At 35.3% G+C, this 71,573-nt stretch overlaps 5 protein-coding genes and 2 long non-coding RNA genes across 8 annotated transcripts; 3 read left to right on the plus strand and 4 right to left on the minus strand.

The window, feature by feature from the left end:
- The first annotated feature begins 1,154 nt into the window (after window positions 1-1,154).
- On the plus strand, window positions 1,155-2,339 carry LOC113706534 (peamaclein-like). The gene is made up of 2 exons (XM_027228456.2): window positions 1,155-1,314; window positions 1,954-2,339. Exons 1-2 carry the CDS (start codon window positions 1,233-1,235, stop codon window positions 2,136-2,138), a joined length of 267 nt encoding a protein of 88 aa, XP_027084257.1. The 5' UTR covers window positions 1,155-1,232; the 3' UTR covers window positions 2,139-2,339.
- A 4,461-nt stretch (window positions 2,340-6,800) lies between these two features.
- Window positions 6,801-19,855, minus strand: LOC113706739 (AP-4 complex subunit epsilon). Its single transcript, XM_027228701.2, has 11 exons — window positions 18,989-19,855; window positions 17,222-17,407; window positions 15,192-15,407; window positions 14,976-15,086; window positions 12,708-12,905; window positions 12,474-12,605; window positions 10,698-10,754; window positions 10,473-10,589; window positions 9,079-9,156; window positions 8,469-8,612; window positions 6,801-8,375 (listed from the first exon to the last, which is right to left on the minus strand). Exons 1-11 carry the CDS (start codon window positions 19,553-19,555, stop codon window positions 7,269-7,271), a joined length of 2,913 nt encoding a protein of 970 aa, XP_027084502.1. The 5' UTR covers window positions 19,556-19,855; the 3' UTR covers window positions 6,801-7,268.
- Window positions 19,856-25,022: 5,167 nt separating this feature from the next.
- LOC113706338 (RNA polymerase II transcriptional coactivator KIWI-like) lies at window positions 25,023-27,230 on the plus strand. Its single transcript, XM_027228223.2, has 4 exons — window positions 25,023-25,298; window positions 25,403-25,508; window positions 26,825-26,847; window positions 26,964-27,230. The coding sequence occupies exons 1-4, from the start codon at window positions 25,170-25,172 to the stop codon at window positions 27,021-27,023; spliced, it is 318 nt and encodes a 105-aa protein (XP_027084024.1). The 5' UTR covers window positions 25,023-25,169; the 3' UTR covers window positions 27,024-27,230.
- Window positions 27,231-28,729: 1,499 nt separating this feature from the next.
- LOC113707360 (protein farnesyltransferase/geranylgeranyltransferase type-1 subunit alpha-like) lies at window positions 28,730-34,341 on the minus strand. Of its 2 annotated transcripts, none has more exons than XM_027229649.2 (6): window positions 34,125-34,341; window positions 32,393-32,647; window positions 31,882-32,003; window positions 30,871-30,991; window positions 30,604-30,699; window positions 28,730-29,463 (listed from the first exon to the last, which is right to left on the minus strand). In XM_027229649.2, exons 2-6 carry the CDS (start codon window positions 32,627-32,629, stop codon window positions 28,996-28,998), a joined length of 1,044 nt encoding a protein of 347 aa, XP_027085450.1. In that variant the 5' UTR covers window positions 32,630-32,647; window positions 34,125-34,341; the 3' UTR covers window positions 28,730-28,995. The 2 variants fall into 2 exon arrangements, with proteins under 2 accessions (XP_027085450.1, XP_071919657.1); XM_072063556.1 differs by having other exon boundaries at window positions 34,107-34,245.
- A 3,155-nt stretch (window positions 34,342-37,496) lies between these two features.
- On the minus strand, window positions 37,497-39,577 carry LOC140013311 (uncharacterized). The gene is made up of 2 exons (XR_011820402.1): window positions 38,833-39,577; window positions 37,497-37,836 (listed from the first exon to the last, which is right to left on the minus strand). It is a non-coding gene; the product is annotated as an uncharacterized lncRNA (long non-coding RNA).
- An 8,711-nt stretch (window positions 39,578-48,288) lies between these two features.
- Window positions 48,289-49,348, minus strand: LOC140013843 (uncharacterized). The gene is made up of 2 exons (XR_011820661.1): window positions 48,582-49,348; window positions 48,289-48,403 (listed from the first exon to the last, which is right to left on the minus strand). It is a non-coding gene; the product is annotated as an uncharacterized lncRNA (long non-coding RNA).
- Window positions 49,349-69,393: 20,045 nt separating this feature from the next.
- On the plus strand, window positions 69,394-71,451 carry LOC113706414 (protein MODIFYING WALL LIGNIN-2-like). Its single transcript, XM_027228317.2, has 3 exons — window positions 69,394-70,095; window positions 70,188-70,393; window positions 71,004-71,451. The coding sequence occupies exons 1-3, from the start codon at window positions 69,976-69,978 to the stop codon at window positions 71,245-71,247; spliced, it is 570 nt and encodes a 189-aa protein (XP_027084118.2). The 5' UTR covers window positions 69,394-69,975; the 3' UTR covers window positions 71,248-71,451.
- Window positions 71,452-71,573: the final 122 nt, after the last annotated feature.

Consider the following 71,573-nt stretch of genomic DNA (forward strand, 5'->3'; position numbering starts at 1 on the left):
ACACTATATTATGCACGCCCAGGATACTTTATCTGTGTAAATTATAGACCATTTTTAGAGAGTAGATGAGTCATGACAGGAGAATAAAGAATTGGAGGGGGAAGGGTGCCAATCATTGTACATCATGAACGATCTTAAATCCTTATTATTTTCTTTCTAAAAGGCCAATATCTGGATGGGCCACAATGCTTATAAATTTCAGGCAATTATTACCAAGTAATAACTAAAGTCTGCTCTTTTGGCAAGGTTAGCACATTCTTTTAACTATGCATTAGTATTTCTTCCACCATCTATATGATTTAATAGTAATTTTTTAAATGTAATCGATTTGTATTGATCCTAGCCGTATGGGTCGAGTTGACTGTAATCGTGTACCCTTACCCCAAAATAGTAGTTAAATACAAAAAAAAAAAAAAAAAAAAGATAGCAAATTCTTAACTTCTTTTATTTTGCCCTATATTTGTATATTTCTTAAAGTTCCCTTCACCATTTGCAATATCATCTTATACTTTCTAGATTGTTTCGCCTTTACATTGCCCTTGTAAAGAAATGAAATTCTTGCTATGAGGCCAACTTCTCGAAATGCAGTTCGAGATAACCGTAATCGTCTACATGATTAAGTCTTGGATACTGTCATTTCGATCCAAAAATTGAGCAAATCACTAGGGCAAAGGAAGAATTTCAAAAGATTATGAAATTAATGTCAATTTTGCAACTGTTAGATTATTCGTTACCCAATCATGGGGCGCTGGTTAGTGACCAACCGTGATGGGGTCTCTAGTTACAAATTGTAAAGCCAGGAATCAGCCAGAGTGTAGATTGCATAATGAAATAGTTGGTGTAACCCACAAATCCTCTGTTTCAATGCTGTGCAAAAGGATTAAGAAGCTGTAAAGAGACAAAATAGGCCTAATAGCCTAATATTTTTAACAACAGAAGCACCATAACCACCATGCAAACAGTCTGGATCCTGCCTGGACGTACATGCTTTTTAAGACATATGTCTTTGCCTGTACCTCCACCTAAAACACCTACTTCTTTTGCACGGATATGAATAATTTGCACCATCATGAGATGGCTGATCAGCCATCCAAAGATACAACTATAAATACTTGCATAAACCCTCCCTAATTCTTCACCTCCTTCAACCTTTAAGCTTGTTTTGATTTGTTTTCAAATTTTGCTTCTTTCATTTCCACCTTTTATAGTTAAGCCTCTAATTTGGAAGCACAATGAAGCTTTATGTTGTTAGTTTGCTACTGGTGACGCTACTTTTGAGCTCCTCACTTTTCGAAATTGCAATGGCAAATACAAGTAAGATACTTTTTTCCCACTAGTAGCGACATCACTTAATGCTAATGTAGTAGCTTCTATGCAAATATTTTTATTATTGTTTTTGGAATCTTAATGTTAGTGTAGAGCTAAAGAATAAGGACCTTTCTTGATTTGGGAATACCCTTTAGTAATTGAATAGCACATGACAATTCTTAAGCATCTATTCATGGCTCAAGAACTTGCTCAATTTCTTTCCCACCCAACTCTTTCATGGTTATTTATATTTCAAAAAAAAAAAAAAAGAAGTCAGTTTTTTTCTTTGGAGAAATCAGAAGTATAAGAGTTAATCTTATATACGCAAAATAGTGTATATATTATCATGACTGGATATAATATATATATATATTTCAGATTTTCAATTTAAATTTAGAGTAGGTATCATATATTAATGGTGATAGCGTTTATACTATCAATATATAAAACATTAATCCAAAACATAATAGGGAAGAAAATGAAAAAAAAAAAAGAAGAATAGAGCATTGAGATTGGAACCCTCGTCAACAACTATAACAACGTTGACCACTTGGCAGTTTGTTTTTAAGAAGTAGTACGATGTTGATTTTGGTACATTTCATTCAATTTTGACATTTTCTTGTTCTGATTTGAATATATCAAAAGGTTTCTGCGACTCAAAGTGTGGGGTGAGATGCTCCAAAGCAGGCTTGATGAAGCGTTGCCTGAAGTATTGTGGAATCTGCTGTGCTGCATGTAGTTGCGTTCCTTCTGGAACATATGGCAACAAATCTGAATGCCGATGTTACAGAGACAAGCTCAACTCCAAAGGAAAACCCAAGTGCCCTTGATTCTAATACTCAATGTTTAAACACTTTTCTTTTCTTGCAGATTTCAAAATGTTTGTTTCTTCATTCACTTTCCATAAGGTTCTTGCCTATTTCATTCATGCAGAAAAGTGTGTAACAAATAAGAGATATCCAATCGGATATCTCTGTAGATGTAATATTTTACGTTTGCTCTCAACAATATTGTTTAGAATTTTTCTCTAATTTCCTGTGAGATCTCATAATATTTCTATCATTAACATGAAAAGAATTTTTAACTAGAGATGGAAAAATTGTACCAAATTGATCAAGTGATTTTAAATGTCTAGCATAATTTTGGATTGAAAGGATTTTTTCATGTGTAATGGAATCTCGACTGAATTGTTTTCACCATGACTTATAACATGCATAGAAAGTTAGAAACCTAGCTAAAGAACAAGATGCATCATTGGTTTATGAGAAAGAAGGGAATTCTCGATTTAAGTATTTAAAATCTATACTTCCTAATAGAGGTATGTGATAATTAACTATGAAAATCAAATGTCACTTTTTTCTTGGGAAGGTAATGGATTGCCCACTTTGAAAAGGTTTGGAAATATTGTACTACACAATTCTGTTTTTAATAAAAAGAAATATAAAAACATTTTCTTTTTTTTTTTTACTGTGGTTAGTTAGTACAAAATGTTTTGTGTGTGTAAATATTGGGGGTCTACATGTATCTCATTTTTAAGATTTGGTCCTTGTATAAAGAAACAGCTGAAAAAAATTTTTAGGATCTAAGATAATTTCCTAACAAGCTTTTTAATTGCCCTTAATAAGCTGCTAGCATAATTTTTTGACCTTCTTGTCATCCCTCTTGAACTTCCATTCAACTGTTCTGGATATTAATCACAAGCTCTTGATTAGAAGGAATCTGGTAAACAGAGAACTCAGATAAAAGAATGGGCTTTCTATTATTCTTATGAATATTTTAGTGGTATTTCAATTTTATAAGATATGACATCAAAGCAACATTTAGTATTAAGACATGCCTTTGCCACTTATTTTATGTTAGGGTATCAGGCCAATTATTTGAAAAAGAAAAGACCAACAATTTAATAGAAAATAATATCTAGCACGAATGATGAGCAACGCACAAGAATTAACGTGGTTCGGCTTAATCACCTAGCCTGCGTCCACGGAGAGAAAAACTTATTCTTACTATGAGAGGAAAAACATCACAAGATTACAACTTGATTCTCAAACCCCAACTCTTGTATAACCCTCTTACCCACTAAGAATTCTCTCACTCCTTTTGTGTGTGTCTTTGTAGTATGTCAATCTACCTATTTATAGAGAACATTACTGCCAAAAAATCAAATAACAATTGGAAACCAATACTATTTCCTAAACTCATATAGAGTAGAAAATAGCATCTAATTCTAGCTAAATAGGACTTTACTTGACTACTACTTCAAGTAACTAAATCCAATTAGGAAACTAGTTACTTCCCACACCAAATAGGAATCTTGACTAAAAGAAATGAAGCCAATTTCCTAACATTTTAGTGGTAAAATTTAAACGAATTCACCAATATTAGAATTATACCTACATAGTAAGAAGAAATATCACAATCCAAATGTATAATTTTTTTTTTTATTTTACCACTTGTTCATCAAGGTGTACGTTGCTATTCATTAAAGTGCAAGTTTCTATTCACGAAAGTACACATTATCAGTAAGTGGGAAAAAAAATTACTATTAACAAATGAATGAAATTGCTGCATAGTAATCCTTTCACTCGCACTCAACACAGGATTATTTCCCAAATCTAACCCCTCTTCTTAAATCTAACAATTTTCTACAGAATATTTGTTATGATCTGTTCCAATAACATTACTGTTGTTAAGGGTAAAAAATTGGAAGGTGGAAAATAAGAAAGAAGAGAAAAGTCTACTATGGTAATGTAGCATTCAGTGTGTTATTTATTTAAGGGAAAATTGTCAATTTAATCCCTAAACTTTTTTTATTATCGATTTAGTTCCTATAAATTTTTTATAGTCAATTTAATTCCTAAACTTAGTGGCGGCGCCACCGCATAATTTCCATCAGCTTCCCAATCGAACAACCCAGAAGGGGTATTTTAGGAACTTCCATTCTGCAGCCTTAACCAAAATTAAAAAAAGGTTCAATCCTGCTGAGAGACGTTGCTGAGCCGCGGTTCCAATTCCTGCAACTTATCTTCCCTCTCCATAAACTCCTTGTCCTCCTCTACCAAAGGTGGCTTCGTTGCACCCCAATCCTTGTCCTCCAGTAACGCTTTGCTTTAACTCCTTGAAAAGCCACAGCAAATCCTTCCCACCTTTTGCAAGCTGGGCCACCTCATTCACATCCACCACTCCTGCAACAACCTCCGTACCAAACAACTGCTTCGGCAACTTCACCGCCCCATCGAACATCCTCGACGCAACATCCGTAGGTTTCACCAGTGGCAGCTTTCCTTGCGACTCTAGAAACAACCTCAACTCTTCACTCCTCCGAATGGGCGGATGCTTGGCCAACCTCCTCAAATACTTTTCCAATGCCGCTCTCCTCTGCTCCACAAATTCCTGCGTCTCCAAACCAACACCACCACCTCTCCTTCCTCCATCACCACCGCTACCACCTTCCCGACACCCATCCCAACATCCCCTCCTTCACCATCACTCCCCTCCCAACCTCCATTGCCGCACTCTCCCACAACCGCAACCTCTCTACCTCCCTCTTCCTATTCTACCCCCCTCCTCCATCTTCCTCTCCGTCTCTAGCACTTCCACCCATCTCCTCCATGTCAAATTTGGTCACAACAAGGTCGCTATTGAATCTTATCCAAATTTCAGTCTTCAATTTCAGCAATGGCGATTTTCAATTTTCATCCATGGCCAATTTTCAGATGATTAAGGAGGCAATTATTGTGATAAAGGACAGAGCTAGACCTGGTCCCTACCCGATTGTCTGCAAATTTCATAAAAAGCAGTAGAAGTTGCTGGCAAATTTCAAGTAGCTTTTGTCGGTTTAGTTGAAAAAGGCATTTGGCATCGGAAGAACTATTTAAGGTGAATAATGCGTCCAAGCAGCCTACTCCTGTGAAGACTACTATTGCCATTGTTGTCGCCGGTGAGAAGAAGCCAAAAAAGCCGTTGCTCCAAAAAAAGAGGCTGTGAGTACTAAAAGTGAAATAAACTGCTTATAAGAAGAAGCCGAAGAAAGCATTGTTTTGAGTAATCTACATTAACAGGTCATTTTTGTTTTCATTTTGGGTTTTGGGTGGGTATTTTTCATAAGACTAGTTTCGATTAATTTTGGTTGAGGCTCTAGAATGAAAGTTCCTAAAATACCCCTTCTGGGTTGAGCTGATGGAAATTATGCGGTGGCGCCGCCGCTAAGCTCCTTGATTGGAACCGAAATATAAGTTTAGGGATTAAATTGGCTATAAAAAATTTATAGGGACTAAATCGACAATAAAAAAAAGTTTAGGGACTAAATTGACGATTTTCCTTTTATTTAACTAAGAAAATAGAGTGTTGAATTCCCTATTCTGGAATTTACATACGCAAAGTTGAATCCTACTTATGGATTTGGATGATTCCATTTCTCTGATTCTAAATTTTTCCAACAAGAATTCACAGTAAATTCGGTGGGTAAACTGCACTGTACAATTCTAGCAATGTGCCGTTGCGAAATCATTTTCATGTAGAGGAGGGCATGATGTCTTTGTGAAAACCTGACGGATTGATTCACGAGAAAAGAGTCTACTAAAAAATTTGTTCTGGAGTTTCTATCTTGAGTAGAAGAAATTTCAGTCCACAAATATCACAAAAATGTTCAACTCCAGTATTAGTAACGGACATCTACTGCTTTTTGATCAAGTCATATTCCAAATTCGAAGTGGCCTGACTTTATTCGATAAATGGTGTCACCTCCCACCAGAATATCTCTCATCCAGAGTGTTAATACAAACCTAACAGCAAAGGTAGTTGCTTGACAAACCACTATAGGAGGAACCAGAAAATTTCTTTTGAGGGAGCAAACTGTAATTCAACTAAAACTCAAGCATATAACTTAAAAATATTTTTAATTTTTTGTGAGGGCAAATTTACACAAATTTTTTTAAACATTTCAATTTTTCAAGGGGGAAAAACTTAATTTTTCAAAACTTTGCAGGGGAGGGGACCCCTCCGCCACCCTAGTTCTGCCAATGACAACCGCCGAGGCATCAGAAACCTCCTTGCTTAAGCTCCATGAGCTCCTCCATGCCGCGAGGGGACTGCGAGAAGAGTTTTATATAGGTAAAGATTTCATACTTCCGCTTGATCAAGGGCCTGCAATTTCCATCTGGTCTACTTTTGCTTCAAAGATGCTTTGGTTGCAAGAAATGTTTGGAAAAATGGAAATTTTTGAGGGTTGATACAAGAGATTTGGCCGCCCCGTAGTTCCACAGATGAAAAACGTCCAATGGATGAATATTAGCCTTCAGACAAATATGTATGAATAAGTGCTGCAATAAACCAGTAATTGGCTTAGGCACTTGAGATTAGTAGTAGTTATGGCATTTCATGTTCTAGCGTAAAGTTTCAGATGACAAGCGATGACAGCCATGGTCTAGTCAGGCAAACAATGATTTAACTTAACATAGAAGTTCTAATACAGTATAAAAAATCCGAGTTAATTGGCTCTGCAAAGGGGATACAATGGAATTCGCACAAAAATGGTTTCCAAGCACAAAGAGTTATAAAAGGATCGTCATGAATACATCAAAATAAGCATGAGGAGAATAAAAAATGCACGCTGCTCTTAGTCCTCAATGTGTTCCAGGAAAGCTTAAGCTGAAAAACATGCATAAGCTGAAAAACATGCACAAATAAAAGCCTGACGAATGGTTCAACAACTCTCGTAACTCTCAAATTTTATCTACAAAAGCTCTACTGCTCCTGTGGTTGATACACCGACTATATCCAGTTTTATTCCCCGCAGGCCTTTGACCCACTCCAGTGTAGAAGCCCAACAGATTCGGCACGTTATTTGAGATCCCCGTAGATTAGCCCAACCGCATGGAGATCCAAAGCCGTAATCATACAACAATTGTTCTCGAAGAACAATGATACATGCTATAAAAGATACATCAGCCTCCAGACACTTAGCCCAGCAAATCTCTGAACAAGTTGGGATTCTGACCTGTTGGTGTTACACCTAGTTGCCTGACCAGCGCATCCTTCTCCAGTGATTCTTTAGCATTAGGTCCCTTGTTTAATTGCTGAGTTGGGTTTGTAACCGTATTTTCTCCATGACCATCTCTGTTAGGCGTACCTGCAAGTCCAGAAAGGAGATTGGCCTCATCTCTACCGGCAGGAAGTAGGTTTGGAACACCACCACTTTGCACATTCAGGGTTGTTTCCCCATATAAAGACATAACATCTGGTGCTCCGCTTGCACTAGCATCACTAGTAGTCAAAGTTGAAGTGTCTTGGTTTAGGTCAAGGAGACCTTCCAATTGCTTGAAAGGATCCAAAGATTGTGCACTACTAGAAACAGTGGATTCATCCAAATCAAGCAAGTCTGGAGGCGGCTGGGGAGTTCTCTCTAACACAGCAGTGTCTGAAGTTGCATTCTTAGCCACATGAGATTTTTCTGCAGCAGGAATGTTAGTCTTTGGAACCTTCTGGCTGCCAGAAGATTGTCTTTTGTGGGACTTTGATGTACCACCAAAAAGTGAAGCAGCAAGTTTTTGCTTTTCAGCAGATATTTCTACTTGCTGCCTCCTTGAATCATAAGACACAGCTTTTGAGCTTGAACTACTAACCGCATCAAGCTGAGGAGCTCCATTTTGAATCTTAGGGATATCAGCATTTGAAGTAGATGGTGCAGCAGAAGAGTAAGTTGGCCTACCCCACTTCCGTTGGACCCCATCAAGTTTTAGCTTTAGTTCTAATGACCCAGTGTCAGAAACAGATGGCACAGACGAAGCGACCTGGTGCATCTCTGCATGATAAGATGGCTCAGGTGCAGGTACAAGTTCATTTGATGATGATTGCTCAATCGGAGAAACTCTGGATGGCATCACTGGTTTAGGAAGCTCATATGCCTCAAACCTAAGGGCATGTGATGAGACCTCATGCAGTTCTTGGCTTCTGAAACTGCTGACATCTGTCATTCCAGACCGTTCACCTTCAGGAATATAAGGCTGGGCCCCCTTTTCTATTGACTGCTGAACATAACTGTTGAGAAACGAAAGGCTTCTATCAATCTGCACAAGAATTCATGGGTGTTTAAAGTTGCAAAGAGCACTGCTAAGCTGAGCAGCAACAACTAGCTATGTATTCTCTACAAAATCTGATACCTCGATGTCTTCACAACTTGCATCCATTGGCATGATGTTGGTAGCCACATTAGCATCTAAACCAAGGATTGCTTGAAGTTCATAAGCACGCTGCTGGAGGTCCGTTGAGTGGGATGCTAGTAGTTCTTCAATGAAGGACTGGCACTGCAGTAAGCAAAGAAATTCACCAGTCAGGCCATAAGGAATCATCGCCTAAACCAAACAATGATGCGGCCACATCAAAGCAGCTTGCTCTGTCAGTGACAGGGTATGTCTATCAATCTGAAGTTTGAACCAAAAACAAATCCCAAGATACCAAGATGAGGATGGACAAAAGTCTCATTTACTGCAATCACTACATATAAATACTGATTTTCATCTAGAATCCTGATGACCTACTGCAGTTCAAATGTTGGAATGGGGTATTGCCAGCTAATCATTTCTCAAGACATACAGATTGATATGGCTAGAAATTTGTTCTTAATCTCGCCATCATTCATTTGGCTCAGAGAGAGAGAGAGAGGTGGAGAGAAGAGGCTGAATACTACATGAAGCTCATACATATTATAGTGCAGCATAGGATATAGTTATGTTTAATCAAAAGGAAGAGAATTTGTCTCAGTTTACCCACCTCAGGAAGCACGTCCACTTTTCTCCCAGCTGCTATTTCGAATGAGTATATTTTCATCAATGCAGATATTGCATATGCCTACACAGTAAAGGAAAACATCAAAACTCTATGGATAGGAATCAACTAAACTTCAGATGTCTCAATGAATAATCTCCATGATCAGAACATCTAGAAAGCCTAACTTTTACGGGCATATAACTGCAGTATACATGATCCACAGACTATGCATTCATAATGCAAGAATAGGTCAAGCATGTGTGTGTTCCATTTGTGGAAATCAAGCAGGTCAAGTTCAACTTAAAAAAGTGCACATCTAGTATCTTCATCTCTGCTTTATGAATCTTTACTCGTCTTTGAATACAGGCAGAAGCTTTAATCAAGATCTTTAATGGATGGTTTTCAAGGATATTATAGTGGAATACTACATTTTTAGAGCTTTCAAAAGTGTGTTCATCAGCCAGTAATCGGTACTTCACTTTCCTTTTTTTCTTTTTTCCTTTAATTTGGGGTGCAAGGCCAACATCCAATTACTAACCAAACCTTTATTTTGGTAAATTGGAGACCAATAATTGGATTTCAGTAAATAAGTAAAAATCCAGAATATCTGCAATTTTCTAAAGAACAGTTAGCATTTAGTAAAGTTATTCAGTCCCTTAATAGTTTACTAGCACCTGATATTCAGTAGTTATTACTTAGTAATTTGTATATGTATTCATATATACAAGTATATAATACAAATCTGAAATTCAACCGGTTAACGGGAATTCATGCATCTACCTTTAGTTTCCACGCCACTGTTTTACCAAATATTAGAGACTGGATCTATTTTGATTTTACCAGATTCCAATTTATTGAAATCCGAAGTACAAACAAAATTCGTTCAACCAGTTTTTCAGTTTTTTCCAAATTATAAACAGCCAATTGATTGTTAAATTCTTTTCAATTTTGAACAAGCAACCACTCCAACCACCTGTTGGGAATTTGTTGACAAATCCTTCTTTGCACAATATCCAGTAAACATATCAACCAACATATATCTAAGGAACACTTCAATCCAAGAAATCCCTATGACAGTCTTATATGATACTTTGACATCAGAGTCTGTGTTTATGCGTTTTTGATGAAGCAGAGGGAAAACCAGGTTCACTTGTCAAGCTCATCAGTCTATGCGTGTATACATTTTTTATGTGTAGGCAAACCTATTAAACTCTCAAGCAGGATAACTTAGGCCACAAATCAGCTCAAAAGCATGTACCATAATCAATCAAACAATAGCAGGCTCCCACCAACCCCCCCCCCCCCCCCCCCAAAAAAAATCACAGATAAGACAAATGTAACTTGTCCAACTACCTGAGAGCCAAACAGTCAGTAAAGAAGGTAAAAGTGGTTTATACCTTGACGGTGTCATCAGTTGAGTATGCCTCAGCCACATCACATAATTTACCAGTTATATAGGAGGCAGAATACTTTCCATCTGCAGTTCCATATTCCCCCAAAACCCAACAAATGACCTGTAACATGGACCTCAGGAGATGAAAAGCAGAAAGAAATTTGCATGCTGGTCACTGCAAGATGCATAAAACAAGAAGAAAGTCAAACTAAAACATTGGAAAACTTACTTGGAGAAATGTTGAAGGAAGCTTTGGCTCCACAACAATGCGCAGATATGATTCTACCTGCAGTCCAGGAAAAAGCAGACTCATTTTTCATTTAAAGAAAAAGTGTAATATCATAAGTGCTGACTAAAACATCCTTCTCTATTTCAGACTAAATTAGTAAATTAAGCATAAAAGCTCAGCCGAGAGTCAAAAGAAACAATTCCTGAACATTGACCTTGAATTACAAATTCATCCAGCGATCAGAAATGCAGCGTAATATTATAAATAAAGATAAAAATAATTCAATGCATAAAGTTACAAAACAATAGCAGAGATAGAGATCCACACCATAGGGATCCTCAGATAAACATGCACAAGATCCCCAGAGATAGTCCAAGAACATCTCCTGTTAATGAATGAGCCTTACTAACACACAACAGACTACCAAAACACAAAGCACCAAAGAGATTTTAGGAAACATTTAGCACTCCATTAGTGCCTAGCATGAAGAACAGCAAACTATGTCGAGGAAAAACATATTAAATGAGGACTGCAGTCACAGAGATATATTTCATTGCCTCTATTCTTAAGAGTGATTAACAAACACCATATCCTGTATAGAAAATTCTATTTAATAATAAAACCAAGTTACAAACTCCACAAATTATCAGAGAAAAGTCTAAAAATAAGTGCAGACACAGCATTTTTTTTTTTTTTTTTTTTTTGGAGTAACATGCAAAGAAAACAAAACAGACTTAATCAGACAGGAATATTTTCAATGCCTCTATCCAGTTTGCAAAGGCAAGATGGTTTTTAGCAGGCATCACGGGCATAATTTAAGCTAAGCTTGTGACTGCCAATTATATTCACCTTATTTCTTATTTCATGTGTTGTGTTGACTAGTCAACTTATTCAGATATTCATCATTCTTTGGGTAACTTTTGTGGGCAAGCCAAAATTTCCTTAGGTAATACTTTCTGTAATTAATATATAATGCCATTCGAAGTAGAAAGGCTAACAATTCAGAAATTAGAGAGAACTCTTAAGTATAGAACCTATAAAGAGCATTATGAATTAGCAAGCAACACTAATGTAAAATCTTCTCTTCAGAAAATTTTGAGACAGTATTGGAAACCTCAATTAGGACTTTTCCCACTCTTAGGCATACAAGAAAAATGATTTTAAATGGAGATAGAAATAAGAAATCACCCTAATTACAATTCAATTGGTCGCTGCTAGAATGGCCAATTCAAACTGATTCATCTATCAAATCTTTAAGATCTCGCAATGGCAGGAAAAATATTGCACCAAGTGTAATTGCCCATCCAACTAAGGTATAGAGGAAAAGACCAAACAAAAAGTGTGAACACTTCCAGATGCAAATGTACGGACTGATAAGATCTTCCAATCTGCACACATGGTTCACAACTATGCATCACTTGATAATAGAACAACCCTTTCCCTGCCGCCCCCACAGCATCTTAGTTAATGATGTCAACATAACTTATTTTATCTGCAAGCATACAGTTGTCCAGTCCATGTGCCATCTATACAGAGTCCAGAAAATAGTTCAAGACAAGTACATGCATTCACAAAACTAACAAAATACACCATGTTCAGTTCCCCATCATGATTCTGTTCACTTCCAAATAATAAGCCAGCACAAACTTACTTGTCCAAATTCAGTAAACATCCAAATTCATATGGAAAGAACATCAAGCAACACATAGTTCCAAAATAGCAAGGTAATCTCAAAAGCAGGATTCAGCAAAATTATCTTTGCCGAGGAGCACTTACTGCGGAGGATCTCAACTGACTATCTGCAGTATCATCTTCCTCACCGAAACCCTCAGCAATCAAGCGCATCAAATTATGAGCCACTTTAGGGTTTACTAGATCACCAGCATGTTCAAAGACTCTATTCATTGTCTGAAAGGTAAGAACACCAAGATAAGCACAGAATTCGAAAAGTTGTATATTTCTATTGCAAAATCAAACTCCAGAAAATGGGAAAGTAAGGATCGAATTTACCTGGATAAACCACTGGTTGCTTGGTGCAAATTGCTCAGCAAGTTCAACGCATCTGGATGCAATTTCAGTCTTATAATGGCTATCATTGATGTTTATCATGTAATCAATCATACGGTCCACAATCACTTCCACATTTGAAGATTTTGTCATTTTATATAGCAGCTCAAACGTCTTCCGCTTAAGGGTATCATCAGGGTCCTGTATAACGACGACATCACAGTTTAAAATGATGACAAATGATATGTCATAAAAAATTAATTAAGCAATACAACTCGATTGTGCAGCAGAGTTTGGCCACTCCCTCTCAAAAGAAGGGGGGAGGGAGAAAAGCATTTAAAGAGTGACAAAATTCTAGTTATATCCATTCAGAAAGTAAAAGAAACTAAACTAATATGAAATTCTTAAAATGAGCATTTACCAGAGCATATGATAGGCTCGTTCTCAGTTGATTATTTTAGTTGCTAATAGATTTTGATTATGATTAATCAGTTTTGAGATGTTCTCATTTCTTTTGTATTCAGATTATAGCTTTTTTAATAACCAGAAAAGCTAAAATCCATAATCACCCAAAAGGGTAGCTTTTAATGATTCTGATTATTCTCTATAATCACTTTCCATAATTGCATCTTGTAAAATCTAAACCAAACGAGAACAAGGCTGATATCTTATTCTAAATTAAGTGTAATCTAGAGAAGCGTAACTTTTATATCACGCAGGTAGAGGGCAAAAAAAGTTCTTCAAGGCAGCAGCAAAAATCTCAATCTCATTCAAGATGATGACCTCATAGCCTTCAAATTTGACTTCAAAATTGCTAGCTACTTCAACTATGTCTACCTCAGTAAGAGAGTTACACTGGATGAAGGCAGCAAAGTCCGTTGCCACATCATACAAAGAAAACTGCAGGTATGAAACATGAACCTAATTTGGAGCTCAAACATTGCTTTGATATTGAGTTTTGTGTTCTCTTGCATTCTAGGTTTTGGTTCAACATTCTAATTCTAATTCATTCAGCAGAGAGGGATTTTTAAGGAAAATATGCTTTCTTTACCTTTCATAATTCACGATTTAAAAAGAATTTCATCTTCCAGATATGCATTTCCGGTCTTCCTAAAAGAAAATATTGACGTGGAAAAAACACTCAAAGGATCCTGAACAATGTTGAAGTACACAAATAGGTAGATGTTATTTCAAGATGAAAGGGTCCATGTGCTTTATTTTTTGAATTGTTTATTTGGTGGATTGGTTATGACCAAGGGGTAAAAGCTGTGAAACATAGCTGAAAATACAAAGATACCAGCATTGCCAGATTGCTTAATAGCAAAAACCTGATGTTCAAAAGGCCAAACCTCATCCAAAGTATGTTTTCCAGCACATAATAGGTAACAAATACACATGGAAAACGGCTCATTGCACAATTCCAGAAGGGCTTATTAAACACAATGAACTAGAGTGTTGTTGAACCAAAAAATAAGAACTATTTGCTATCAGACTATACTTAGATAGCATCATAGGTGAAGATCGGTGCAACAAAGCAAATCATTCTTTTCTAACTTTGCAATAAAGAAGAGAAAAGATCACTTGGATGATATGGCATGTAAGCTAAAACAATCAATCTGCTACAGTTGCTGTCGAACACAAATTTCTGAATGACCAATAGCTATATAGAAGAGGCAGAAAGCCTACCATTTTATTAGCAAAAAAAAATACTCTATTTGAAGCTCAATCAACAAGAAGGCAAAAAGATTACAACCTCCATTATATCTTCATTCACCAGAAATAGATGAAAGAACAACTTTAGCTACTGATTTTTCCCCCATAATTGCGCAGAAAGAAAATAAGATGGGGATTCCCTATAAGTGAACAATGATTCAAGTTCATATGTATATGATTCCAGACATCAGAACCACTATACGAAATTCATTAATAACTGGCTACTTCATAGACTACTTAGTTGAAGATCATCCTAAAACGTGAAATAGACACTATTATCCAAGCATCCATGCTATGAAATCCATACACATCATGAATCAGCAAAGAAAAAAAATTGGGACAATATTAGTCTGCACGTCCCAGTTTCAGTTCCCAGAGTATAGAGTACCAGGAAACACTTCCACCAACAGAAGTAAAAAAATGCAAGATAAAGGACAATGCTAATAAAAACGGCATAGGAAACATTAAGCATTTTGCATAGCACCAAAGTCTCCATGACAGTACTAAAATAAGTGTAGCATTATTAATTCACAATGATGAGAAGACAGCATCCTTCACCTCTAAACAATCGATGACAGCAAGTTGGTGTTGTTCAGCAATTTCTGGACTTAACTTTATCAATCTACCAAGAGCATCAATGCCCAGATATTTCAGGTTGTGACTATCACTCTGTTCACCAAATAAGAATTCAGAAATAAGGAACGCACAACAGAATTCATAACACATGGATATATCAAACTGAAAGAAAAAACAGAAAAAGCAGCAAAGACGAACCTTCAAAAACTTGGCAATAGCATCAGCTGCAGATTCTAGAAGTTTGGGGTTTGGATGTATGGAAGAAATACAGCATATGCACTCATAAAGAACAGCATTTCCTATATTACTTGTTGAATCACACTTTCTCATTATGTCACCTATGATAGTATACATTTGCTCACTGGCCTTCTTGTCACCACTACCCAGTAAAGCTAGTATCTTCAATAGTTTGATCTGCATGGAAAATTTGAAGGCATGATCAATAAACGACAATAGAAAATGCTTTAGCATCACCATGTAAGATACTTTACACAATTACTATAAGCACTAAAACATGGTTTAAATGGAAAAAACCTGTAACCAGGGTTTCTCATTGGAGTATGTATTAAGAGCCTTCAAGTCAAACTTCAACTACTACTTTCCTCAGATATTAAGCTTAGTTACATCCCATGAAGCCTTGGCTTTGATTCTTCTGGTTTATATGGTTGTAATAGTTAGTAATGTCATGTTAAATGACTGAAGAATTTTTTTTCTTATCTGGGGTACAGGTTAAGGTCCTTAGAAAATGATCCTCTCTAAATGACAACATCTATTATTGCAGCACCCTATTCCATAATCGTATGTGTGGACATATTCTAACTAAAGAACTCTCCAATTCAATTAATCCAGAAATTGTACTTCATGCTAAATCAGATCATTACTCTAGGATCCTGAAAAAGTTTTTCAACATCCACTCTCTCAAGGTGAACTCCAGCAGCTCACCTGTCCAATTGTTAGATGTACTAAAGAGGCAATCCTCCTCTTATACCAAAACAACATTCATAATGTGAATGCATACACAGATGTAAGCACACATATATCTAAATAAGATGCATGCATATAATACTCAAGAATTCGCTTTTTTATTTCACAAGAAAGAGGCCAATAAGAATTTGAGTTTAATGTACAAAGGAGAAAGTCAAGACACAAGCCTCCAAAAGCCAAATCTTTCTAGGAAGAAAGTCAGACAGTTACAAGGGAAACAATGTGGGAATGAGCTATTCTGTACCTTGTGTACAATAGTCGCAGAAAAATCATTCCTCTTGTAGGTGCTGCCAGTCCACATCCATACCTCTCTCTTTTGATTTCGAGATAAGATTTGTTCTCTTCTTGTCATTTCTTTCTTCATTTATGTCTTCCTTTATGTAGCTGATTAAGTGTCTACTATGACTATGAGACAAAAGAACACGCTATGGTGATTGCCTTCTTGTGAAGTTTTAAACATGTTTCTTTCATTGATCCCTTAAGGACCAAACTAATTGTCTGGCATGCTCCCGTAGTCATTAAAGTGTTTTGTCCACCAAGAGATGGATGTACAGACACAGAAAGAAGCAATTCTTTGTTTCAATGAAACAGGAGCATATATGAACCTCCACTCATGAAGGATAAGGGGGTCAAAACCCAGTTAATTGCAAGTTGGTGAAAACAGAAGGGTAACCCTCTTGCTTCCTAAATTTTTAATCTCTCTCCATTAACTATTCAAGATTATTCTAAAGGCTAAACATTAGAAGCACTTTAACGTTAGGTGGACGCGACCTATTTACACTTATCAAGTCTTTGGTTCAATAACAAACAACAGAGGTTGATATCCATATGCAAGATGCGTTACAAGAGAATTTGGCAGTTAGTAAAGGCATTTGAGGGGTAGGCGAGCCACTATAATTTTTATCCCTACCCAGGGCTAGGCTAAGGATTATGTATCCCCACAGGATGACTTTATCCCATCTAGATTATTGGATCAGACTCATCAAGACAAAGGTTTTAAGTAAAATGAAACAATCCAGTGTAATCCCACCTAATCTGATATTCTAATTAAGCCCTTAAAGTATGAATACTGTAAGGTTGTATTGTTACAAATTAAGCCAGTTAAGAAAATATTAAAGAAGAATTCAACAAACTACAACCAAAAGCTTAAGGAAGAAATAATCATCTCCAGTCAAGCATGTAACTAAGATTTGGAAGAGACCATTGAGAAAAATCTTTATTCGCTTCAAGCCATGTCAACCAACCTGAATAAAAGGAGCTGGCATCTGATGGTAATCATAACTTTTTGGCAGTCGACGTTCAGCTACTTGTTTAAGAATACTCGCAAAACTGGCCACTAAATCCTTGTAGGCATTAACATCAATTGTTATTAGATCATAGAGAGGGCAAAGAGTTGCACCCATAACTCCAGGATCATTATCACATAGCTTCTGCAAAATTAACATAGAATCGAAGAAAAATTTGTTAGTTCTATAAACAATGATAATTTGATTTCTCACCTACAATTGCATATATACTAAGAAATTGTATATCGATCTGGAACTCCATATATCCAAAAAATTATAGTAACCATTTCGCTTGAATAAGAGAAACACTCGAAAATATTTTTTAATGTAAGCATGAAATAATCTATACCATCTCAAACCCAACTATTAAGTGCTTAAACTATACAAGTTAAAGCCTTCTCCAACCTAAAAACAGTTGTTTAAGGTGCTCTAGTTTTGAGTTTGACTTTGTTTTAAGCTTGCTTTTAAGTTGAAAAGCACAAACATACTTTCAATAGAAACTTCTTACTCTTTTCTAAGCATTTTCAGAAGAGCTGAAGCAAAATAGCATTGCAAAATTTCTACTTATTCACGTAAGTTACTAAGTAAGCACAGTGCTGTACACAAACCATCAAAAATTATAAAGTTTCATTCAAAGTTATGTATCATACACATACCCTAGTGGTTAACCACTAGGCAAGGCATGTTGACATAAGATTCCCTCACATCTCAAACTCATTGCACTGTAAACAATTCTAACTTACAGGAAAGAGATTTTCTCCTTATAAAGCAGAATATATACACATAGCACACAGAATGGGTATAAATTACAAAACAAAACTAGCAAAATTTGCATGTGGAGGTTATGCTGCCATTCCTACCAACACATTAAAGAGCTATAGAATATTGATGTCCAACTTCATTGACTCTATTAACAAATGATGTACCTTTCTGAATCCTAAGTTCATCCTATGTTGCATCCCTCACAAAAAAAAAAAAAAAAGAAAAAAAATTCAACATCCTAGAAGAATAGTAAGTCGTTCTCCATAAAGAAGTATTTGATATCAAAAAACACACCAAGTACTTTCTAGAAGTTACCACATACTGGCACAGCGTTTACATACAATGCGTGTTATAGAAAGTTACCATACTTTAATAACAAAACAAGGTCTATGTTGCACTCAGATCTCCTGCCCCCACTGTTTTCCATTCCAATGCCTCCCATATTATATTTACTCCGGCCAAAAAGAGTACCTACATTCTAAAAACTCTTCCACTCAAAAACTGCTATACCCAATCAATAATGTACAACAACACAGGAACTTACAAAGGCCACTAATGCGCTACCAGAATTAAATACTATATGAACACATTTCTTGAAATTTTACACTAACAATCTACATTCTCAAAAAGGGCCACTTCAGAAGTATTACCAAAATCAAAATGTTGAATCCCTCTTGTCCCACCTAAATACCCTTATTATCAATCCACATTGAGAAAGCACGACATTTATCACCAGGGGCTCATGGATGAGTCGATTGTTTTTTCTTACTTATGATAGGAGTTCTAACTCAGATCCTTAAAAAGTTACTCACTTTGCACATTAACATAGTAAATGTTTTATATTAAAATTGCCAACAGCCTCTCAACTGATTACTACTCTCCAGTCAACAACAAACCAGAGATCTTCACTCTGATTTTTTTACCTACATTAACAATATATACAAGTTTGAAACTTCAGTGCACCTTTCTGAAATTAGATATGAGATGATTGACAGAAGAGGGAGCGCGCTGATAAAAACGGTGTAATGCCATAACAGCCTTCTTCCTGACAGCTTCTTTCTGATGCCCCAACAACTCCACAACCTGCGGCAGCACAGCTGGAATAGTCTCCTCATTAATCAACTTACAAACCACATTCAAAGCCGCACAAACCACCAAATAGTTATCCGATTTCAAGTCCTTCTGTATAGTATTCACAATCAAAATAATCAAATCATGATCCTCATTTAGAAACAGCGTCACCGCCAAATACCCAGTCCTCTTCAGATGAATATTATCATCATGAGTCATCTTCACCGCATGAATATACCCAAAAGAAGCATCGTGCCCAAGCATCTCAACATAAACAAGCCTTATAATATACTCCTTCATCTTCCTCTTCGGAATGTCCGGCTCCGTAATTCTCCGTTTCAGCGTCTCAATTTCATGAAGAACGATCCTATCCTCTTCTGCCTTGGATCGAGCTTCTCCAATCGATTTAATTAGGTCAAGAAACTCCTTCGATTGCCCGAATCCTCCTTGGGAGCCCATTGCGAGCTCCCGCCCGATAGTCTTCAACTGCTCCAGCTTGAATTTGCTTTATCAAACGCTAACAACAATCTTCGATCAAAAATCTCGGAAATTTCGGACAATTCCAGCCCAGGTACTTGAATTTGATTGGCAATTTCGGGCCGGCCAGTGATGATTGGGGGAAAATCACAACGAATTTTGGGTATTAGGGTATTAATTATTTGGAAGATCTGAGAAAAAAAATTTTGAGAAATTGGGGAAGATCCAGAGAGAGAGAGTAGAGAAGAGTGTTTTAGTATCAGTACGAGTCTGAAGAGATATTCATTCATAGAACTACATGAGAAGCACGTGCAGAATTTTTATTTTTCCCTTTTTCTTTTAATTTTTCTTTCTTTTTTTTTTTTTTTTTAGCTTTTCATTTTGGGTTTGTATATTTTGCTTTGTATATTCTACTTTATTTAGTGGGCAAAAGTGGAAAAGTTTTTGTTACGTTTTGTCTATAAAAATTCTCCATAGGACTTTGGAAAATTGTTCTCGTTGAATTTGATTTTGTATGTTATTGATTGATTTTTTTTAGAGGTTTTTATTTTTTTTTTTAAAATTTGGGATTAATTGAGATAAAGGAAATTAATATTTGTAAAAAAACAAACACAAAGAGAAGGGAAAAGTACAAATGAATTATATCACAAATATTAATCAAATGTTGTTGATTGATTGTCATACAATAGGTCTCCCTGTATTTGGATTTGGGCATTGCTCTATCTACATGAAACTTAGGCATATGGGAATTATTATGTGATTTTTAGGGGTTGTTTCTTGTTTTTCCATTTCCTTTTCTTTTGCTTCTGGATGTTTGCTTGTATCTTTTTATTTCCTTTCTTTCTGATCTGGCTATTGCTTTGTCTTTTCTTTATTTTGTCGAATAATTCAAGTATATTTTACTTAAGTGAGAACAAGTGCGGTAAGGTACACATTCGACTCAAAATGGTGAAAAAGTCTATAGAAACAATTATGCTGCACTGCCTCCGCAGCTGATCACACACAAGGTAACTTACGACTCTGCCGTCCTTACTTTCCTTTTTTTTTTTTTTGGTTTATTTTTGAGTGATTCGACCTATTTGTTTTTTTTTGCTTAGAGATTACGTAAAAAAACAATTATTACATCAATGGCTGGCCATAGCCAACAACATATATTGCCATTGGTTATTCCACGACCTTACCCCTCCTTCCTTCACTTTTCTATTGCCACTGAAACTGAACATTTGAATCACTTCCTCAACTAATGTTGTTAGATTATTTATTTTATATTTTTCCAATTTTAGTTGTATTTTATTAGCAAAATTGATGTGATTAAGGAATTTTTTACACTTTTCCTGTGTATTTTCCTTGCAGGCAAAGTGGATGGAAGAGATGGTGGTGATGCGAACTTGTTCATACCATCTTGGCTGGTTTATCTCATTAGTAAATAATGACTAAGGAGGGGAAACTTCCTTTTGCTTTCAAGCCAGAAAAGTTATGTGTCAAATAATTAGGTTTTATTCAGCGCCAAACATGCCCATCTTAATGAGGTAGGTATTATGTGCATGATACTATGTATTTCGTGTTTGCGATGCTAACTAAATTGTTGATAAGAAAATACTTGACACTTTCATTTAGTACTTTAATACCAAGAGAAAAAGAAAGTGTCTTATGTGAGTTCTGTTCTTGGCTGGTGCGTAACTCTTATTTCAAGGCCAACGTATGAGGTTGTTTATTTGTATGTTTCATTCGAAAGCTTACTTCTGCATTTTGGTTGATGGCCTTGGAGTAAAGCAAATACATGGATTTCTTTCTGAAGACTTTTATTCAAAGAAAAACTAGGATCAGTGAGTTCTTGCTATGTATGTGTGTTCTCTGTTTACTTAAAGCATTTGGATTAATAGCGAGTATTTTACACATTGAATTCAGAACTCCCATGTAACATTTTTATGTCAATTTTAGTTCTGGTGCTATGTCAACCTTGATTTGATGTGTGAAGCCCATGCCTAGACCTATGTAATGACCAAAGTCATGAAATTGATGCAAAATAGGTAAAAAGGGGAACTAAATGAGTTGAAGAGATGTGAGAGTTTGGTCTATAATGGATTGGAAGAAGTATAAGGAGGCAATCTCACACTTTGTTTGCTTTGTTAATCTTTGAAACCAATGGAATAGAAATTATTTACCCCTGGCATCACACGTTCATGATTTAAATATTACTAGGCCTGGTGCCCCGCGAGTTTCGCGGGTGTCCATTGTTGATTGTTTAATGATAATGTAGGTTATAATTTTAGAGAAAAGTTTTTTTTTAATTTTGATTTTTGGTTGTATATTTTTGAATTTTTTAATTTTTGAAATATTATTGAAGTAATATTTTTGGAATATAGTTAATGGAAGGTAATGGAAAGTGGTATAATTAATTTGTATTTATTAAATAGCTATGGATTTTTTGTTGATAAGTGTTTTATGGTAGTTGCATTTGTGTTATGTTATTTAATTTAAAAATGGAAGAACTTTAAGTTAATAATTCAGTTATTAACTAATATTATTTAAGGAGTATTTTTGAAATAGAGAGAAATTATGTTATATTGTGAAAAATAATTGGTTGGAGTAAAATATATTTTGGAAAAAGTGGAGATATATAAAATGGGTAATAAATAGGATATAAAAATATATTTATATGTTTTTGTAGCGAAAATAAGTCTGTGTTTGTATTATAGAATTAAAGTTGTGTTTTTAGAGAATAAATATTTTTGTTAATAGATATATTGTGGAAGATAAATTATATATAAAGGGTATAGAATTAATTATAACTTTTTTTTGAATAGAAATAAATTATTGGATATTTTTAGAAAATGGTTGGTGAAATGAATGGAAGTTAAAGATAGATTGGTATAGTTGATTTATATTTATTGGATGTGTGTGAAGTTTTTGTTGATATATATATATATATATATATATATATATATTTTTTTTTTTTTTTTTTTTTTTTTTTTTTTGAGAAAATGAATTTTTTTATATATATATTTTGGGCTAGAAAGTGTATGTTATGATTGTTTGATGCTGTTTATATTATCTGTTTTTTTGTTTATATATGTGTGGTTATTATTGTAAATATTTAGAGTGGGCGGTAATGGTAAAATTTTGTGAAGTTGTGTAATGAGAGGAATTTCATAGTTGGTGGTAAATTTTTTATTTCATTACATAAATGATGGATAATTTAGGGGAATATAATTGTTATGTCCAATAAGTTGTAATGAACATTTGTTGATCAGGATTGCTGGATGAAGTCTCTGTCAAAGAGGTTGATAGAATAATTGTTTTCGTTGAGTAGGGTAAACAACACGACACTTCCTTCATACAAGAAATATTTATGTGCAAATGTCGGCCAACCTTCTGTTATCTGCATTCCTTGTAGCGAACACAATTTTAAAGAGTCTATTTGCTCATTGATATGAAAAATTAATCATGGTTGTTAGCTCATTGATATTTATGTAATCATGCAGTCATTTATTTATTGATTAATGAATATGTTACTCAAAATCAACGAATAGTACATGGGCTTCTGTGTTATGGAGAAAAAACACAATTTTAAAGAGTAATTTTAAAGAGTCTATTAGATCATTGATGTGAAAATTTACTAACTCTTGTTAGCTCATTATATTTATCTAATCATGAAGTAATTTATTTATTGATTAATGAATATCTTATTCAAAGTCAACGAATAGTACATGAGCTTATGTGTTACAGAAATTTAAATTACAATAAGGTGACTCGAGGCATATTTTTTAACAAAATCAATATGTTTGTTAATATATATATTTTGGGTAATCAATTTATTGATTAATGAATATCATAATAAATATAAAAGAGAAGAGAGAATTATAGTTTGAAGAAAGAAAATGGAGGAGAAAGAAAAGGACGAAATTGGGGAGAAAAGCTAACATTTGTGAGTAAAGTCAGGCAACAGCGGAAGATCCAGGAGAAACAAAAGGACAAAATTGGGGACAAAATTACAGGCGAACCAAGGGAAAGGGCAGAATGGGAACAAAGCAACAAAAAAAGCAACGAGGACAAGCGGAAGCAGAAGCAAGGGCGCTACATGAAGCCCACGAAAAGACTAAAAAGGACAAAATAAGCTGCAAAACCACAGCGAAACCGGCACAATCAACTGTTCATCAGGCTTCGCGGCTTTAAGTAGTTTAGATGTTTGTAGATTCTGAATTATCAGTAAAATTGGTCGTCCGATGTAATGAAATGATTTGTGGTTCGTACTTAAGAATGACTTAAGTAGATTTAACCTTTTTCCACTTCCAGTTTTATCCCCCTAGTTATCTCTCTGGTGAACTTTGAATTTGCACTCTGGGTCTTGGAAGCCCTATTCCCTTCTATGTCATTCCTTTACTCTATTATTAATTTTTATACCAGGATCAAATAGTTAACTTTCCTCCTACTGTGTATTATGCATGCAATAAAGTTCCGTTTACAGTTTTGCTTTAGGACTGTAAGCAATTCCAATCCCTTCCAGAGCATAAATATAACATTGTCTAATTCATGAGGTTTATGTATTCCAAGTGATAAAGAACATGTACCGCGACCACAAGGAACCTAATTCAATGACAATATCGCTATTCATGTAATGTCTACTTATCCAAGGGTTGACGGGCATAAGCGCTATCTATTCCACCGCGCAACGCTGCGATTATGCCTCCTAGTCTATGAAATAGAGATGCAAACGTATCAACCAACTCATGAACACTCATGAACATTAAATTCAAGTTGAACAATCATGAATCAGCTTGGTCAAAGAGCTCAGTCAACGTTAAATTCAAGTTGAACACTCATGAATCAGCTCGGTCAAAGAGTTCAATCAACTCAACGCTGCGGTTATACCTCCTAGTCTATGAAATAGAGATGCAAACGTATCAACCAACTCATGAACACTCATGAACATTAAATTCAAGTTGAACAATCATGAATCAGCCTGGTCAAAAAGCTCAGTCAACATTAAATTCAAGTTGAACACTCATGAATCAGCTCGGTCAAAGAACTCAGTCACATTAAATTCAAGTTGGTTCAAGTATAAAAAAACTCAATTCATTAATTCGTAAGCTACTCAATTATATATATATATATATATTTATATATATTTATATATATAATTTTTTTTAATAATAAAATTATATATAAATTCTTAATATTTTATTATTTATTAAAAATTTTACTATTTTATTTATTTTTAAAATAAAAATAATTACTTTCTAATTTTTTTAAAGTTCAAATAGAATCAAATTCAAATTCAACTTAATTTGAATTTCACATCGAGTTTGAGTTCGATTTTTACGTCGTCTGTCTAACTGGAGCTTCAGCTTGGCAGGGCAAAATTGGATTTGTATGCAGCCCTAGGTACCAAAGCATTTCATTTCATTTCACAACTTAGTTTGAGGGCAAAGATGTAATTTCACATACCTCAGACGTCTCTCCTGCTCTCTGCATAAGTACGAGTACCAAGACCTGCTCCAGTAAGCATTTTAGAGGGAAAGGAAATTCACCTCTGCGGCCTGAGCACTTCAAAACGTCATCGTATTTTGTCAATCCGAAGCACCGAAAGAGAGAAATGTCGAAGCGGGGAAAGAATAAGGACGAGGACTACGCCTCCGAAGACGAAGAGCCCAATAAGCGTCCCAAGAAATCTTCCAAAGCCGACGATTCCGATGACGCTGCCGACGACATTGTCGTCTGCGAGGTATATTTCATGAATATTCCTCTTAAATAGTTGTATAACTGTTTTTACTGAACATTCTTGAGTAATCATTTCTTCTTTTTTTTTTCCTTTGGAAATTTTGTTAGATATCGAAGAATCGGAGGGTTTCTGTGAGGAACTGGCAAGGAAGAGTGGTTGTTGATATTCGGGAGTTTTACGTCAAAGATGGCAAGCAACTCCCTGGCAAAAAAGGTTTACTTTTTATTTTTGTTTATTTATTTATTTGTTTTTATTTTTTATAACCCAAAACCCTAAAACCCTAATTAGTGATCAGACCAACTACAGTATTTTTAAAGTCAAAAAGCATTTTTTTTCTAAGTTTTCAGGTTTGCCCTACAAAATCCTTGGACTGGTGAGAACAGACTTAGTATTGTTAAAAAAAAAACTGATTTTTTTGCTTGAGATTGAGGTTAGAATATTGCTGCTTGATGTGATTTTTAGTTTGATTAATGGATGCACAAATGTATGCTGCTAATCGGGTTGTGCTTTTTTTTTTTTTGCGATGGATTTTGCATTTCAAATGGAAAAGAAATTGGGCAAAAAAAAAGTCATTCTTTTGTTGTTGTTGTTATTGCTGTTACTGAAGTGATTGTGAGCGGGAAAAAGGGGGAAAGTAGAAAGGAGTTCTTGTTTCTGCCGGATGAATCATAATATTGAATTTGCCTTGCTGCTATCTGCTTTAAAATATGTGATTATATAAGGATCATTGATCTGCGTTTTGTACCCTTCCTGCTGCAGGTGCTTAAATGTTATCAGAAATGCTGTTTTGAACTTTTTAGTTGTGCTATAATTTTGGAATGTGAACAATGTGTTGAATTACATTTTACTTGCAATCACTGATTTGTAGGTGTAAAATGTGAGTTTATAATCATACTTATCCTATTCATTGCCATTAACACTACGTAACAAATTGCATTGACAAAATATTGTCAAGGTGGACTCCTATTAGCCTAGCAGGCGGAGAAAACATTCTTTTTCATGGAGTAGCTTTGGTCCGTGTAGGTGGTATGGTAGATCTGAAGATGGTGCTTCAACCGAGCTGTATGTTTGTTTTTAGGAGCATTTAAGCATGTCAAGAAGAAACTTTAAATTTGAAAATTTGACGGTATCAAAAGTGAGATACCTAGTCAAATCTCATTACTGATTTTGGACTGGGGGAATTTTTCGAATGCATGCATAAAAATTTGTAAACAAGCATAGGGCAATTTTATGTGGATAAGTTGTCTTCATTGTATAGAATAAAATGAAAAGTTCATGACAACTACACCATGAGTAGAAAAAAGCTGTCTTTAATCAAGTTATGGGATATTTTAGATAGGTTCTCCCAATTAATTTTATTTGCTTGGATGAAAAATCACATTCTCTTGTCTGGACATGTCTGCTCTGTATCTTTTACATGAGTTATCTACCAGTAACTGTTTGTCTTGAAATGATAGAGCAGTAATATCAGGTGTGTATTTAGACTGTTTGTAGTTTTAAATTTACTGATTTCTTTTGTTTTGTTTCAGGGATATCATTGACCATGGACCAGGTATTGTTTGACAGCTCTCTTTACTTGTGACTTTTTCTGTTTTTCTTTTTAGTGTTTTTGGCTCCCAATATCTCTTGTTATAGGTTGTTTTAAAGTACTTTATCTCCATTTTGCAGTGGAATGTACTTCGTGAGCATGTGGATGAAATTGACAAGGCAGTTGCTGAGAATAGTTAGATGGTCAGGCTTGGGATTGTGTACTTTTGTTAATATGAATCAACTGGAATTTTGCATGAAGAAGGGGCTGGAAGGATGTAACTAGTGATAACTCTACTTAGACATGCTAACATGTTAGCCTTAGTCTAGAGATTGTAAAAAGATAAATCTGATGCAGCTTTTGAGCTTGTCATGTCTATTATCTATGCATTGTCTATTTTGAGGTCATTTGCCAAAGCATGTTTCCTGTCCTCATTTGCTTATTTATGTGTATTTCTTGTTTAATTTGTTTTTTTTTGGGTGGGATTTCGTTAGGAATAGGGTGATAGATACTTGGAAGTTGGACCAGTTATCGAGCTTGAAAGGTTGTCTATCAACTTTCTGCAGAAAAAGCTTAGACTGTTTACAGTGAGCATGCACCAACACTCGCGTTTTGATAGGAGTTTAGGCACTACTACCTCGCAATTAGTTGTTTTAGTTTAAGATTGAGTACGAGCATTTTGCCAAGTATATGAATGAGTGGCTGCACATTCATTTTACTTTTTACAATAACTGCCCTGCAATTGGATTGGATTAACATTGCAATCCTTCTCCATTAAGTTTGCTTTGCTTTGATCAGACCTGTTCTGATTGCTGTGGCTTCATCATTAGCATTTTCTCCTTCCTTTGGTTCAGAGTTCAGACTTGAGATGCAGCTGAATAGCTGGTTGGTAGGGTAAAATTACTCTAAAGCTAGTGTTGTTTCTTAATCATCTCATTCAAAGTTGAATCCCTCGATCATTGGGCCAAGCAGTGCTGTTGAACACTGAATACTTCACCATTTCAAATAAACGTCTACTATTTCAATTTCAATTTTGCTCTGAAGTTATCTTCCCCAAGTTTGGTTAGCAGTAGCACTGCTTTTACGTGGTAATTGCTTTTACCCTGAAAAAACATGAGAAACAACTATAGCTGCTTCACTCTACTGGAAAAGTTGAATACCTTTTCGCTAGTGCCTTGACTCTAGCCTACTGCAATATCCTTTTTTCCTGTGGTACAATGCAAAAATTTTTTTTAATACCCGGCATTACCTTCTCTATTAACATATTTCGAGGGGAAAGAATACTTTGAGAGGAACTCCCAACATTGTTCCATTTGTAGTTTGGAGGGTTAAAACATAGTAACATAGCGTGCTAATTGGATTGCCTGAATTGCTCAGATTTAAATACTGACGTTTTTTGTCATGCGAAACAACCTTGATGATGCATATTATATAATTTTTTTATCCAAATCTTTGTATTATACAAATTGTTATTTTGTTTTGGTTAGACAAGTTTGTTTACAATCTCATATGCGATGAATGGTCACTCTGCAAGGTTCAAGTCAGCTTTTATTATAATCACAGCCACACAGCGAAGACATCAACTGAAAAATTAACAAATCTCCAACATGTCATAAATTAGTGAACCATTGAGACAAACTGACAAGGTTACTTGCAAACAAGTGGTATAGGAATATAAACCGACAAAGTCCATCACTAGTTTAATTCCTGCTAGAATGCTTGTCAGTAGTGACATTTGAAACGCCTATAATTACCAGAACCTTGCGGTCTAGAGCCCAAAAGGGGTGAGAATGGAATAGGTGGGGAGCATCCCATTGTCATAAGACTCAGTTTCTGCAAATCTTATGGAGGAGGATGCTACATTATGAAAACAAACAAAAACAAGTCAATATCATGAAAATAGAAAGACAGAAGAAACCAAGTGCATAGCTTATATATGTTTCGATTGCATCCTTTATCCGGTACTCAAATAGAGTAAATTAGAGGTTCAGCTACAGTGGGTAGTTCAATATGGTGGTGTTATAACAAAAGGATAGTTCAATATGGTGGTGTAAAGAGCAACACAAGGACTTTCCACATAAGAAGTTCTTTTCTATGTAGGACCTCTCTCCTCTGATAATACTGACGAGTAGAGAAAGAAGGCAAGATAAGACGAAAGATCTATGGGCACCTTTATAAACTCAAACCAGTCAATCCATCATCTTTCAAGCATTGAGCTGCTTGAGCAGGCACTATGTTCCTCCGCCACTTCCAATAGTTTGCTCTCATTGGATCTACAAGTTCTAGGATAGAACAGACCACTTTCACCAAATCAGAACCTTGGGCACCTGAGTCAGAAAGACCATAGACAGCATTTCTTATCTCCAGGCTAGGCTGGAAACCATGGCAGAGAAGGTCCAAAAGCATGCTGAGGGCGTGCACGTAATTGTTTTTGGCAGTCAAAATCTTTAAGCAAACTGACGCTACTTGAGGGTCTTTAACTAGAGCATGTGTATCATTTCTGTATAAGCCTCGAAGGTACCTCCAAGGACTTTCATTTTCAGGATGCTCCATAATTGCATTAACTGTACAAGTTACTTCTGACTCCCTCATTGCCCCCAGGCCTCCAAGGAGAGGAGATCTTGTTACAACAAAATATCTCTGCAACCAATAATTCAACATGGGATTTCTCAGATGTAGAAATCTACAAAGGTACAACACTGTGACAAGAGATCATGCAAGGATGAGTAAAACATGACCTCCTCATAGCATATCAGATGATTATATGATGCAAGTTGAAATCACACAATTAACTATCTGCTAGCATTTGGGATGATGGTACCAGTAAAGTTTTGACATTAGATCCATAAACAGCTGAATTTGAAATCTCACGTTTTATACGTTCACCGACACACATTGAATATTTTAAATATTTATCAATCAGTACAGAACAAATAACAGATGATTTTGTTAACAAGATATCCAAATAGGCATATAAGCACAATACAATTGTGTTGCATAAGGTCAGAGGGTTTGAGTTTATAAGCTTCTAACTAGTTAGTTTGGGTTACCTGGGAATACCTAAGATTTAATCAGTTCAACTAGGGAAAGATTTCGAATATTCAATCTAGCACAAATTGGGTTGAAAACATTAACGTTGTTAATCAGATTAGTCAGCTTTTTTCTTTCCCTGTTTATAAGAATTTTCAAGAACATCTGGTCATGAACTTGGAAATTTAAATTAGTTTTACATTAAAACAATGAAGGTTTTACACAAAGTTGGTCACGAAGTTGCAGAACGAGTCATCATGTGAGATGAAATGCGAGATTTTACTAATAACAATGCTAACACAAAAAAGAAAACTCTAGATAGTCCACCTGAGACGATTGCAAAAGAGAAGAGAGGATTTGGAGTGGCTTTGGAGCTGTTCTAGGCATCTAGCACAAGTGGAGGTTTTATGGAGAAAACAGGAGCAAAATATATATCTAAACTGGAGGAATATTTAAAGTGACGTCAAGACTGGCTAGAGAGTCATGGCTCTCTTTGATTTTTCTACAGTAACTGGCTTCATGGACTTGCATAAATTGCTTTTCTTGATCTTGTACCTTATTTACCAATTTTTTAACTTGCAAAAAGGATAAGGACCAGCTGGTAATTTTTATTTTCAAGGCAACACCATCTTGTATTACTCAATGTATACTGGTAGACCAAAACATAAAAGAGGCCTATTTACCAATGACGTTTGGAGATAGACATCATGACATTTAGGATCTAATCCAAGCCAAAGCATCATTCTTTACCTGATTCCAAGCAGAATTATTGAAAATGTCATCTTTCAGGAGTAGTTCACAATAGGTTAGCTCATCTTTCCATCCGCCAAGTGCCTGAAGGACCCACTGCACAAGAGATTTAGATATTCAGTCTCTTCATGTACACATACCAAACAAAAAGTCCCTTTACACCTCCTTTACCAGAGCAAACATGGTGATTGTCATTTAAGGCAATTGAGAACTCTTCCACCTCAAAGAATGGAACAGAATAAAGAATAATACTAAATCAAATATTACCTGTCTATGAGACCAGGCATGATAATGTTTTGCATCCTTAGAAAGAATTGTCTTTGTGAACTCAAGCTCCCTAGTTGAAGCATCAGTTCCCAAATTTTCAGCAACCCAACGCCTATGGTGCCTGGAAAGTCATTTTTCTAATTAGTTTCAAGTCCCTAAAACCAGAATGATTCGAAACTAACCAACAATAGAACTGGGTGAAACAACATAAAAAGGGAAGTTTTGAATGCATGCTTGTGCCAAATGTATGTATTAAAAGAATAAATAAAAAAACATTCTTTTTTTTTCAAGCAGGCAATCCAATCCAGCTTTCGCTGGTTTCCAGATGGACATTGCTCTTTTTTTGAAATTACATGTCAGGTTATGATTTTAAACCCTCACCGACTCCAAAGGGCCTCCCATTCAATTAAGCAAAATTCAATATCAAAATAGCTTGTCCATGTGATAATATCCCAAGCCAATAGTTCTATGTTCAAATTTAGCAGCTTACTCTTGTATGTTTGAACTACATGTCAGATTATGTTCCATTCAACTATGCATGTTCTTATGACACTTTATTTTACCAACCAAAGAACTATAACTGACATGATACGAATTGACATGATATAGGTATTGCAAAGGATGCTGATAGCTTTCCAAATACTACTAGTACAAAGATAATCCTTTTTTCCCGTTATGTATTAAGTATCTTTAGATTTGGAAATGAACAATGTCCCAGCATAGAAAAAGTTCCTTAGCAACAAACAGAACTCAAGCAAATCCCAGAAGTTAAATGAAACTAAGCTTCCACACAAATATGATTGTTAAAAGCTTAAGAGGAGAGGAGAAAATAAGAGGACATGCAGATAAAACAAGAAAACTATTTGTCAAAAGGATCACCTCACCAATTCAGTCTGCAGACACCTAGACTTTGTCTTTGATCAATTGCATCAATTGCACCAGGTACAATAAACAACAAAACTGAAATTATCTACATAAGGGTCCAAATGCAGAAGAAAAATGTAGCGATACCATATCTGATAATTCTTAGAGTTTCCTTCCACAATGCCTTCCACAATGCCATCCACAAAGTCCAATTCCTTGTTCATGTCAGCATTAAGCGCCTCAAGTACTAGACGCCTAAATTGCCATACCTAAATCAACAGACTCACAAAATAAATGCCTAATACACATAATTCTTCACAAAATAATTCCCCTCCATATTTTCTTCTTTTTTCCGAAGCTTCAAGAGCCTAAAGGGCCCATCTAATAACATCAAGAACTCATGAACAAGAAAAGCCAACACGCATGTCATGATTATTCAAAAAATCACTTTAACAAAAGGGGTCTTGTTGTGAGAATTTAAAATAGCAGAAAAAGGTCAAAATTTAGACTCTTCTGTGTTGTTTATCATAAAATATGTACTGCAAAATTCCCTAAACAGCAAAAACAATAAGTTCTTACTTCAAAAAATTCTTACTCCAATTTCTCTATAGAGGGTACTAAACATATAAGCATGCATCAACACAAAACAAGAACTAACAGTGTAATTTCCAGGGTTAAGTTTGATGGCTTCGGTGGTGAGTTGAAGTGCTCGAAGAGACCGCTCATCGGCTACATATATTGCTCTAAAATAGTCCATTGTCTCTCTAAATTCATCAGTATAGGAGATAGGGACAATGGGATTTGGACCATCATCCTGGGGGACAGGCTTCACATCGGCATATTCAGGCCTCTGACTCAAAGGGATTCTTTCACTGCTTTTTTGCAAGACATCCATCGCTATCCTGCATGAGTTCTGTAGGGAAAAGGGAACCAATTAAAGCCAATTACAACTCAACTAAACAAGAAGATTATTAAGCTAGACAATTAACATTTTTCAGTTCGAAACTTAATGAAAACTTTGAAAACAAACAACTAGAGGCAAATCATAAAAAATAGAAAAGACTAGGGGAGTGGTCAAAACAGGAAAAAAGAAAAAAGGAAAAATGGAAAATCTACGGTACTAAAGCTGTTTTCATTGAACAAGAATGCTACTGATTGATTTCTGATCAGGGTTTTAACTTCGGCCAAGTTGTCACTGCGACCCAGCCTCCCATTCCAGGCTACTTTTACTCGGAGATGCTAGAATCGGAGTTAACTTGATGAACTCTGGCTAGTCCTGATCCAGTCGACCGATTGTGTTGAAAAAATATTATATATATATATATATATAAAAGCGAGATTTGCCCGAGTCTAGCCTCACAGTTTCAAAATTCAACCCAAAAAATAGGTGGCAGAATAAACAGCTAGAATTGTTTGCCCTTGTCCTAGTGTCACCAATTGTAATCTAAATTTGTCTTCTCAAATCCACAATACTCAACACATACCAGTTGTAGTATAAACTTGTCTTCTCAAATCACAATGATCAACAACGGCGATGTTTGAGATTTCTACATGGGAGAAGAAGAGGCAAAGAGAACTGGGACTGAAAGTGAAGCTTCAAGTTGCAGAGAGTGGACAGGGTAGGGAAAGAGAAGAATGTAAAGCTCACCAATGGTGAGAGAGGCTCGAGAACAAGAAATAGAAGAGAAGCAGCTTCAGAAGTATCATCTAGCCATGCGAGTTAGTTCCACGTTCATGACTTCTCAACGTGTCTCCACTCATAGTGAACTCATTTTCTTTTTCTTTTCAACAACAACAGAAAACTAATTGCTCTATTAACATCATGAGATCTAACACCATCAGAAGATAACAGTAAAAAGGATAGCAGTCCACATTGAAATTCTAGTTTAAATTAAAGAAATCAAATTATGGGTACCTTTTTTGTCAAGATAGAATTTTGATAAATTGATTAAATTGAACTTAAAAAGCATAGTTTGTTTAGCACAATATGAGAATACAATCACCAAGACACAAACTCACGCGCGTTGGTGATGTTTTTCACTGCAATGCCTTCTGGAAAGAACTCAAAACTCAAGAGCTTTCAAGAATTATAATCCAAAACTCAAATTTTATTTCCATGCAACATTTTAGCAAACACCTTGATTGCATTTACAGGATCACATATTCTCCATCCTAACCCAATACAGGCAAACCCAAAACTTGCTCATATGAATTCAGCACAAGAAGAACAGTACCAATTCAATACCAAATCTCAACTAAAACTTCACAGACCAGCAAAATAGTTCGACTAAAATACTTCAATAAAGGATCAAAACTGTCGACATAATTATATGCATCAAGAAATAAACAGAAGTTACAGCTTTTGGAGTTACAGGAAGAACGGGATTTACACTGCTTTTTCTCTAATGATATTTGACACAGTAATGGTGGCGGATTCCGGCAAAACGATGATTTCTCTGCCTCGTTTGCTCCTCGGATTTGCTCTTGCTTTTACTGTTTACTGCTTTTTTTTTTTTTTTCCTGGGATTTTGACTCACTGTTTTATTCTTTCTTTTATCATCCCCCGAATTTAAGGGTTTCAGAAGCTGTAGGCTTCTTACTGCTGATAATTCGGATTTTTTTTTTTTCAGAAATTTAGAAATAAGTAGTTAAACCTAACTTCCAAGTTAACTTCAAAAGCCACGGTGGTAACTTCTGAGGCCAATCTGGGGACCTATTTACCGAGTTTTTGGTTAAAATAATCTACTTTTCAAAAAATAATTCCAAAGTAACGCTCTTTCAGTTTTTATTCCCTTGTTAATCTAGTTATTGCCATGTAGACTCCCCATCAAAGGAAAAAAATAACTTATAAATCTTTTGTTTATATATTACACAATTTTTCTTTATTTAGTGCCTTAAGGACATTCTGTAAACAAATTAAAAAAGGAAAGTGGATCCATAATTAGTGTTTTAAAATTGTTGATCACCCTCCAAATTGCAATGATTTTGTCGAAGAACTTTTTTTTTTTCTGCCATTATTCCTCCCTAGCTTTGTTCTTGATTATTATATCACAAGTTCCTTTTTTTTTTCTTGTTACTTGCAATTATGTATATGGTAATCTCCTAACTTTATAAATTTTAAGAAGTTTACAAAAACTCAAATTGTTTGAAGTACGAGTAAACATTTCAAGATACATAATAATCATAGTTTACGTGAACTATAAAAATTCCACTATAAGGGGAAAGAAAATTTGAAAAAAATTCTCTTGCATTTTTTGACTTATCAAAAGAGAATAATTCCAAAAAAATAGGAGAGAGAAAATATAACTAGATCAGTGTTAGTATCAAAATTAACACGCTATATGAGTCAATCTAATTTGAGAAATACTAATTAACTCAATAATAGATAGAGAAATATTTTTATTTATCTTTAAGATTGTACATAAGTAGCAAAATTTGAACTATTGAAAGGTTATTAAAAATGTATTGATGTGGATTGTATCTCTTAATATAAGATGGAAATGTGAATACTTTTCCATACTCAAAGTCCACATGGCAACAAGTAGGTTAACAAGGGAATATATTTTGAAAGTGCATTAGTTTGGGAATAGTTTTAAAGAATGAGGTTATTGTGGAAATAAACTCCTTATCTACCCAACCCCCAAACCCCCTTAAATCGATGTTCGAAGGAAAAAGAATCGAAATAGATTGTTAGACAAGCGAGGGTCACGAGATTCCATTCCGTTTGAGGTTCCGTTAATCTGAAATTTGAATAGTGAAACATAATTTGCTGAATTTTAAGTATATGAATCTCTAAAACTTAGGTTGTGTTTGATAAAATTGTAGTTTGAAATTAAAATATGAAAATTTAAATTTATTAAGTTATAAAATTGTTAAGTACTAAAATTTGATACATTTGAATGTACATCAGAACAAGGAATAAGTAAATAGTTTATCACTTATTTTTTGAAGTAAATTTTGTCTAATAAATTGGGATAATTTCAGAAACCTACCCTGAGGTTTCTGACAATTACAGAGATCTTCCCTCAAATTTATTAAATTACACCTTGTCGCGCCCCATTTTTAAATAAGAAAAATAAAAGACGAGTTTAGAAAAATGACTTTTGATTCAATTTTTTATTGGAAAATGAAAAACATGGGTCTAAATGGGACTTGAAAATGCGACGATTTGACCCAAAATATAGTTTAAAAAGGGTTTTTGAATGAAAATGGAGTCGCCACTTGGTATAGAATTAAGGTGTACCAAGTCACCTAAAAATGAATTTTTTAAAGAAAAAAGTAGAAAACCATTTTTAAACGACTCCAAATCTACGAAAATCAGAGAAAAAGATTCGGGAGTCACATTTGAAGAAAGGGAAGGCAAAGATAAGAATCCAAGGCACCCTTTCAACCTAGCCAAGGCTAGTTGCGCGATTTAGTCAAAGATTTTCTTATTTTAACCTAAAGATTTATCACATTTGGATGTTCTATATGAATGCAAACCCTAGACCTAGGAGGGTGTCGGGAGGTCGAAATGTATTTTTCAAACTTACTTGGTACCAATCATATTAATTGTGACGCCCAATAAAGACTTTTCGAAGAAGTCACGAATAATGCAAGTCATGAGACACGAAAGAAAGGAAAAGTAAAGAAAATAATAATATACAAATGTGTATGACCTAAAGGAATGCATCACAATGGGTGCGGGAGACTTATACTTGTGACTCCAATGTTCCCTTTAATAGAGGGAATACGAGCGTGCTAAGGTTAGAAAGCCAAACTCGTCCATATCCCATGCTCAAGGGGTTATCTATAGTCTAATCAGGCAAAAATGCACTAATCTACCCCCTAATTTCCTAAATGAGATGCAAATCTAAATGTTATATATACATAGGGGTAAGGGGATATTTTATTAGGGAAAATATTATGGGAAAATGATAAAGATTCTAAAAAATGAAAAAATATGCATGAAGTGTAATGTAATCATACAAACATGATCTAGCGAGAGAGGTCTCTAAGGGTCTAACATTGGACTAGCCCATGTCTATGGATCCTCACTAGCATTGGACTAGTGGGAAATCGGAACAAAGAACCACAACTAGCGTTGGACTAGTGTGGTGATGGAAAAGGAATCACAACTAGCATTGGACTAGTGTGATAACATGCATTTATTACAGTATAAGAAATCAGATAAAGCATAATAAAGCAAATAAACATATAAATCACATATAGCATATAACACATAAGCATGAAATCTAGATACAAGACCCTAGGAAAGCGAGTAACACATAACACGTAGGCATGTAAAAACACACAAGACAAATAAAACAAATAAAACCCTAACTATTACATTCGGGGAACCCTACTACAACCCAAAAGGGGGGGAAGGAATAAAATGACATAATAACCTAACTATTACAATTGTGGCATTTAATTGCCCTCCCAAATAATTACAAATTAAATTAAAATAAATATACAAAATTAAAACAAATAAAGTAACTAAATGAACAAATATAATGAGAATATTCAAAAAGAAAAAGAAGCATGCAATTTCACACATAATTTCACATAAGTGCACATAGGATAAAATAAGTCAAAATAAGGGATAGGGTGTATCTCCCTTGAGTTGGGGGCTCTAATGAAGTGAAATCACTTATTTACCCTCCAAAATACAAAGAAAGGGTCAAGGCACCACTTTAATTAACAAACAATCATAAAAGATAAAAAAAATGAATCGTGAAATTGAATCAATTAAATCATATAAATAACCCACATTCAAGAAGTCAAAAGAATAAAAGACTTGATTGCAAACATTAACAAAGTTCTGGGGTCAAAATTAAAGAAAATAAAGTGCAGGGACCCATTTGCAATTAAATTAGGAATCCAATTTAAAGAAGTTGAAAATGCCCAGGGCCACAGTATAGTTAATGAGAAATCCAGGGATTGATTTGCAAATCCAGTTACCAGATTCTTAAAAAACAGGCCATTGGGCCATTTTATTTATCTCCCTGGGCCGAGATTATCTTCAGCCCATCAAAGAATCCCGAGAAAACGGATGGACTGGTCCATCGATTGGTCCAACCAAAACACCTAGGGTTTGTCTCCCAAGCCCAGACCGAAAACCTTCAAAAAAATCAGATTAGCCCATCTTTTATTACTCCAGCCCAACCGAGCCAAATCATAAATCCAAAAGAAATATACCAAAATCCATTACCAAATCCAACCAAACAAAAATCCAATTTCCCTAAGCCCAACATGACAAAAACAACAAAAATTATTAAGCCACAATTATGACCTAAAAAAAACAAGAATTAATCTAGCTAAAAGACTACTTATGCATATTAAAAGATAATTAAAATCTAAAGGGGAGAAACAAGTTCACTTTTCCAATTTTTCGGGTCATATCAGAATAAAGGGGAAACTTGAGAGGTTCAATCACAACAAAATAGAGACCTAACTGAATGAATTATGAATGTTTTAGGGTTGAATTATGAAGTTCTGGAACCCTGGGGCTAAACTACAAAACGAAACCAACATGGAAGGACTGAAATCACAATTTTTGACAAGTAATTGTCTTCTCCACCGAGCCGACATCAGTTAGCATATTGGCTCCCTTTTCGGTCAGCAATACCAGGAAATCTGGTTTCAAAGCCAATCATTCCCAACAAACAATGAAACTCACAACAATACTCCCTCTCAACATCGATTCGGATTCAAGCATAGAGATATAAGAATAAAACAGAAAAATACAACGAACCAACACAGCTTTCTACCATGAAAAATTGTTCATTATGTTCGGACAAGCAAAAAGCCATCCGAGTGTTCATTTTCTTCACACGTAAAACGCGGGCGAAATCATCTTCAAGCAGAACTTTCACTCAGTCGTTTCATCAAACATCAAATGGGCATAAAAATATCATTGATTCCCGGCTTAATCAAAGCTATAGCCAATCCCAAAATTTATCAGAAACAAAGAAGAATGTCCAATCAACCCATAAAACATGTACGATCGGAAAATTATAAACAATCAACAAGCAAATTGCAACAAATAAAGCCACGGAAGACCCATTTCAACAGCTTGAAAAGAACTGAAATTTAAAGAGAGAAAACACAACTTACAATGCTCTTGCTTGGTGAAATTTCGCAAGTGGTAATGGCAGATTGCGGTGGCGGTCGCGGCAACAGCAAATCCTTGCTGATTCCCTTGACTCTTGGCTTTCCTTCGCTCTGTTTCTTTGCCGATGACCTTCTTCTCTGTTTTTTCCTTGCTCCAGCTTTTCCTTTTCATTCCCTCTCTCTCGGTCCCTCGCGTGGTTTCTTTCCCGCCGCCACTCTTTTACTTGTTGTCCCCGGTTCTCATTTCTCTCCCAACCTTCTTCATCAGCCGCCACCCCAAAAACCTCTCCAGCCCTCGGTTTCTTCTTTTTTTTTTTTTTTTTTTTTAAATTTCCTCACTCAACCAGCCGTCAAAAGCCTCCCTTTGTTTTCCTTTTGCTTCCCAGCCGCCTGAAGCTTTTTCCTCTATTTTTTCTTTCTCAACTTTTCTCACTCCGTCGCACCTCTATTTCTCCTGTTTTTTTCCTCCTGACCGAAGCTCTCTGTTTCCTCTTTTCCGTCCTCTCACAATTTCCAGATTTTCCCCCTATTCTCTCAACTCTTTCGGTCTTTTTTTTCTTTGGGTTCCCCCGTCCGCCGCCCCTTTCTTTTTCGTTCCTTTCTCCTCTTTTGGTTATCTTCTCTGTTTTCTTCCAAAGCTCCCGATTTCTCCCTCGCGCTTCTCTTCTTTTTCTCCTCTTTTTTCGTGGTTTTTTCTTCTCTCTCTCTCTCTCTCTCTCCCTTTCTTGGGCTTGCGGCTATTTGTATTTCAAAGGCACCCCAAAAAACTAAACCTAAGATGAAAGGCTAAGATTTCAAATGCCAAAATAGGCTTATGTGTCTTGTTCTTGTCCCTTTGATTTTTTTTTATTTTTTCAATGAATTAAATAATAATAAAGCAATTCTCTTAACAAACAATAAAAATAAAATAAAATAAGCAAAAAATAAAAATAACAAAATAAACAAAAATCACCAAAATAAAATAAAAATAAATAATAAAAAATAATAATAATAAAAAATAAAAAACTTAAAATTTTGGTGTCTACAGTTTGCTTCTTTTTGTCTGAGTTTTGAAGAAACTAGAGACAAAGACGTAGACACCAAATACTTACCTGTAATTATTTTGCCATGCACTGAAACAAACACAAAAAGGTCAGTGGGATAAAACCCGAGCCTGCCGAGGTTGATAGGACAAAAATCTGATCCCGACATGATGTACAAAAGACACGTCAGTGGGTTAGACCCTATGCTGACGGATATATAAAAACAAAACACACGTCAGTGAGATTGATGCAATATTTAATGATGACGGGATGAAGTGAAGTGAAATGAAGTGTTAGTGGGACTGACCCATGTCTAACGATAAGATGCAATGCACATATTCAATGGCAATGTGATGAAATGCACACTAGTGGAACTAATCCATGTTTAGTGGCAATGAAATTCAACAAGATAAAACGGTCAGTGGGATCAACACCCGAGCCTACCTTCAATTGGTCAGTGGGATCCATACCCGAGCTTGCTGACATTGTTTTAATTAATCAGTGGGATCAACACCCGAACCTATCTTCGATTGGTCAGTGGGATCAACACCCGAGTTTGCCTTCAATTGGTCAGTGGGATCCATACCCGAGCCTGCCTTCAGTCGGTTAAGAAATTAAGTGTGATTGTCAAGAAAAGGGGGGATAGAAGGGTGCGCAGCATACGCTGAGACATTACCAACAAGAATTAAATAAGAATTAAACAAGAATTATTTGATTTTTTCTGATTTTTTGATTTTTGATTTTTTTTTTGGATTTTTGTTATTTTTTTTGAGAGAACCTTTTCAAAAATAATTTGCCCTAGTGTAGGGCCCTTTTCCCTTCTTTTTTCTTTTTCTTCGATATCGGCCTTCCACATCACCAGATGTTTTTTCGTCTATTTCATCCAGAAATACCTGCACTGGGGGCTTACCAAAGTATGACATGCACTTAAATTTCATGAAAAGAGCAGCGTGATGGATTTGAAAATGTATTATTTGATTTTTGAACGAAAACCTCAAATGTATTACAAAAAATTTGCCCCAGTGTGGGCTTATTTTGCAAAATCTCTCAAATGAAAATTTGCCCCAGTGTGGGTCCATTTAATTGCAAAAATTTGTTTGGATGACTCTCCATTTATTTGAACAATGTAAGAAACTATATTCCTAACAGAAAATTTTATGAGGAATCTCTCGAAATAAAACCAAATTACAAAAGATTTCTTTCTTACCTTAGTATCGATATTTAGGATAATGGGTCACCACTCCTTGTTAACTCATCTTTCAAGACCAATCAAGTTGGTATTATTTCTGATTTTGAGGCGACTAAGGAAAATGGGAGGTTAGGATCTTCCTTATTCTTGTGTCCAAAATTGTATGTAATCCATTCAAAATCACATCTTAGTGAAAGTAAAGAGTTTGTCACCCTTATTTCTTGAGAAAATTTAGTCAACATATAAGCTTTTTAGACTTGTAACGTATGAGTAGAAACGATAGCTAAACATGTGGAAACAGGTTATAGCTTTAAGATCACAAATGATTGAGGGATTTCTTATGAGCATAATCCTCACTTTGGGTTGTCATGAAGAATAAGTCAACAATGGACTTTATGAACTTGTAATGTGGCTTGAAAATGATAGTTAAAGAATAAAACTTTCAAGGACATTGCACCAAATATCGCATTTTTTCAGAATTGCCCCAATTTGGACTCAAAGATCTTAGATTTCATTTGACTTTTATCATTACTTAATAGGGACTTCAACATCGAATCTTTCTGCACTTTTCCTTTGCACTTATTTTCCTTGCTTTTTCTTTCTTCTTTTTTTTCAAAGGTGCCCTTGCGGGTTTTCACATGATGAGTACCGTCAACTTCACAACTAATCAATTCAGGTATACCAAAAAATTTTCTGGCATCAGTATATGAGCATCACTTGCCAATTAGAAAATTTCTTGACAGAGGTATTGCAAAAAAACAGAAGTCAGGACTTTCGGCTTTTGTAATGGGGTCTGGTGGGGTGCTTAGAAAAGTTAAATCTTGAAAATGGACTTCAAAAGTGGTTTAAATGATTTGAAATCGCATTATTGCGCCAACCCTATTTTAGGGTTAAATCATAACTTGCCCCAATTTATTCTCAATTGAGACTCTTTTCTCTTTCATTTTGTTCTTTTTTTTTCGACCTTCTGCCATTCTTTTGAACTTTTCCAAAAATTTGCCCCAATTTATACTCAACCGAGGTTCTCTTTTCTCTTTTGATTTTGTTGCTTTATCACTTTTCATCTCTTGGAACTTTTCTTTCTTTTTTCAACTCAAACTTGCCCCCAATGTGGGGTTTGCGATCCTTAGGGGTTGCCAAACGAAATAACTTATTCTGAAAGCTCAAAAGGGATAACTAGGGATAGAATGTTTGATTGGAAAAGAAGAGAGCCTGACTTTTCATACCGTTCCTTACATTAACTCTGAAAGGAAACTTTCATTAATGCGAAATTTCTTGCATGTACCTGAATTAATTAACTGAGGATGACTCCAATTCATCCATACCTGTGAAATATAGGTGATTCACCGGACACTCTTCCTTCTTTTTTTCTCTTTCTTCTACTTTTTTCAAAATTGAATCCCCGATATTGATGGTAGAATCAAATTTTTTCCATTTGGGACTCTATCTCTTTTTTTTTTTTTTTAATTTTAGCCCTTTAGCCTTTTTCTACCCTTTTTTCGCAAAATTCTCCAATCTCCTTCCTCAATGTGGAGTGCGATCATAGGTGCTTTGAAAAGAACCACCCATTTTAGCTCAAATAAGGATGCAAGGGAAAAATAGTGTTTAGGTTGCAGAAACGATGGTCAAAGTATCATTCTTACACCTCATGACAACCAAAGTAACGAAATGGTCGTTGAAAATTCACTCTCTTTTTGATATCTAAGAATTTTTCAATGTAAGGTAGTGATCATTAAGGCTCTTGTTTGAAACGAAATTATTCTTTCAAAGGCTCAAATGGAAGAGCAAATGATAAAATCTGTATGGGTAGAGAAACGAACGTTCGAAGTATCATTCCAAATTTTTCAAAACAAACAAGAATAATGCACATTTTGCTTTCACTTAGATGTGAATTGAATATAATTAGACATAGTGGGACACTTTTCAAGCAAAGATTGCTCCAATTTACGATTTATCAATCAATGTGACTGATTCTATTTTGGGGTTAAGTGAAGGAGAAAAGGTATCTCATTGGATCTTTTGAATTACCTCTTTTTTTAATTTTGAGCACTCTATGGTATAACTCGGATCACCAATCTAGTGTACGTAAGGATTTTAGAAAGCATACACTTGTGAATTTTCAGGCTGGAGGTTGAGAAAATCTCAATTTAGTTTTATTTCTTAAAATGCATCATGAAATCTCCAATGAGCAAAAGAATGAAATGAAATGTACATGAATATATACAAAACAATAATTGTCCAAACCTTTATTGCTGAAAAAGTTTAAAACAAAATTTCTTGTTCAATTATAATACAAATGAGAAGAGAAAATTTCTAAAAAAAAACCCCACATATACACTTTTTGTCTCTCCCTTTCTTTTGGAACAAAAATGCATTAACAAATAAAAAAAAACAGAATTTTCCTATGAAAAACAATTATGAAGTCTCTCAGAATCTTTAGCCTAACGCTTCCAGATAGATTCTTCATGTTTTCATTGCAAGGCCTGCCCAAGAATCAAGTAATACTTGTAATTTTTAAATTTTAGCAGACATAGAAAAATATTTTCACCTTATTAAAACATTTTTTATGAATGCAGGGGAGGGGGAAAAATAAAAGAAAAATATCCAGAGTTAGTAAGCAAAATTGTAAAATCGGTATGCATGTCCTATGGGGGAGCCCTTTTATGCCAAGGGTAGACCTACCGTGAAAATGCAATCCTCTAGGGTAGGCATCATATAATACCTGATGAATCCGATCAACTGATTGAATGAAAAAATGATTTGAAAAATTTTGGTCAATTGGAGTGAGAAAAATATTTGTCCTAAAAACGAGGGCAAAATCCGAATGGATTGCTTATTTTTATCAACACATAAAATGATGTGTAAAAAAGATTGCAATGTCTCGATTAATTTATTCAGTGAATCTTAGACTTAAACTCTAAAGGGAAAAAAGCGGGTCAAATGGATTGGATAAAATTGATGATTTATTCAAAAACGATCGAATTGCCCTAAAAATAGGTAGTTTGTCAAATGAATTGAATAAAATTTGGTTTATTCAAAATTGATCAGATCACCCTAAAAAAGGGTAGATTGGTCAAATGAATTGCATGAAACTTGATTTATTTAAAATCGGTTCGATTACCCTAAAAATGGGTGAATTGGCCAAATGAATGAAATGGAGTTAATGATTTATTCAAAAATGATTAGATTGTCCTAAATTTGAATGAATTGACAAAATGGATTGAATGAAGCTGATGAAGAAAATGGTCCAATGGATTGAATGAAATTGATAGTTTTCAAAAAATTCATTGCGATGCATTAGTCTATGAACCGTCTAAAATCAAGATTTGCCTCAATATATTTATCGTCTCAACAATGAGGACTTATTTGTGAATTTTTTCAAATTAATGTCCTTTACGCAAAGGATTTTTACCAATTTTGTTTAAAATGACCAAAAAGTGATTATTAGACGCTCATATTCCAAAGATCGCTCTATGAAAATGATTGGATCCTACCTTACCTTGTGCACTACCCCTTTGGATGGTACAAAATGTAAACGTGCAAGTCTCCTTGGATTAAGTATCGGAGACAAGAGGTGGTTTATTCTTATCACGGGATCCCTTAAATGGCATTCCCTTTCTAGGGTTTATGCATGATGCCATTTTATCAAAGCGCGTAAATATACAGTACACAAATGAAACGTGACCTAAAGGGAACCCCTTTTGTACGCCGAGGTGAGCCTAAAATGACATGTATTCATGCTAAAAAATGCGAAACATTGAATTTAAACGTGTCACATCAAATAAGGTAGGTTACTAGAGAATACCATGCCAGGACTCTTATTTTCTAGGGCTTATGAATGCAGTGGAGACAAAAATCAAGAAAAGTTAGTTCAATCAAATAAATACATAACACATTGTTGCAAAGCAATACAAAGAGATAAAGCAATAAAAGGAATAGAGGGGTTGGATTCCTCCCCTTGTGAATAGTGTCCCTAATAGGGTAAGGCAGACTCTGTCCCAGGTGAACTATTATGGATGCATGAGATTTGGGTCACTAATGCATCTAGACTCGGCAGGTTTTAGGTCCCCGAGCCTTCAAACTTGGAAACCAAGGGTCATCAATCCCAAGGTTCTTTGTCGGTGGCTCGAACAATTCCTCAAACACTGCTACGCATACGTCGTGTCACGACTACATGCCTGAGTGAATCTATCAAAAACCCTCAACTTTCAACTAAAAGCTAAAGGCTATTAACCCACAGCTTAAAGCGGAAGATTGAGTGACCTCTCAGATCGTGCTACGCACACGTCGTGTCACGATCACACGTCCAAGTGGGTCGCCTAATCCTAATACGGAAGAGTGGCGTGACAAGCCACTAAAAGAAAAATAAATGAGGGATAAAAATAAAAACGTATGCACGTATGCTAGTGCTCCGTTTGGAGGGGAGGGATCGAGAACCAACGTGAGACTCTAGGGTAATACCCCCTACCCAAATGCAATGCAATGTGCGGGATCACATAAATAAACCATTCATCTATAACATTAATCGTACGCAAATGTGTGAGGGAGTGAGTTGATACGCGCGAAATGTAAAAATCCTCAAAAAGGAAAAAATGCAACCCTAAACATCAAAATGCGATATATGAAAAGCTTAAAAGAAGAAAAAGATTGACTAAATCAAATTTGCTCGGACTCTCTAAGTCTCCAGTGGAGTCGCCAACTGTCGCGTCCCATTTTTAAATAAGAAAAATAAAAGACGAGTTTAGAAAAATGACTTTTGATTCAATTTTTGATTGGAAAATGAAAAACACGGGTCTAAATGGGACTTGAAAATGCGACGATTTGACCCAAAATATAGTTTAAAAAGGGTTTTTGAATGAAAAATGGAGTCGCTACTTGGTATAGAGTTAAGGTGTACCAAATCACCTAAAATTGAATTTTTTAAAGAAAAAAGTAGAAAACCCTTTTTAAACGACTCCAAGTCTACGAAAATCAGAGAAAAAGATTCGAGAGTCACATTTGAAAAAAGGGAAGGCAAGGATAAGAATCCAAGGCACCCTTTCAACCTAGCCAAGGCTAGTTGCGCGATTTAGTCAAAAATTTTCTTATTTTAATCTAAAGATTTAGCACATTTGGATGTTCTATATGAATGCAAACCCTAGACCTAGGAGGGTGTCGGGGGGTCGAAATGTATTTTCAAAACTTACTTGGTACCAATCACATTAATTGTAACGTCCAATAAAGACTTTTCGAAAAAGTCACGAATAATGCAAGTCATGAGATTCGAAAGAAAGGAAAAGTAAAGAAAATAATAATATACAAATGTGTATGACCTAAAGGAATGCATCACAATGGGTGCGGGAGACTTATACTCGTGACTCCAATGTTCCCTTTAATAGAGGGAATACGAGCGTGTTAAGGCTAAAAAGTCAAACTTGTCCATATCCCATACTCAAGGGGTTATCTCTAGTTTAATCAGGCAAAAATGCACTAATCTACCCCCCTAATTTCCTAAATGAGATGCAAATCTAAATGTTATATATACATAGGGGTAAGGGGATATTTTATTAGGGGAAATATTATGGGAAAATGATAAAGATCCTAAAAAATGGAAAAATATGCATGAAGTGTAATGTAATCATACAAACATGACCTAGCGAGAGAGATCCCTAAGGGTCTAGCATTGGACTAGCCCATGTCTATGGATCCTCACTAGCATTGGACTAGTGAAAAATCGGAACAAAGAACCACAACTAGCGTTGGACTAGTGTGGTGACGGGAAAGGAATCACAGCTAGCATTGGACTAGTGTGATAACATGCATTTATTACAGTCTAAGAAATCAGATAAAGCATAATAAAGCAAATAAACACCTAAATCATATAGCATATAACACATAAGCATGATGTCTAGATGCAAGACCCTAGGAAAGCGAGTAACACATAACACGTAGGCATGCAAAAACACACAAGGCAAATAAAGCAAATAAAACCCTAACTATTACATTCGGGAAACCCTACTACAACCTAAAAGGGGGGGAATGAATAAAATGATATAATAACCTAACTATTACAATTGTGGCATTTAATTGCTCTCCCAAATAATTACAAATTAAATTAAAATAAATATACAAAATTAAAACAAATAAAGTAACTAAATGAACAAATATAATGAGAATATTCAAAAAGAAAAAGAAGCATGCAATTTCACACATAATTTCACATAAGTGCACATAGGATCAAATAAGTTAAAATAAGGGATAAGGTGTACCTCCCTTGAGTTGGGGGCTCTAATGAAGTGAAGACACTTATTTACCCTCCAAAATACAAAGAAAGGGTCAATGCACCACTTTAATTAACAAACAATCATAAAAAATAAAAAAATGAATCGTGAAATTGAATCAATTAAATCATATAAATAACCCACATTCAAGAAGTCAAAAGAATAAAAGACTTGATTGCAAACATTAACAAAGTTCTGGGGTCAAAATTAAAGAAAATAAAGTGCAGGGACCCATTTGCAATTAAATTAGGGATCCAATTTAAAGAAGTTGAAAATGCCCAGGGCCACAGTATAGTTAACGAGAAATCCAGGGACTGATTTGCAAATCTAGTTACCAGATTCTTAAAAAACAGGCCATTGGGCCATTTTATTTATCTCCCTGGGCCGAAATAAAAATCCAATTTCCCTAAGCCCAACATGATAAAAACAACAAAAATTATTAAGCCACAATTATGATCTAAAAAAAACAAGAATTAATCTAGCTAAAAGACTACTTATGCATATTAAAAGATAATTAAAATCTAAAGGGGAGAAACAAGTTTACTTTTCCAATTTTTCGGGTCATATCAGAATAAAGGGGAAACTTGAGAGGTTCAATCACAACAAAATAGAGACCTAACTGAATGAATTATGAATGTTTTAGGGTCGAATTATGAAGTTCTGGAACCTTGGGGCTAAACTACAAAACGAAACCAACATGGAAGGACTGAAATCACAATTTTTGACAAGTAATTGTCTTCTCCACCGAGCCAACATCAGTTAGCATTTTGGCTCCCTTTTCGGTCAGCAATACCAGGAAATCTGGTTTCAAATCCAATCATTCCCAGCAAACAATGAAACTCACAACAATACTCCCTCTCAACATCGATTCGCATTCAAGCATAGAGATATAAGAATAAAACAGAAAAATACAACGAACCAACACAGCTTTCTACCATGAAAAATTGTTCATTATGTTCGGACAAGCAAAAAGCCATCCGAGTGTTCATTTTCTTCACACGTAAAACGCGGGCGAAATCATCTTCAAGCAGAACTTTCACTCAGTCGTTTCATCAAACACCAAATGGGCATAAAAATATCATTGATTCCCGGCTTCATCAAAGCTATAGCCAATCCCAAAATTTATCAGAAACAAAGAAGAATGTCCAATCAACCCATAAAACATGTACGATCGGAAAATTATAAACAATCAACAAGCAAATTGCAACAAATAAAGCCACGGAAGACCCATTTCAACAGCTTGAAAAGAACTGAAATTTAAAGAGAGAAAACACAACTTACAATGCTCTTGCTTGGTGAAATTTCGCAAGTGGTAATGGCAGATTGCGGTGGCGGTCGCGGCAACAGCAAATCCTTGCTGATTCCCTTGACTCTTGGCTTTCCTTCGCTCTGTTTCTTTGCCGATGACCTTCTTCTCTGTTTTTTCCTTGCTCCAGTTTTTCCTTTTCATTCCCTCTCTCTCGGTCCCTCACGTGGTTTCGTTCCCGCCGCCACTCTTTTACTTGTTGTCCCCGGTTCTCATTTCTCTCCCAACCTTCTTCATCAGCCGCCACCCCAAAAACCTCTCCAGCCCTCGGTTTCTTTTTTTTTTTTTTAATTTCCTCACTCAACCAGCCGTCAAAAGCCTCCCTTTGTTTTCCTTTTGCTTCCTAGCCGCCTGAAGCTTTTTCCTCTATTTTTTCTTTCTCAACTTTTCTCACTCCGTCGCCCCTCTATTTCTCTTTTTTTTTTCCTCCTGACCGAAGCTCTCTGTTTCCTCTTTTCCGTCCTCTCACAATTTCTAGATTTTCCCCCTATTCTCTCAACTCTTTTGGTCTCTTTTTTCTTTGGGTTCCCCCGTCCGCCACCCCTTTCTTTTTCGTTCCTTTCTCCTCTTTTGGTTATCTTCTCTGTTTTCTTCCAAAGCTCCCGATTTCTCCCTCGCACTTCTCTTTTTTTTCTCCTCTTTTCCCGTGGCTTTTTCTTCTTCTTCTCTCTCTCTCTCTCTCCCTTTCTTGGGCTTGCGGCTGTTTGTATTTCAAAAGCACCTCAAAAAACTAAACCTAAGATGAAAGGCTAAGATTTCAAACCTCAAAATAGGCTTATGTGTCTTGTTCTTGTCCCTTTAATTTTTTTTATTTTTTCAATGAATTAAATAATAATAAAGCAATTCTCTTAACAAACAATAAAAATAAAATAAAATAAACAAAAAATAACAATAACAAAATAAACAAAAATCACCAAAATAAAATAAAATAAAATAATAATAATAATAAATGAAAAGCTTAAAATTTTGGTGTGTACACACCTACCTCCCTTGCTTTTACTATTTATATAACAATATAGGCCCAAAAGACTAAATTTTTTCTCAAAAATCCTAAACTACCTTTTTTGTACAAAAATTTATTTTGCCAATTGATTTCTTCCATATTTCAACCAAACCCACTATACTAACTGTACGCGATTAAAATTTCAAGTCTGTAAAAGACAAGAAAAAAGAAATACATGACAAATTTGTAATATATAAATTTGGAAAAATATGTGGGTACAATCTCTGAAATTTTCTCGAACTTATAGAGAGCTTCCTTTGATTCTTCTCCTCAAACGCCAATTCAAGGGCTTCGCAGCTTGTTCTTGGATCAACTACCGACTCCTCCAAATCTTGATATGGAAGATTTGAAGAACTTGAAAATGTTTGAAAGCTCAAACCTTGATAGATGGAAGACTTGAAGAGCTTGAAGACCCAAACCTTCGTAGCTTGTAGCTTCAATACTTGAGCGTATGAGATGCCTTTGAATATGTCTCTGTGTATCTTTTGATTTGATAGAGAGACCCCTATTTATAGCTGTAGTATGAAGTAGAGGTTGAAAACCTGTACACCACTTTACTTGTCTTGCAAGACGTGTAGTCATATTAGGACTGTGCCACCTTAAATATTATCTCTTTATTTTGTATTTATTAATAAAGAGATAATACCAATAAGTAGTCCCTTGATTGGCCAAACTTGTAGGGACCTATGACGTGGCGTCGTTTGATTGGACAAACTATTGCAGTATATAAGAAATATACTTGGATTAAACAATGCTAAATATTATCCCTTTAATAAGAAATAAATATTTAGATATTTATTCAATAGACATGTGACATGATATGATTTGGTTGGTAGAGATATCCCTGCAATTTGAATTGATTTGGAACACCTCAACTTGACACGTGGTGAAATATAATTGGTCATTTAATAACTAATCTTTCTAGGTGTACATGGCATATGGCAATATCCAATTGGATAAAAATAAGCCATAAAAATAATTTATAGACCGATGGTAATTTTTGGAATTTAATTAAAATTTCATTGTCTACAAAAGCCCCCTCGAAACTTGTTTGTGAATACTAAAAGAAATTAGCGGAGTATTTGAATGAACAAGTTTCGATATATATATATATATATGTATGTATACATATATATATATATATATATATATATTTAACCTCAATTCCAACACCGTTAAAATATTAATCTTCCAACCAAACTCACAAATGAACAACACTTAAGGCTTTTAGAAACTTGAGTAATGACTCACGTAAGATGGCCATGAAAGATGCCACAATAGGTACTGACTCGTATCTTGGTGAATTAGTGATCTCAATTTCCAAGAGCAAGACATTTCAATTTCCAAGGTCAGCCATACCATGCAATATCCTCAAGTCGGTGACTCGTATAAATCTCCTTTTACTTGTAGGAATTTGAGCATTACGCACACAAGAATTCTTTTCCTTGTACGGTTCGAACAAACCTCCCAAAGCTAGCATTTGCATCCTTGGTGAGCTCCACAATCTTGTTGCTGAATTAAATCCGAAAACTCAAGAGGAAGTCCAATACAAATTGCGTTAACATTTGTTGAGATCCGCTCCAATTTTTTTTAGCATTCACGAACAAGTTTCGATTTTTTTTTTCTTTTTAACTTAGATTGAATGTCATAAGGGCTAGCCCTCCAATTTCTAAAAGATTAATTCACTTTCTTTAGCCTCATATCCACCGCCCCAGCCATCAAATGCATGTGCACTTTAGTGGGACTTGTGCTATGAATCTCCACGACCAAATAATCTTATTCATACTTTCTTGCAAACTTTGCTTTTAGAATGCAAACAATATAAATGTTTAGCATCTCAAACTGAACAAGAGGAATCTCTTAATTTAATCTACTATAAACACCACCTTTGCTGGACCATGGCCAAAGGAGGCGGTGAATCTGAATTTCAAACCAATTCGAAAACTTTAATCACTAGTCCCTTTACGGCTTGTAAAATAAAGTCACTGAAGGATCAAACCCTTTATCAGGAGTTGAAATAGGGAAATTATAAATTACAATCCCATACAATAAAGAATTGCTTTTTTTTTATCCACTTGCAAATCACGCGCCGCCACCTTAATCAAGAAGATTTGTGCACAACCCATACAAGAGATCAATTGCTACTGAGAATACCAAGTAGTATCTGATGATGATTAGGAACCTACGAGATATGCATAGTCAAATTGGAAAGTCCTTAGGCCAGATTGACGTGGGAATCATATGGGGCATTGAACTCGAGTTCCCAATTTCTTCACAAATCGACTCCAAACAATAAAGCTTGCACGACTCCCTTTTCAATTGTACATGAAATTACTTTCTAACAACAATTCATACAGGATTGGGAGTCTACTCCTATCCAAATTGAAACAACCTCTCACCCGGATTCCCCGCGGACTCAACACAATGCTACTAGTATAAATAATCAAGACTGGGGTCGCATATTCACTTGTGAGAAACAACAATAATAACTTTCAGCTATTGCAGAGTTGCTTAGTCGCTGCTACCAAGGCTTTCTTGCAGCTCGTGAGTTGAGAATTGCCGTCTAGAAATTGCTACAGTTGCTAGTGCTACCAGACTGATGCTTGTTACTCGTAAATAGCCTCCATCGCATTGACCTGAAGTTGCTGCGCAAGCCGTTGCCACGAAGTCGATTGTGCTCCAATAAATATTTTCAGCTTACCAGGTACTTGAAGTCTGTTTTTCCTTTTTACTCGCAACATTTAATTGTTACAAGAAGCTTCGGTCAAGACTTTTGCATGCCAAGAATTGGTTTCGGTCAAGGCTTTTGCACGTTTCATCATTAGATGCTTCAGTCACTAAATAGCTTCGATCATAATTGTCAATAAATAGCTTTGGTCAAGGTTTTTGCATGTTTCATCATTAGAGGTTTTGAATATGATCGGTACTTGGAATTTGTTTGCCTACTCAACATGCGCTTTAGACCTGTATCTCCGACATATTTTGAGATAGTTTGGCCCTTTGATTTATCTATTAAAATAATGCCAAGAACTATTCTTACGACTAAAATTTCAATCTCAACGCTTGTACCAGTCCATTTGCACCCTAAATATTATTATCATGGATGATTGGATCTCAGCTTTATCAACTTGCTCCTTTATAGATAACCAAAATCGCGCTTGAAGGAGAGTTTTAAGTGAACTCGGAGACTTGAGAAAAAGGCAAGGTAATTCTAATTACCAAAATTTTGTAAGAATTTCCCTTCATCCTCTAACATTTTCTTTTGCAAAATTTCAGCAAGCATGCAAATTAAGCATTATGCCACGCCATTCCCACATATTTCATTGACGGATGAACGGGGAGGATTTCAAACGAAAAGTTTGTCACTACATGTTAACAAGCCAGCAATTGGTGCCTTTGCTGAGTCTTTTATACCCCTTGAAGGATGTTTTTATCTTGAGAATTGGACTAGCAAGTGGACCAGGGAAGTCGTGGCACCATCAACTTTCTCCATTACGTTGAGAGAAGAAAAAGTGATCGTATTAAACTCGTTACTTCACAATGGAGATCCAAAAATAGCCAAATTCAAGCTTCCGTTCGTGGGATTCAATATTGAGAACACTACATGGAAGATTCCTTCGTCATTCTTTGGCGAGGCGTGCTTCACCTCCCATTATTGGGAATGGGTTGAGAACATCCTTGAGAGATATAAAGAAGTGCTCACACATGCCGGTATATTTGAAACTATCTACACGTTGAGATACTCCTACGACCGCTGTGAAAATATCTTGCGAGCTTTTTTTAAATATTGGTGTCCCTCGACAAATACACTCCATACACATGTTGGAGAGTTATCCATCACACTTTGGGACCTTTATCGACTTGGTGATTTTTCGATTGATGGTTCGTTCTTTGATGAAGTTGTTCCTTTAGTACAGGAACTTCTCACTCGTGATAAAGAAAGGAAGCAACTTCTCCCTGAAAGCTACAGGTATCTCTTTTCGGCTTACTACCACCGCTGGACAAATGACCAAGGAGTATGGATGAAAGACTGGATTCGCTTCTGGTTCAAAGGAGAAGTTAGGTATAGGGCTCCTCCGAACAGGACGAATAGAAGAAAAACCACATTCAAACCAAAGATGACCTATAACCTTTCTGGAAACGTAGAGCCTCATGATCTAGTCGATACCAAGGATTTCGACGTCCCTTTTGACGCATTGAATATCTCAGGGTTTTTGAGAAAGGAAACTTATATTGTGGTATTCATAGCATGTTGGGTTTACAAATTTTTTTTACCAAGTAAAAAGGTCGATCGTATCCGCCCAAGTGCCTTCAAGGTTGCATGCTTAATGGCCACAGGGAAAAGATTTTGCCTTACAATCCCCGTTCTTACGAGCATATATCATGGGTTAAGGGAGATCTTCTACGCCCCAAACCTTGGAGAATGCGGGGTAACTTTTCCCATCCATTATGTCCATACTTGGATCGGCCAATATTTTGATGTGTATTATGAGAATAACCAAGTGAGTAGCTATCACGCGCGCATGATGAGATTTAGAGGTGAGAAAATGACAATATTTTATGGTAAATCGGAAGCTGAGAAAATCTTCAAAGAAGTGAATCCCTTGATACTTTCCAAACTGTCCTGGACTGAAAATGAAGAAAAAGTGTTGATCGACGATGGATCCTTATCATCGAGACTCACGAGTTACTTTATTAGTCAACGCTCGTACCACTTAACTTTAAGTAAGGACAATATTTTTATTATTAAAAAATATAATCCTTGCAGGTTTAGTAGACAATTTGGCTTTTGTCAGAATATTCCCAACAACTTGAAAGAGATCACTCACACTTATACTTTGGGTGAGACCATTCAATTATGAGATTCCTCAGTTCGCATGAAGACGCGATCTCGGATGACTATACCTAGCATAGGAAGTATTCATTGATCACAAAAGACTATGATGTATGGTGGTCAACACGGTCAAACAGTGTCTCTTCAATTTCCTTTAAATTCACGATTAAGATTCCTCAACAGTCATCGAAGAAGTAAGGTTACTTCCATGAATGAGCCGATACATTACAATGGAGCTATAGGGACTGGAACAGGTTTTATTGCATCTACCTTGCAGGAAGGCAAAATGACAGGCACTTGCCTGAAAAGTGTTGTCACAAAAAATAAACTTTCAAAGAATTCTCAATGGGCTCCCAAAGAGACGAACCTAACGACTCCGGTAAAGAAAGTGCCATCCACTATTCCAAAATCTTTAATAATGACTTGCATGGGAGAAGACGTTGAAATTGCCATGTTGGATGATTATGATTCTATCAAGACTATTGAAAAAGAAGGAACTCAAGCCCAGGGCACCGGATCTACCCAAAGGGAAACCCATTCATTGGCAAGCGGCAGTAATAGTCAAGATCGTCATTGGAACCGATCAAAGAAGATGATATCTTTTGATTTGGAGGAGATTTCCTTTACACTGCCATCAGTTGGAGTGTCACCGTTTAAGATAATCATCTTTTCATTTTTTTCATTTTTTGTAACCTTTTTTTTTCGTAACTTTTTCCCCTTTTTTTTAATTTCTTTTCAGTCCCCATTTCTTGAATTTCATCAAAAAAATGTTGGTACCAATTCAGCAATTGAACATGAAACTGATGATACAATTTTAAATAAGAAAGATGACGAAATCGTTATCAGTATTCTAAAACAACTTGCCCCTAATGGAGGTACCTCATCAATACATAAAAAAGAGCTGACTAGTTCGCATGAGATCCGGAAAAGACCTAAGGTAGCATTGGTCTCAGAATTTCATGGCAAAAAATTGATCTAAACGCATTGAAGGAAGAACTTGTAAAGTTTGTGGACGGATTTTCACGAACAAATTCTTGACACTCCTATTAAGAAAATCTCTTCTTTAAAAGAGTGTGCAGAGGAAAATATTGCAGAAATCACAAGGAGGGATCCCACCAATGGTCTTCCTTTAAAAGACTATTTGATAGAATTGTTTGCCAAGGTAGAGGCATATGATGTTTTGGCATTTTCATCATAGAAAAAGATGAGTAAAGAAACGCATGCAGAACTCCTTTCCAAAGTGACCGCCCAACTCAGTAGAGCCAAGGCAAAGGAAGAAAAACTAACTTGTCATCTGTAAAATCTAGAAGAGAAGTTGCAATCTATTGAAAATAGGAAAAAAGTTTTGCAATAGAAACTTATTGATTTGGAGAAACAATGCATTGAAATCAGCTTGACCATCGTTCAAAAATATGAAACCTTCAAAGAGATCCAGACTGAGATAGGCCAAACACATGATGATGCAGTGAAGGAACTTGAAGACATGAAGTCTACACTTGAATCATGTAAAATTGTTGTAGTGGAATACAAATTTGACATTTATACTTTCCACCATGTCTTTGTTTTTCCTGAATTTTTTTTAATCATTTTTTCATGTAATGATTTTTTTTTATGAATAATAAAATGATTTTCATTCCTTATCTCTTATTTTTTTTCCTAAGAGAAAAGAACTTTTAATCTTAGAATTTTATCTTCAAAGAAAAAGAAGAGACTTTTTTTTTTCCAAGGAAAAAGGGTTTGATTTAGGATGTGTAACTGAACTTAGGAGTCGTCCTCTAAACTGCTTACGTATCCCAAAAAGAGAATTAAGTCACACGTAGTTCCTGCCATTCGCATTTTAATCTCATGCGGATCAGGAGCATTTATTTGTTTACCACCTTAAACTTGGTGGAGTGTTTCAGCAGTTTGACCATATACTACACTATTGGTGGTTGCCATCCACAGTTTTAGCTCATGCAGGTCAGAAGCAACAAGTTGTTACGATAATACATAGTTCCTTTCCAGGTATTTGCCGTTGATGGGGCCAACCCTTAATCCATTCTCAGCAACCAATTTATATGAACCATTCGTATACACTTCTCGAACAACATATGGACCATCCTACTTAGGAGTAAACTTCCTTTGTCCGCCATGAGTGAGAATGATCGGTTTTCGAACAGCGAGTACTAACTCTCCAATTTGAAAAGAATGTGGCCGGACATGCTTATTGAATGCTTTTGAAAGGCGGGCTTGATGACACTCAATTCGATGTTGAGTTTTCAATCTCTTTTCGTCGAGTGATTCTAACCCCTCTTGAATCGCAATTCTTAGCGATGATATTTGACACTCAAGTGGAAGAATAGATTCAACACCGTAAACAAGCAAGTATGGGGTTGCTTGCGTAGGAGTTCGAAAAGTAGTTATGTATGTCCAAAGCGCTTCTTTAATTCGAACATGCTAATCTCTTTTCGAATTATCCATGATTTTCTTCAACAGATTACATAATATCTTGTTGAATGCTTCAGTGAATCCATTTGCAGCAGCATAGTACATGGAAGAGTTGTATTGTTTGAAATGAAACTTTTCGCAAAACTTATTCATTGTCACATTGCAAAAAGGTTTACCATTATCGGTGATGATATAACGTGGGACTCTATACCGAAAATGATGTGTAAACGAATGAAATCCACTACATTCTCTTTTTTGACCTCTCTTAGCGGAACTGTTTCAGCTCACTTTCAGAAATAATCTGTAGTTGCCAAAATGAAGATATGTCTACCAGAAGATTTTGAAAGTGGTCTAACTATATCCAAATCCTATGCATCAAACGGCCAAGAAACCACAGTTGGGTGCAATGGTTCAGGAGGTTGATGGATGAAATTGCTATGGAATTGACAAACTTGACATCTTCTAGAAAAGTTGATGCAGTTCTTCACTATCATTGGCCAGTAGTATCCCATTTTTTTAATGCGAAAGTGTAATTTCGGACCAGATTGATGAGCACCACATATCCCAGAGTGAGCCTCCTCCATTGCTTGCATGGCATCATCTTCTCCAAAATATCGTAGAAATACTCCATTTTGATTTCGATGAGAAGGTAGAGTGATCATGAACGCTACCTTTGCTAAAGAATTAGCTTGTTGGTTGAAATTTCTAGGGATATGTTCTATAGTGACATTGTCTAAACATCTCATGAGTTGTCTTGCATACTTATAATTTGGAATCAATTCAGGTTTTTTGACATCATAGAAGTTGATTTATCACTAATTTTGAATTACCATAGACTTTAAGATGCAACTGCTTCATGTCTACAGCCGTTTCAAAATCGAGAATTAACGTCTGATATTCGGCCACATTATTTGAATACTGGCGTGTTAAAGTGAAATAGTACGGCAATATATTTGCTTCAAAAGTATAAAAGACAACTCCCGCACCAACTTCATCACGGTGAGCAGCTCCATCAAAATACATCGACCACGGAGATTCGACCACAAACACTTTTTCATAGGGGAATATCAGTCAACTCTCACTCGACAGGTATGGGATAATCGGCTAGAAAGTCTGCCAATACTTGCCCTTTGACAGCTTTCGCAGATACATAAATAATTTTGAATTGTTGAAATCGAAGGTACTATCTCGCAAGTCGATCGGACAGTACAGGTTTTACCATGACATATTTAACGGGATTGGATTTGGATATGAGTCGAACAGTGTGTGCTTGAAAATAATGTTTCAACTTGTGAATGCCAAATATAAGTGCTAAACACAACTTCTCGATGGATGTGTAATTTAACTCATTAGATGTCATCATCCGGCTCAAGTAATACAATACATTCTCCTTACTTTTATCATTTTTTGAGCAAGTAAAGTCCCAACCGACCGCTCTTGGGTGGAAATATAGAGGATCAATGAATTTTCTGGAATTGGCGCAGCTAACACAGGGGGATTCATGAGATGCATTTTAATACTTGTAAAAGTATTTCTACAAGTTTCATTCCACTCGAAGGGTACCTCTTTTTTCATTAGTCGACTAAAAGATTGGCATCATCCAACCAAATTAGAGATAAACCTCCGGATGTAAGCCAATTTTTCTTGAAGACTATTCAATTCATGGATATTTCGTGGTTCAGACATGTTCACAATGACATCAATTTTAGATCGATCGACCTTTATACTCCGTTGATGAACGATGAAACCGAGAAACTTGTCAGAAGTGACTCCGAATGCGCACTTCAGAGGATTCATCTTCAGTTGGTATCTCCGAGGGTGTTAAAAACTTTTTGAAAGTCTTGAATATGATCTTCTCGCTTCTTTGATTTCACCACAAGATCGTCAACGTAGCACTCCACATTTCTATAGAGCATATCATAAAAATTCTTTACATTACCCTTTGATATGTCGCTCCAGCATTTTTCAAGTCAAACGGCATCACTTTATAGCAATAAATTCCCTTGACAGTGCAAAAGGCAGTGAGCTCCTCATCTTCGACTGCCATGCGTATTTGATTGTAGTCAAACGATCCATCGAGAAACGATAATGCTTTATGTCCTGTTGTAACATCTACTGTCAATTCTGTGATGGGGAGCGGAAAATCATCTTTGGGACAAGCCTTATTTAAGTCTCAAAAATCTACACAAATTCGGATTTGCCCATTCTTCTTCCTCATAGGGACAATGGTTGAAATCCACGTTGGATATTTCATTTCCCATATGAATCTAATCTCAATCAATCTATTTATCTCATTTTCTATCAGAGGAATCAATTCGGGCCGAAAGCATCTTTGAATTTGTTTGACAGGTTTTGTTCCTCGCTTGACAGACAAATTATGAACAGCGATCCTTGGATCCAAACCAGGCATTTTTGAATAATTTCAGGCAAAGATATCCCTGAACTCAAGCAGTAAATCAACATACTCTTTCTCTTCTTCAGGAGTCATACAAGAGCTTATGTTAATTGGGCGAGAATTGTCATTTGTACCAAACTTAATCTCCTTTAGCATATCGACTGTATTTTTTACTCCTTATTCAAGTTCAGGAGGAGCGTCATCCGTATCTTCTTTTTTTTCTTCAGGATCACTGATCGTAATATAATGGCAAGAAGCAATACTTTCTTGGTCCTGTTCTTCAAAGATGGTTTCGATTCTTACGTTAAACAAGTTTTCATAATTCATAAAGAAGTTGGAAACTCGTTTTCTCGAGCCATTCTTCTTTATTGGAGTAAGATCTTCCTCCTTGACGACTTGGTATCCTTGTTTTTTGCTGCCCAATCTCTCATAGACGGGCGGTTTCAAATTTTTTGGCTATGGGCCGAGTCTATCGAACACAGAAGTACGTTTTGACTTATTTCTCAATCTGTTGAAAATAGACCTTTTTCGACTTGTGATTTCCATTTTTTCGTTCACATAGTTACAACTTGTCCTTTTGATCATTATACGAATAGGAGAGAGCGATTGATAACCAAGACCCATTAATGAACTTTCAACATTATAGCCTCTTTCTTTCAACATTTTCTGTGTATGAGTCAATCCTTGCGTTTTCTCGCTAGTCACTTCAGGAGGGAGTTTGCCCAATGCATTCTTCTCATTTGGGTTATAACCCGCCTTAGTAAGAAGTCTATATGCATTTGGATCAAAACTTTCTTGAGTCCGATTAGTTGATAGGGAGTAATGTTCCACTGCAGGTTCTTCTTTGGGATGGACAAACCCTTGCAAATTCACTTTTTCACTTTTAATATGTTCTATTTTGGTGAGCGGAACATTTAATGCGTCATTTCTGATAAAAGAAGACTGACCTTCTTCTCTCTTTGATTTTGAAATATAACGTAAAATGGGTACTTTAAAATCTTGACTTTCTTCTTTTACTGATTATTTTCTTTTTGCTTCTTTTTGAAGATAAAATTTGGCGTCGGCAAAATGAGTTTCGGTCTCAGTGAAAGGTTTATCATCGGCAGTAAATTTCTTAACTATACCGTCTCGACAATATTTGAAACATTGATGAAAAGTAGACGGTATAATTTCATTCTCATGAATCCAGAGTCTTCCCAAGAGCATGTTGTAAAAGATTTTGGCTTCAATGATATGAAATAACGCACTTGAAGACAACTCACCAATGAGCAATTCAAGTCTTATGAGGCTAATTGCTCTTTGCCCCATTGGTTAAATTCTTGGATCATGAAAATTCTTGGATCATGAGGCGGCTCTGAAAGAGTTCATTGCTTGAGATTCTTAATTCTTTCATAGCACGTACGGACATGATATTGACAGCAGATCCCCTATCAATGAGTATCCGATTCATCTTCTGTTCTCGGACATATGCACTAACAAACAAAGATCGATTGTGGGTTTTGAATTCAACAGTTAAATCGTTATCATAAAAAATGATAGTCGTTGCACAATCCACTAGTGATTTATCATTGATTTAGAGTTTTTTTTCTCAAATTCAGTGCCAATTTGTGTGACCTGAGGATTTTTAGCTTTGATGACATTACTAGAAGTGGAATCATCAACATCGTCACTTAAATACCCCTTGGGTATAAATTCTCTCAGTGTCAGGGCTGTTGAATCTCTTGAAGGAGTTGAAAATCTGAAGGAATTGGTGTTGTGGTCATTCCTTTTTATTTCTTTGTTGCATCTCATTGTTTCATTATCGAACGAATGCTTTTTGAAAAGATGTATTTTTTTAATTTTGGTTTGCAAGTCCTCTTTCGAGTGACTAAAGTCCACCCTTCGTTGTCATCTTCAATAACGTCTTCAATTGAGGATTTTTCAAGCTCATTAGACAAAGTACTGCTTGATGTGGATAAAATTTCTATCGGACAACACATAGACCCAAACATCATTATTGTTTGGTTTGCCGATACTTTATCCTCCTCGAGAAGGATTTTTCCTTGATGGACCAATTTCATAATTTTGTCTTTAAAAACAAAGCATTTTGTGAGAGGGTAGCCAATCAAGCGATGATAACAGCAATAATTTGGATCATTGACTTGACTGGCTTCCTCTGAGCGTTTCATGTTGGAAAGTTCAAGGAGCTTCTCCTTGAAAAGATCATCAAACATCCCCTATAAATTAGATTCAAGGAAGGGGTATTTCTTTTCTTGCATCTCTTTTAGAGTGGGTCTTCTTACTGGTCTATTTTGGGAGGAATCTAAACTCTCAGTGACCTTTCGGCTCACTTTGGTAGTAATTTTCATGGGAGCCGTGTTTATGATCATGGACTCCTTACTACCAAGTCTTGAAGGAAGTTTGCTCCCTTTTTTATTTTCTTGTCTTTCATTGCCTTGACGAGACGGTTGTACTCGCGAAGCTTGAACAAGAAACCCGTCAGTTGCATTGGCAGTGATACTTAATTCCATGTCATGAGCACGAGTAGCTAATTCTTCAAATATGTTTGGACGTATGCCTTGTAGAATGTAACTTAAGTTCCAATGCATTCCTCAAGTGCACATTTCTATGGCAGAGGGTTCAGATAGTCTGTCTTTGCAGTTAAGACTCAAATTTCTCCACCTATCGATGTAGTTTACCACAGGTTCATCATTCCATTGACGAGTATTAGTCAATTCTAGCATACTAATGGTTCTTTTAGCGCTGTAGAAACAATTCAAGAACTCTTGCTCAAATTGTTCCCAACTATCAATAGACCCCGGTGTGAGATCAGTGTACCAATCAAATGCATTGTCCTTCAAGGACCGAACAAACTGTTTGACTAGCAGGTCACCATAAGTTCCAACATTATTGCAGGTCTCGATGAAATGGGTCACATGTTGTTTTGGACTATCTTTTCCATCGAACTGTTGAAACTTAGATGGTTGATATCTAGCAGGTATTGCTAGGTTGTCAATTCTAGCAGTGTAAGGCTTGCAGTAGGTAAAGTTTGACTTTGAACCACCCTCATTTTTGTCTTTAATCATGTCTTTAACAAGTTTCTTCAGTTGTTCCACGGGGATAGTTCCATCGGCGGTCACATATACTTCCTTCACCTTATCCTTGCCTTTAGATAAGGGAATTTCATGCTCTTGGTGCTCCTTAGGTTTCGCATGGCTTCCTTCAAGAGTGTGATCTTTTTGGGTAAGCAGTTGATCGATAAGAGCATCTTGGTCCTTGATGTGTTTCATCATGATTTCCATCATTTTGGACATGTTCGAAACTTGTTTTTCGAGATTTAAAGTGTTTGTCATCATAGCAGGCATTGCAGCAGAAGAAGCAGCAGAATCTTTAATAGAAAATCTTGATTGAAGAGTTTCATGGGAAGAGGCTAATCCGGTGCTTGATGAATCATCATCATGCTTAGAAAATTTGGATTCGGATCCAAATTCGAGCATGGCAAGAACCTTCTCAATCGAGACAGAAACGTCTTCGATCCCCACCGTGGAAGAATAGCTCATTGATGATGTTGAACCAAAGACGGAAGTTGACATCGATAGAACTTCCATGCTACTTTGGGTGGAGGTTCTCGTCATACTCCTTGTCACAGGACCAATAGCTCGGGTATTGGTGGCAACATGTGCAGCTTCCAGAACAGGCTTAGCATCAGTAGCCTTGTAACGTGCAATCATGATTTTGTTGTTCTTTGGTGCCATTGGCGATATATATAGTTGAATATTTGAAGAGAAGAGATGGAAGGCAGAGATGGTCCCATCGGACGTGCCAAAAATTTGTATGCGATTAAAATTTCAAGTCTGCAAAAGACAAGAAAAAAGAAATACAAGACAAATATGTAATATATAAATTTGAAAAAAATATATGGGTACAATCTGTGAAATTTTCTCGAACTTATAGAGAGCTTCTTCGATTCTTCTTCTCGAACGTCAATCCAAGGGTTTCACAGCTTGTTCTTGGATCAACCATCGACTCCTCCAAATCTTGATATGGAAGATTTGAAGAACTTGAAAATATTTGAAGGTTTAAGCCTTGATATATGGAAGACTTGAAGAGTTTGATGACCCAGACCTTCGTAGCTGGGAGTTTCAATACTTGAGCGTATGAGATGCCTCTAAATGTGTCTCTGTGTGTCCCTTGATTTGATAGAGAGACCCCTATTTATAACTATAGTATGAGGTAGAGGTTGAAAACCTGTATACTACTTTACTTGCAAGACGTGCAGTCATATTAGAACTGTGCCAGCTTAAATATTATCTATTTATTTTGTATTTATTAATAAAGAGATAATACCAATAAGTAGTCTCTTGATTGGCCAAACTTGTAGGGACTTATGACGTGGCGTCGTTTGATTGGACAAATTATTGCAGTATATAAGAAATATACTTAGATTAAATAACACTAAATATTATCCCTTTAATAAGAAATAAATATTTAGATATTTATCCAATAGACATGTGATATGATATGATTTGGTTGGTGGAGTTATCCCTGCAATTTGAATTGATTTGGAACACCTCAACTTGACACATGGCGAAATGTAATTGGCCATTTAATAACCAATCTTTATAGGTGTATATGGCATATGGCAATATCCAATTGGATAAAAATAATGTATAGACCGATGGTAATTTTTGCAATTTAATTAAAATTCCATTGTCTATACTAACAAATTAGCCTAACAAATAGTCTAATTCCAAATTCTAAAACCAAGTAATTCCATCATCATAGTTATAAAATTACTTTTCCCAAAACATGCATTTAATTCTGAAGATTCGTTCCATCCTCCATAAATATTCTCATCATATGATTCCATGAAATGGTCAAACTCACAATCAAATGCCCTTATGTTTGCATAATTTTCAACATAAGATACTATGGTTTGATTCCATATAAGTGGTTCAACTCCTACTATATGAGCCACATTATGGCTTTGAAGAAAATCCTTAAGGGAGATTTAGGCATGGATGGGATTAATTGAGTTTAAGAGAAGAAAGACAGCATTATAACTATAGAGATCTTCAAGAAATTTATTTTGCCAAAAACCAAAATTCTATTTACAACTAATCACACCATAACTTCAAACCTAATGTTCACACCTTCTCAAAACAAAATAATATAGTCTACCATCAAATCTTCAAACATGTTAACATCTTAAATACAGAGAAGAAACTCTATCTTTATAGCAAAATCATAACTTAAAACATATTTATGTATATAGTACGTACACCTAGCATTTCTTTGGATCCATCATGAGCACTATGTTAACATGTATGTGGCTCATATCGCACGTACACCTAGCATTTCTTTGGATCTTATCGCACGTACTATGTTGGGTTTGTGTGAATCGACTCCGTAGTCCTGGCGAGAGCTGGACAGGCGGTTCGCTGAACCCTTTGGTTTGCCTTAGGGTGAGATGGGGCTGTCACATTTTTGTTATCAGACGTGTGTGAATATTTTAATATCTGAACTCATTAAATTTAAATATTAAATTAAATTATCAAACATGGCCTTAATCTTTAACCTATTTATACTGTTTCATAAATATCCATAACTAAATGCTCAATGAGCTAAATTGTATAATTTTGACCTTCTATCTTTTCATCCAAAAAAGAAATAGAACCTATGATTTAGTTAACTTAAAATTGTTAGGTGTGAAAATAATAATAATTATTTTTAAATCAAATTAATATAAAAGATGAAGTATATTATGAAAAACATTACAATCCAATACAAAAAAGTGAGAGGCAAAAAACAACAAAATTATGAAGGAGTAGAAAGTGGAAAGTGATAAAATTATATGACAGAGTAAAAGGATGTGTTGAGTATGAAGAGGCTATAAAAGTCATTAAATAGGAAGAGAAGGGAAGTATAAAGCCATTAGACAGAGAATATTAGATTGTTTAATTAGATAAGGATTTTGAACATAATTAACAAACAATAGTAAATTTGATAGATAAAAAAAAAGGTAGTTGAAATAAATATATTGATTCTAATCAGAATAAAGTATTCAGTTACGATTCTTGTGCTGAAAAAAATGCACACAAGTTCACTTTAACATATGAATTTTTATTTATCAAATACCCAAAACTTCCGAATGTCTGAAAAGATTCGCTTTCAGCACTTTTTATGTTATCAAATAAACCCAATCTTACTATGCATTTTTACGTTATATATAAATTGAGAATGATATATGTCATTTCCTATGGTTATTGAATTATTTATTCTTTAATAAATTTGATTTATGTTGTCCGATTGGTATATAATAGTTAAATATTCAAATCCCTATACAACACGTACATAGGTTGGTACAAACCCAACCTTGATTGGAAGAACTCGTAAACCACACATCCGGATCTAGATGAATTACTAGAGTTTGAATAGCGGAAGAAACCCTTAGACCCAACTAACCCTCGAGTTGTGAACTTATTGATATAATCTCAACCCATAATGAACGAATTAGAGAACCTGGTTTTGGTATAAGACACCACAATCAAGTGCGTTTCTTGATTGATAAAGTCAACGAACACTAGAGCCTAACTCTAAATATTCAAAAGAAACTTGCAACAAGCCTTAAAGAGAAAAAAAAAACTGTCAATTTTCATCCATGGAATTTCAGTCCCCTATTTCTGAAATAACGTAGCCTTTAAATAGGGTTTACAACAAATGAAACCCTAATCCTAATTGAATTTGGAAAATTAATTGACTAAGGCCTAGCCGATCCTAAAATTCTATTTGTCTTAGGACTCTTAAACAACTTAAGAAACAACTAAGTGACTAAACTTTGCTCAACATGAGCAAGTCACAAATTATTCCTAATTAAGACAACTAAACGACAAAACATTAAAACCATAAACTCTAACTAACGATTGTAAGAATCAATTATCTACTAAGCTTCATTCGACCAACTAAATTCGGCCAACTAAACTAAGATCAAGGATCCGAATTAATGAAGGCTTCATCAAGAGGTTTCACCTTCACGTCTTTCCACTTGAATAACTGAGAATTCCTTGATCAGCTTGCTTGACTATGAACACTAGCTTCAACAACAAGCGAATCACCTTGAACAAGAATAGAGGAAATAACTTCAACTTCAACACTTGAACTTGAGTCTTGGATTGCATCATAAGTTCAAATGTTCAAACCCTTCCTTAAATTATTTTATATCACTTGTAGTTCGTGCATAGCACGGATATAATACTAGTTTAATAAAAGTTAATATTTCATATACTGATAGTACTGACTGTGTACGCACCATTATGCATGGTTAGATGCACAGTACTTGTAAAATTTGGATTTCAGATTTAAATTTATATTAATTGGTATGCATCCAATGGTAATAGTGTCTATACTATTAACATATAGAAAATTATTATTGAGTCAATCACTCATTATCTGCTAGCAGCACTTACTATTGGGGAATGTCACTCTTCCTTCTACAGAGTACCAATTTTACACTAATGGAGAAAAAATAGAGAATTAATTGGACTTTGTAGAATGAATCTATTGATGTAAAAAAATAACTTTTTCATGATTGCACAAAGTTAGTTATGTCATGCTACCCTTTGTGTGAAATAAGCAGTCCATGAAAACATAATGCATACAGATTATTTCGAGCTTGCTTATATGAAGAAAATTGTTAATACAATTTCACCAAGCTGGAAAAAGTTTCATCAACGAACACATAAATAAAGTAATATATAAAAGATCGATGAACATAAAAAGAAAAGTTTTATCTAGCTTGTGTTTATTACTTTATCAAAAGGTTCATAGATGATTTTTTTTTTTTTTTTTGTAGTTTGGAAGAAATGCATTAACTATTTTCTTCAAATAAGCAAACATGTATCAATAGTGAACCAATGAGGTTTAGTTTGCCATCAGCTTCTATTTTTGTCATTTAGTTGAACAATAGCCATTGAAACAATATTCACATGGTTATTGGTTAGTAGGTGTGGGCAAAAACACCCGTTGACCCACTAATCCATGGAACTCGTTTCGATTCATTTCAAAAATTAGGGTACCTGATCTACTTTTTTTGTTCGGGACAAAGGAGGGTTGGGTATCCACTAAAAAGCAAGGCAGATTTGGGTTATAAGTTTGAGAACTGCGGGTGTGCACACACACACACAAAATATCATTTTTAGATATAACTTAACAATTTCATTTAGCAAATTGTATACCAATTACGGGGTAAATTGAATATAAAATTTTTACAAGATTGATTTGGAAAATTCATGACCTTAATTTTTTGGAATAAAGTTTAATTGTTCTAGAAAATTTATATAATTCTTATCACACTCTTTTCACATTTTTATCTTATTAAAATAATTACTCCTAATGTTAAAATTTCATGTTTCTCTCAAAAGTATATGATTAAGAACCTTGAAGTTGAAGAACGAATAGAAAGTTTTATTAATTCATAACGGAGTTTGTTTAACAAATTTTAATATAATTTTATTGGTTTTGGATTTATTTTTAAATTATTTTGCCAGCTTCTTTGCATGAAAAATTTTATTTTATTTTATGTATTTGTTGATGCTCAGATGAAGATGTGAAATACAAAGATCAAATTAGTACATCATTCTTTATTTAAAAAAAAAATTAAATGATGAAAGGGCACGATGTGTACCCGGTGATTTGGGTGATATGAGGGGTTGGTAAATGTTAGAAAATAGTTAATTTGCAAGGTGCAGTGTGAATCAATCAAATGCTTTATCAAGTGGGTACCCAACCCGTGCCTATCCTTAATTAGTGGGTGTGACTCAACCGATAAGTTGCTTATAATTAAATTTGGGAAAGAAAATGATATGTTTAAAAATGCATGGGATCAATTTGTATCCTTTTAAATGCGGGGATAAAAGTAAACATTTTCTAAAATTTGAGGGACGAAATTATTGATTTCCTTTATAGTTTTGGTGGGAAAGAATTTGATTTTCCCATTCAGCCCTTGGAATAATAAGTACTTGGTTGGACCGTGCCATTCTTCACTGAAAACTTGAGCGGAACGGTTTCTAAGACAAAACAGGTACGTTTTTTGGATGTGATAGATTATTTGCTTCATTTCGAGTTTAAAGCGCAAAAAAAAAAAAAAAAAAGAAAAAAAAAAGTGAAGGACAAAATACATCATTTTTTTTTGTCTAAATCACAATTTCAAAAGTCTAGGCACTAGGCACAAATAGATACTATAACATTATTATGAGAAAGGACTCTGTGCGATTGGGTTTTTATATTGTTTAGTCCAGTTATTATACTTTTTACATTATTTGGTATATAATTATATTGTATTGTTGTATTTCAAAATAAAAGTAGTATATATGAATAAAATACTTGACATATATTCGATACAACAGTATAATATATTTATACACCAAAAATTCGATCCGATTATTATACTTTTTATATTATTTGATACATAATTACGTTATATTATTGTATTCGAAATAAAAGTGATATATATGAATAAAATGCTCGACATATATTCGGAACAACATATTATAATAGATTTATATACCAAAAATTTGAACACGACAACAATCAATCGGATAGAATCGCATCAAACACAACCACATTGAATCCTTGTCCCAGAAGTCAAGCCAGTACCAAAGGGTTTGGGTCACTCTCCCCCAGTAGGAGTTAAGCCTAAATTTTGGTACCACCACATTGTTCAGATTATATGGATTTGAATTGATCCAATGGTGTACCTAAATATATGTGGAAATTTCAAAGAAGCTGCAGGAACTTTCTATCTTCTTACTTGAGTGAGGTGCTTAGTATAACATAAACTTATTTCCTTCTTATTTCGCCTCACCATTGTGTTACATTTTGCATAAGTTTCTGTTTCTTACTAAAGCAAATTTTTCTTTAAAAAGTCCCATAATTACTCTTCTTTACCTTTTCGCAAGACCCACAAATTGCTTGCCATACAAAATTCCAAAAATATCATTTGGTTGAAGTTATATTATCATTTCTTACATTGTACTCCAAAAATCAATTAATCATCATAAAGATTGCCTTAATTGATAGATATTAGTTGGAGGAACAATCATGACCCTTTATTCTGTGTTGGATAATGCTTACTAAAATTCCTTCCTCGGACATACCTTCCTTAAGTTTTACCCAAGAAACCCAACCCACATGTGCCTGTGCTGCTTTGCATTACTTTCTTCCTCCCTTATACCAACCCAATAAACCAATGGAGCGGTTAAGGACTTTGGAGTTTGACCTGTTCAATGCCAACTGAGAAAAGATTACCATTCTGATGCAAAAGATAAGCCCCACAAAAAACTTCCACAAACCTTCCATAACAAAAAACTGTCTAAATACACTCAAGAATGGTGCTTTATTTTCCAAGCACTGAACAGTTTGAAGGATTTTTCTCCATCAAAAGTCCCAAAATCCTCATCCTCAAGGCAAGAAGACTTGGGGACCAACCGGCCACAATTCCCGGACAAGATTGGCAGTTTGGCACGAGCAAGAGCATAGAAGAATATCAAACAACTCTTCTTCTTCTTCTTCCTCTTCTTCTTCTTCTTTCCGAATATCCCCTTTGAGAAAACATCAAGGCTTCTTGACTTCTTCTCTTTGGTTTTGTCTGCTCTTTCCCCACTTGAATACAATTACAACCCCTGTCCAAAAGTTCAAGAAAATTGGAAACGCACAGTCACATACTGGCTCATCATGGTTAATATGGAAAGACACCACTGCAGCTATGCAGTAATACTATTGCTTTCCCTTATCATCATCCTTGGCCTCATCTCTTTTTCTTTGTGTTTTGCTGCTGAATTCAAGAGATCAAAGGTATGGTTTATGTGAAATTGTACATATCCATTTCAAAATTGTTTTTGTGTATGTGGATTTTCTCAATTCTGTTTTGTGTTTTTCTGGTGTAGAAAGAGGACCTTAGATTTAATGGGAAGCTTTGTTACTTAGCAGGAAGTCAAGGATTTGATTTGGGAGTTGCAGCCTTAGTGTTTCTGTTCATTGCTCAAATCATTGGAAACCTTCTTGTTTGCTGCAAGTTTTGGTCAAGAAGCCATGAAAGAGGCTGCAAGACAAAGCAACCAAAGATAGTCATCATTTCTTTAGTTCTTTCATGGTACATTACTTCATCTCCATTCACAAAATCCCATCCCCCAGAATTTGAGATTTTCTCTGTGAATCATTACATGTATCAATTATATGACTAAGTAATAATCTGGAATTTTATTTTACTTTTGCCTTTTCTTTAACTATGATTCGACATATATCTAAAAAACTCGAGTAGTCAAAGCTTTATTTCTTAGTCTTGAATGAGGGCTGGGTTCTCACTCCCTAATAAACTTCTTATATTTGGTTTTTGGGGGCACAATAAAATATGAAAACAGCTCCACATGGGAACAGATAATTTGTCACCAAATCAACAATTTAATGATTCTGTTGACAAATCCAATGGACAAGAACCTACGAACGTGGACAGCTATAAGGATATAAAGTTTAAATTTCATAGTTAGCATCAAGAAGAAACCTTTGTCATCCCTCCTAGTTTTATTTATTTTTTGGATTATTAATAAAATTAGGACTGACATCCCTCCCCGTATGTGAGATGAGATTTGTCCAAAAAAATAAAAAGAAACCTTAGTTACCATGAGATTTATCTTGAATATATATATATATATTAATAGCACTCCTACCATTTTAGAAGTTCATTAATTAATTGGCGTGCGCAGGATCAGCTTTGGAGTCACTATTATATTATTAGGTGCAGCTGCCAGCATGAGTAAGAGTCAACCCTATGGAGAAGGATGGTTAGATGGGGAATGCTACGTTGTTAAGGATGGAATTTTTCTTGGCTCAGCAATTTTGATTTTGATTACTTTAGGTACAACAATTTCTTCGATTATCATTACAATAAGAAGGAGACAAGCCGAAAAAGAAGGCAGAAAAGTGCATGCACAAGCCGAATCTGCCTAGCAAAATAATAGATTTTTTTTTTTTGAAAATTCTTTTTTCTGTTTTAAAACAAGTGCTAGAGAAAGGAGTATACTTCCCTTCCCCTAATAAGGGCGAGAATTTCCATTGAAACGCAAAAAAAAAATTTAAATTAAATCCATTACTTCTAAATTGACAGTGACAAAAGCTGAAATTTAGTACACTATGTGGAGTTGTATTTTTTAATTATATTTCATATTGTATGCCATGCTTATAATATAGAATTGTAAAAAAAGATATATGAAAGGGCAGTTACAAAATAGACAAATACCACCGTCAAATAGTTCTTAGCAATATTAGTAATATGT

Source organism: Coffea arabica, chromosome 8c (assembly GCF_036785885.1).
Source record: "Coffea arabica cultivar ET-39 chromosome 8c, Coffea Arabica ET-39 HiFi, whole genome shotgun sequence".
NCBI lineage: Eukaryota > Viridiplantae > Streptophyta > Magnoliopsida > Gentianales > Rubiaceae > Coffea > Coffea arabica.

Bases quoted from the DNA above. Each gene is read 5' to 3' on its own strand.
- LOC113706534 (XM_027228456.2), top strand. From the start codon at position 1,233: ATGAAGCTTTATGTTGTTAGTTTGCTACTGGTGACGCTACTTTTGAGC. The intron at 1,315-1,953 runs GTAAGATACTTT...ATATATCAAAAG, and splicing joins AATTGCAATGGCAAATACAA to GTTTCTGCGACTCAAAGTGT.
- LOC113706739 (XM_027228701.2), bottom strand. From the start codon at position 19,555: ATGGGCTCCCAAGGAGGATTCGGGCAATCGAAGGAGTTTCTTGACCTA. The intron at 17,408-18,988 runs GTGCACTGAAGT...TTAATTTTGCAG, and splicing joins TCATATCTAATTTCAGAAAG to AAGCTATGTGATAATGATCC. The intron at 8,376-8,468 runs GTATCAGATTTT...ATTCTTGTGCAG, and splicing joins CAAGTTGTGAAGACATCGAG to ATTGATAGAAGCCTTTCGTT.
- LOC113706338 (XM_027228223.2), top strand. From the start codon at position 25,170: ATGTCGAAGCGGGGAAAGAATAAGGACGAGGACTACGCCTCCGAAGAC. The intron at 25,509-26,824 runs GTTTACTTTTTA...GTTTTGTTTCAG, and splicing joins GCAACTCCCTGGCAAAAAAG to GGATATCATTGACCATGGAC. The intron at 26,848-26,963 runs GTATTGTTTGAC...TCCATTTTGCAG, and splicing joins TATCATTGACCATGGACCAG to TGGAATGTACTTCGTGAGCA.
- LOC113707360 (XM_027229649.2), bottom strand. From the start codon at position 32,629: ATGGATGTCTTGCAAAAAAGCAGTGAAAGAATCCCTTTGAGTCAGAGG. The intron at 32,004-32,392 runs GTTAGTTCTTGT...CTGTTGATTTAG, and splicing joins TTAACCCTGGAAATTACACT to GTATGGCAATTTAGGCGTCT. The intron at 29,464-30,603 runs GTAAAGAATGAT...TATTGGTTGCAG, and splicing joins ATAATTCTGCTTGGAATCAG to AGATATTTTGTTGTAACAAG.
- LOC113706414 (XM_027228317.2), top strand. From the start codon at position 69,976: ATGGTTAATATGGAAAGACACCACTGCAGCTATGCAGTAATACTATTG. The intron at 70,096-70,187 runs GTATGGTTTATG...TTTCTGGTGTAG, and splicing joins CTGAATTCAAGAGATCAAAG to AAAGAGGACCTTAGATTTAA. The intron at 70,394-71,003 runs GTACATTACTTC...TGGCGTGCGCAG, and splicing joins ATTTCTTTAGTTCTTTCATG to GATCAGCTTTGGAGTCACTA.